Raw genomic sequence first — 72,089 nt, forward strand, 5'->3', positions numbered from 1 at the left:
CTCCTAAGATACGACTCGGCAAACAAATTGTAATGAGATGGGGAGGCATTAATATCAATGGTGGCTACTCTGGGAAGAAGGTAGAGCTGGCAGAGGCTGCAAGTAAGATGGGGCTGGACGTTTTAGCTGTTAGTGACATTCGGGTAAGGGGTGAGAAAGAAGAGGAAGTGGTAGAATACAAGGTCTACCTGTCAGGAGTCAAAGCAGGAATAGCACAATGGGGTGTAGGGCTTTACATCAGGAAAGAAATGGAACCCAACGTAGTTGCAGTAATGTATGTAAACGTACGACTGATGTGGATAGATTCGACGGTGTCTAGCAAGAAAATTAGGATTGTGTCAGTATATTCGCATTGTGAAGCGACAGATCAAGATAAGATGGATAGTTTTTATGAGGCACTCAGTGACCTAGTTGTTAGAGTATAGGACAAGGACAGTGTTCTGCTCATGGGTGATTTTAATGCCAGGATTGGAAATCGAACAGAAGGGTATGAAAAGGGTTTGGGTAAATTTGGAGAGGATATGGAGGCCAACAGGAACGGGAAACAACTCTTGGATTTCTGTGCCAGTATGGGCTTAGTAATCACAAACTCCTTTTTTAAACATAGGAACATTCACCGGTATACTTGGGAAGGCAGGGGAACCAGATCTGTCATTGACTATATAATAACAGATCAGGAATTCAGGAAGGCTGTGAGGGATACAGGTGTATTCAGGGGATTCTTTGATGACACTGATCATTATTTAATCTGCAGTGAAATTGGGATTGTGAGGCCGAAAGTGCAGGAGGTCAGGTCCATATGTAGGAGGATAAGAGTGGAGAAACTTCAGGATAAGGAAATCAGGCACAAGTACATAACAGCGATCTCAGAAAGGTACCAGTTAGTTGAATGTAGGCAATTACAGTCATTGGAAAAGGAATGGACAGGGTACAGGGACACAGTACTAGAAGTGGCTAAAGAATGTCTTGGAACAGTAGTGTGTAAAAGTAGGATGAAGCAAACAGCTTGGTGGAATGACACAGTCAAGGCAGCCTGTAAAAGGAAAAAGAAGGCGTATCAAAAATGGCTAAATACTAGAATTCAGGTAGACAGAGAAAGTTATGTTGAAGAAAGAAACAAAGCCAAACAGATAATTGCAGCATCCAAGAGGAAATCTTGGGAAGACTTAGGAAACAGGTTGGAGACTATGGGTCAAGCTGCTGGAAAACCATTCTGGAGTGTAATTAGCAGTCTTCGAAAGGGAGGTAAGAAGGAAATGACAAGTATTTTGGACAGGTCGGGAAAACTGCTGGTGAATCCGGTGGATGCCTTGGGCAGATGGAGTGAATATTTCGAAGAGTTGCTCAATGTAAGTGAAAATACGATCAGCAATGTTTCAGCATTCGAGGTACGATGGGATAGGTATGATGATGGAAATAGGATCACATTTGAGGAAGTGGAAAAAATGGCCAATAGATTGCAGTGCAATAAAGCAGCTGGGGTGGATGAAATTAAGTCGGAACACATCAACTACAGTGGAATGTCAGGTCTTAAATGGCTACACAGGATAATTGAAATGGCCTGGGAGTCGGGACAGGTTCCATCAGACTGGACAAAAGCAGTAATCACACCAATCTTTAAACATGGAAACAGAAAAGATTGTAACAACTAGAGAGGTATCTCTTTAATCAGCGTTGTGGGTAAAATCTTCTCAGGTATTGTTGAAAGGAAAGTGCGAGTATTAGTTGAGGACAAATTGGACGAAAATCGGTGTGGGTTTAGACCTCTTAGAGGTTGTCAGGAGCAGATCTTTAGCTTATGGCAAATAATGGAGAAGTGTTATGAGTGGAACAGGGAATTGTATCAATGCTTTATAGATCTAGAAAAGACATACTACCGGGTCCCTAGGAGGAAGTTATTGTCTGTTCTACTAGATTATGGAATACGAGGCAAAGTTTTGCAAGCAATTAAAGGTCTTTACATGGATAGTCAGGCAGCAGTTAGAGTTGACAGTAAATTGAGTTCATGGTTCAGAGTAGTTTCAGGGGTAAGACAAGGCTGCCACCTGTCTCCACTGTTGTTCATACTATTTATGTATCATATGTTGAAAGCAATAGACTGGCTGGGTGAGATTAAGATATGTGAACACAAAATAAGAAGTCTTGCATATGCGAATGACTTAGTTGTGATGGCAGATTCGATTGAAAGTTTGCAAAGTAATATTTCAGAGCTAGATCAGAAATGTAAGGACTATGGTATGAAGATTAGCATCTCCAAAATGAAAGTATTGTCAGTAGGAAAGAAATATAAACGGATTGAGTGCCAAATAGGAGGAACAAAGTTAGAACAGGTGGACGGTTTCAAGTACTTAGGAGGCATATTCTCACAGGATGGAAACATAGTGAAAGAAATGGAAGCCGCGGTGTAGCAAAGCTAATGCAGTGAGCGCTCAGCTACGATATACTCTCTTCTGCAAGAAGGAAGTCAGTACCAAGACTAAGTTATCTGTGAACCGTTCAATCTTTCGACCAACTTTGTTGTATGGGAGCAAAAGCTGTGTGGATTCAGGTTACCTTATCAACAAGGTTGAGGTTACAGATATGAAAGTAGCTAGGATGATTGCGAGTACTAGTTGATGGGAACAATGGCAGGAGGGTGTCCACAATGAGGAAATCAAAGAAAAACTGGGAATGAACTCTATAGATGTAGCAGTCAGGGCGAACAGGCTTAGATGGTGGGGTCATGTTACACGCATGGGAGAAGCAAGGATACCAAAGAGACTCATGGGTTCAACAGTAGAGGGTAGGAGGAGTCGGGGCAGACCAAGGAGAAGGTACTTGGATTCGGTTAAGAATGATTTTGAAGTAATAGGTTTAACATCAGGAGAGGCACCAATGTTAGCACTCAATAGGGGATCATTGAGGAATTTTATAAGGGGGCTATGCTCCAGACTGAAGCTGAAAGGCATATTCAGTCTTAAATGATGATGATGATGATTTAAAAACAACTTTCTGCATAAGATAATCAGAAAGAACATTAAACAGATATGAAAAAGACAATGGATCACTAGAAGGTTTGAATTACAATTTAAAAGAAAAAGGAAATTGTATCTGTTAGCAAGAACTAATAAATATCATTCAGTACCTGCAAAATGTAAACGTTACTCAAAATTACTGAGAAAAATTACTAAAAATCCATTAGTGTGCACAATATTGTAGAAATAAGTAATTCCAACAATATTAGAAGTAATTCTGACAACAAACTTGTGACGATGTAGAAAGCAGTCAAAGAATGGAGGATAACTAGCCAAAGAATAGGATAATATCTTTAGTGACACAAGTGGAAGGCCTATAAATGAAGAGTCACTGGTAGCAAATGCGGTTAGTGATCATTCTTAAATATATTAGAAAATTTAGAGAAAAACAGTTCAAGAGAAAAAGCACAGTAGTATGTTGAAAAAGTACTTTCATAAAATTCAGCCATTTGAATGCACCATTAACGTCTCTTTCTGATATAAAGAAAAATATATTTTCACAAAAATGAAAGATGGTCTGGATTTGATAGTTACCAACAGAATACTAAAAATATGTCCACATATAATGAGCGCTGTCTTATCTGAAATAAGTAATGCAACACCGACTCAATGCATTTTTCGGAGAGACTGATATAAGTCACTGTTTAACCACTCTATAAGAAAGGAGATAGGAGAAATGTCCGTAAGCACCGACCTATTTTACAACTGAGATCTTCTTAAAAAATTTTTGTGAAGGTGGAGTGTTCTAGAACAGCATCCCATCTAACCAATACGTCCTCAGTACATCCTCAACTGCTCTACTGACAATGCTATTCATATGTTAAGTCACCAAATTCTACAGGATATAAATAACAAAATGGAACTAGTTGGTACAATGTGTGGCTCAGGTAAGATATTTGGATATGTGGACCACAATATTCTCCCAGATAAACTGAAGTTTTATAGCATTGATCGTATAGTCAATAAATGGATAACGTCATGTCTGACCAAAACAATGCAGGAAGCTGTTCTCAGAATTTCAACCAATGTAGTCCAGGACATTATTCTAAACAGGGAGGAATTATGTAAGGCTCAATCCTAGGCTGCTACTGTTTCCCATTTAAGTAAGTGATTAGTTATCTAATATACAACAAGCGGAATTATTTATTTTGCGGATTATACTGGTACCATAATCAGTCCACACGTGCACAGAGAAACACAAGAAATGATAAACAGTTTTCTTAACAGTGTCATTGACTGGTTTTCAGCAAATGGTCTCACTCTCAGTCTTAAAAACATTCAAGATGTTCAGCTCTGCACATGTAAAATACTACACCAATGATTAGTATAACACACAGTGAGAAAATACGAATGGAGTGGGTACTATAAATAGTTTGGATTTTCATATTGATGAAATTTTACAGGCAAAAGTACTCTCAGTTTCAAAAAGGTACAACATATGCAGTTTCACACATCTAGTGATAATTCTTCAATGATAAGTGTAACGCACAGTGAGGGAATAGTAATTGGGGTGGAAACATAAAGTATTTTAGATGTCTATATTGATGAGAATTTAAACTGGAAAAAGCACATTTTGAAATTCCTACAGAAATTTTGGCCAGCTGCATTTGCAAATCTTTGGGATAAGTATATCAGTAAGTTGACATATTTTTCATGTTTTAATTCATTAATGTCATGTGAAATAATATTTTGGAGTTACCTCATATTTAAGAAATAAAACCTTCATTGCTCATAAACGTGCTTTAAGAATAATATGTGGTACTCACCCACAATCATCTTGCAGGCACCTATTTAAAGAAACTTTGGAAATTTGGGATAAGTTCCTATAGGATCAAAGTGATGAGTGTCTAGGCCTATACACTTCTTAATCTAACTGAAACTAAAGTGCGCTAAGGACAACACACACCCCCATGCCCGAGGGAGGACTCGAACCTCCGACTTGAGAGCCGAGTGAACTGTTACAAGGCATCTGAGTCCGCGCGGCTACCCCGTGCGACTCTCTAAGGGCTTATGCGTTCTGAATACTGCCTCAACACAGATTTATTCCCCACTTGAACTCTGTTGTCAATAATCCAATGCAGTTCAAAAGGATCAGTGATGTGCCTAATTAAAATACCTGGAAAAATGTATTTCGTAAATCCACATTAAGATAATCTTTAGTACACGAAGGAGTGTACAACGCTGCCAGTTCAATTTTTGATCGCTTACCTGGTAATATAAATGTCTGATAGACAGCACAATAAAATTTGGAAGGAAACTGAGTAAATTTCTCCTTGACAACTGCTTGTATTCTGTAGAGGAATTTCTATTATTGTAATGTGCAAAAGGTGGTTTTTTGCAAATTACTAGCTGAAATCTGTATGTTTAACAGCAATAATAAAAAGGAAAAAGAAAATGTTGAACATGTAGACATATTTACAAATTAATTTGCGATGTGAATTTAAAATGACTCGTTTCACGTCATTACAATTTATTGTGCGAATGACAGGTGGGACATTAAATTAATTTAATAACCAACTAACTATCTAACTGATCTGAACCTGATCCAACGATGTGATGTAACTGGGAATTTTTTATATACTGAAGAGGTTTGAAGACAAGTCCAGAGTAATTCAAGAATACGTAATACTAGGATGGAGTCAACCCACATAGCTAGAGCAGTTGTTAATCCATTCTTATGTCTCATTGCGGAGTATAATTGCTTACCCATCATAGAACTAATACATTATGGGCAATATCCCCACCACAATCTGAAAAACTACATCCAGTGATATCCCATAAACATATCTGTAGACAATTAGATACTGAAGTGTGGATCTAAGGTAACGACAAGAGCCTAAGCAGATGGAAGCGAAGCCATCAAGCTTCCATTTGCAGCAATACGCTGACCTGGCGTTGCGCCAAAGTACTCACCAGGTGTCAAAAATGGTTCAAATGGCTCTGAGCACTATGCGACTTAACTGCTGAGGTCATCAGTCGCGTAGAACTTAGAACTAATTAAACCTAACTAACCTAAAGACATCACACACATCCATGCCAGAGGCAGGATTCGAACCTGCTACCGTAGCGGTCACGCGGTTCCAGACTGAAGCGCCTTTAACCGCACGGACACACCGGCCGGCTCACCAGGTGTCGCCATCCACCTACCATTATGTGCGAGAATGTTTCCTTAAACACGGACACCTTGGTATGCGGCCTTCCTCATTTCTACAGCCAAAATAAAATAATTCAAATAGAAACTGATGAACCAGGTGACATTACTGAATTACGTCTATCTCAGAACTATTTTACCTTCAATGGCCTCATATATGAACAGAAAGAAGGGCCAGGTATGGAGAACTACCTGTCGGAGATATTTCCAAATAGAGTTTTAGATCATACTGATGAAAAGTTTTTGGAAAATTTCAATGACATAACTAAGAAAGTCATATACTACCGCTTTTATGTATGTGATACACCGCTCTTGCGCGTTAAAAGTTTGACGAAGCTAATTGACGTTACTAACGATTTAATCATTTACATAAAACATCACCTTCATCATAGAACATGACAGTTAAAGGAGAAGGAAATGCTCACTTTTTCAACATATGCTGACTACCCACTACAACAATTCACAGAAGTTCTTTCCATGAACGATCTCATAAAGAGTCATATTCCCACTCAACGTTGACCAGTTAATCAAATACCCTTTAAAAGAGGCTAATATTAATCCTGAATTACAAACGCTGGAAAAGGTACTATGTCACAATGGCTATGGCCCAAAATTAACTGTGGAGTGATACACAAAAAAGAGAACATAGTAAGAATAGAAAGCAGACTACATTAGAAAAGTTCGTAAGCTTACCATTGTGGTGTAACATTTACGACAAAATAAAACGTTTCTTTCGAAAAATTAGGCACCAAATTGGCTTCTGGACTGATAAAAATGTAAGATCACTTCTTATACGCAATGCAGATGAGAACCAAGCCCACAAGATGTCTAGTGTGTATAAAGTAACAAGTAGCGAATGTAATAAATTTTATGTGGCCAAACGGGAAGAAACATCAAAACGAGGTTTAGAGGACGTAATAATGTCAGCGAAGCCAATCGCTCAGTACTCATTGTCCATTTAAGAGAATACGAGCATTCTGCTACTGACATTTACAAAAACATCACCATTCTCTGTGAATCCGAAAGTGGCAGATAATTAATTATTTTAGAATAAACTGGAAGATACACCAATATGATAAAACAAATGGCCAGCATACTTCGTGAACAGAGTAGCGGAATAAGTTGTATATGCAAAATTTCGACAGTGTTTCAACCGTGAAATTCTCCTTTGCAACATACGTCTTGCATGTAAAATTCCCTAATTTATGGTGACATGTTGAATTATTTTGCAGTTTTGTTCCATTTGTATATTCTACTTTCATATACCAATTATCAAAAAAATTGTAATTTGCATTTTGCAGATGTATAAATATGATCTTAGAAATAACAAAAGACAAGTAATTTAGACTCCTTGACCTTTCAGTTCCACGTTTACTCTGTATGACAGTTATATCAAACGTTATCAAGAATTATTGTCACTGCCTAAGATCTGACTGCAGCAACATACATGACAATCTGTATACTAGGTTATAGAAGAGATTTCAGATCCTATCGTTTTAACTGACGTGCATTGACATACAAGTATGTAACGTAAGTACACTTATATTACTGCTACTATATGTACTGTTATCATTTTGCAGAAATCGGTGTGGATACAATTGCATGTTCCTCTGAATCAGATGCCACCGCCGATAGGTTATAAACCAGAAAACCAGGTTTGACGAATGAAACATTTCCAGCACAGATCGTGGTATATAGAAGCTATCCTTTAATAAATATCTGTAGTCTGCGGAGCTCGATTTATTCAAGATTTTGTTACAAAAATTTTTCCGAGCAAATTAATACTGGCCCTTCAGCCAGATGGCGGTGCATTGAAACAGTGAGTCATGGAGACTTCATCTGTCGTAATACCTGCCTCTACCATAAAGTCGCCGCCAGTCTGTTGCCATCCTGACAGGACCAGCTGCCAAAGGGTTCCTGCGAGCACCAGATGGGCTGATATTCAAGTGAGGCCCAAACTTCCACCTAGCCAGGGGAGAACACGCCAGCATGGGTCATCACTATTCAGCCGCCAGAGCTAGGTTCTCTCTCTGGACGTCTGCATTTGTTACGTGCCGTACCAGGGACGCAGTGACGCACTGTCAGCATGCCATGTCAGACAGGTGTGGGTGGGACAGTCGACTGTGCAAGATGGGCGACGCCTGGACGGCATAGCAACAGTTGGCGTCCTACTACAGTGCTTCACTGCAGGGATCTGTGGGTCGAGGCCTGCCTTCCAAGAGCACCTGATGTGTGGACGAGTTATACAACGAAGTACTGCGTGTAATAATGGGATTATGCAGCTTAGAAGTGGCAAGCTACTCATGCTGACCAACTAATGTCCACCAAGGCATATAAACACCGCCGACAAAATTTCTACTGGAAGAGGGAGAAGACACATGAACATGAACCATTATACAGTAGTGATATAATATTTTACTTGATTCTGGCTCATTAGCTCAATTCTGACTCATCTCGGAGCTCTCCTCGATTTCGTCAAAAAATTTGGCTACTTAGCCAAAACCTACTAAAATATTCTACTATATTTCCAAGTAGTTCAGGTCTAGCTCACCCCATTTCATTCAAAAGAGTATATTTCCTTGCAAAGATGCACGTAAGAACAATGAATTTTACTGTTTTTTTATAAAAGGTGCACGTAAAAAATGATTGGTGCAAAAAAGAAAATAAAGTTAGTACTATTTTTTATAAAAGGTGAACGTAAGAAAATAAATAAAATGAATTGGTTAATGAAAATTATTGACTAGCAGCCATAAGATTTTTACGAAGAGCAGTTTTTAAAACACAGTATTTGTCAAAAAGTGCAAAACCTGTGACTCCATTTGATGGTACACTCTTTATTTCATTTTTTCACCCTCTGGGATTTTTTGTGAATGTAACGGTTGTTCTGAGACTTTGATTGCTTCTCATCGTCCACCCATCATCTTCTTCAGCCGGAGTGTCTTGTCATCTATCTCTGAAATATATGGAAGAGCTGCTGACGACGGATGTTGGCGTCTTCTTCTTCATAGGCTGGAGCGGTGGACGACGAGATCAATTAAACTTTTGTCTCTGCAGGGTAAAGCAATAGAGCTGGCAATCTGTATTTATAGTCCATATTCAAGTTTCAAAGTACTTTCCAAAAGCTCTACTTTCATGAACGGATTTTGATGAAAATAAGTAATATTTTTCACTTTACTACATTCTGTAAATAGACAAATCATCTGAAAAACACATAAAGGTGAGTGTAGGCGTAAAAATTTAGTTCAAAAAAAGAACTATTTTTGTCTGAAACCAAACATTTTCCCTTGTTAATTATCATGGAACTTGCATCAACGCCATCTATCATACACTTCCGAAACTTTAGAAACGCCAGTTCATTTTAGTTGCTTAGAAGTGAATTGCTGTACTAGGCTAACAGAATATCTAAGGAGGTTGCGTGTTTCTGCCGAAGCGAGAGTTAGCTTAGAACCACAATGAGAGAGCGTGTTCTTCTCATTGACAGGGTGAGAGGTAGTCACCGAGCCAGAAGGCGCAATCTTCAGATAAGAAGCCGTGGGTTGCTCACTACCAGTCATCACAGTTTCCTGTCGCGGTCAGTATGAGTTAGTCTTCGTTTGGAGCAGGACTTAAGTAACATTGAGCTTGTTACAACGACAGTATTGATAGATTTTTTGCTACTTTCTCAGCCATATATAAACCCATTTTCAAAAATTCAAAGTGCTAACATGACTTGGTAGTCAAATACTGCTTTAGCTGTCGCTAATCAACATAAAAAGAGCTATTCAACAATAAGCTTATGTATAATAATAAGCAGGTGCTTATTTATGAAAATAATAATGCATTGTTTTATGGAAATCAAGTCGCTGAACGTCTAGGAAATATGCTGTAAAAGAAAAGAATTGTAAAAAATATAAAAATGTCATTAGTGGCGAAATCACACTACCTAAATGTATACAAAATTCAACAAAATCTATCAGTGAACTCTGGTTTATATTCTTTAGTTATGAAACTCAAAATGCCTTTTGCAGAAAATTTCGAAGATTGGGTTACAAAGATGTTTCAATTCGAAAACATGGAGAAAATACTGATCAAACCATCAGAGTAAATGCAGAAGTGGACGATAAAACAAAATGTTAAGATATTTCTGTATCTACCGACCAGACAGACCTAACTTATAATGAAAAAGGAAGTATATTTATCAACAAAATAAGGTGTCAGTCATTCGCCACCTCCAGAAAAGAAATCAATAAATAAACATGATGCTGTTTTTAATTGCTGATGATATTTTATTATTTTTATAATATATTACAGCGGTCAATTATTTCACCCCTGAAAATTTTAGACAAAAGAGATTGTAATCAATTTCTGAAAGATATTTTTGTGCTTTATTCAGTCAGCTTGTCAGTCAGTCTGTTAGTGAGTTAGTTAGTCAGTGAGTTAGTCAATTAGTTAGTTAGTCATTTAGTTGGTTAGTTACTCAGTAGTTAATCAATCAGGTACTAATTTAGTGGGTCAGTCAGCTTGTTTAACGTTTGGTTGTTTTATTGTCATTTCAAATTTAGTTGATCTTCATTGCAAGTTTAATGAATTTATCTTCCTTGCAGATGTTAAAAAAACGGAAAATAGAATTTACAACTTTAATCTCGTTCTCCAGCCAATAATTAGAACAAAAATATACAAAAATTTAAATTCCTATTCTGTAAATTCGTCCACCATTGTGCTCTTTTACAAGTTCTTCATGTAGAAAATCTTCTTTGTAATATTTATCGGTATCTGTTTTGCCTTGTTATCTAGATTCCGAATCGTTTTCTTCCAAATAACATTTACTAATTTCCTTAAGAATCGTTTGTATATATTTGTTTCTACTTAGTTTATTTAAATCCTTCAAGTCCACAAAAGCATCCTTTTCCTTGTCGTAAACTGTAATTTTTACACAGCCGTTTTAAGTAAAATTAAATCCAAACATTCGACTTGGTATTCTTCATCTAATAAACTATTTAATTTTTCTCTCATATACTGGTAATGCATATTTATTCTTGTAGAATAAATCTAAAGTTTTAGCGCTTCTGTCTTCCTCCATTTATTACTACAAATTTTTTATAGTATAGCAAATTATGCTTTACTTTTTCACTTCTGGGGAAGCCTGAGTCTGTAATACCAAAATATTTCTTATTCCATTTAACCATTTATGAATACAAATTTTTTATAGTTTAGCAAATTAAGCTTTATATTTTTCACGTCTTCTCAAGCTGGAGTCTGCAATACCAAAGTATTTCTTATTCCATTTGAAGGTGTCCTATTTTATAGCGACCCAAATACCTGATTTCTCATTAGCTCTTTAGGTGAACGATTCGTTCACGTTAAAATTTTCTAATGTTTTACTAAAATTTCTTAGATGTTGCTCGCAGCTACGTCCATATATTTTTCCAGGTAACTAAATTTTTATTTGTATTCTAGGCGCTAAATATTTAGTACATGGGAAACCACTCTTTGGAAAGTTAAACCCATATTAATTTTAACTTAATAACCTCTTCTCTTCGTTGCAAGTTAGACCCTCTGGGAGGTGACCCCACCCCCCTGAATATCTGCATATTTTGTCTTTACGTTACTAAAGAGACTAGAGAAAAGTAATGATTTCTGTTATTGTTTAGCTACTTAGGATGTAACGTTTACCACATCTATTCTGCAGGAGATGGAAATTTAATTCATCCTTGTTATATATTTGGAGATTATTACATTCACAAATACATAGGAAGTTTAGTTGCACTTAATTACAATTATACACCTCTATTGTTAGATTTTTAAACAGAATAATATAGTTATTCTAGAGAAATTCGAAACAGTTAAAACAGATACAGGAAAATAAATAACAAATTATTTTTCGGTCATTCAGTGCACTCACATAAATTCAACTCTCTCTGTATTCTTATTTGGCATTTTTTAACTTTATTGATTTTAATTTTAAAACTGTACAAGGACTCTGCTGCATTTTCGAAGGATGTAACTGATGGTTACTGCCCTAGTTTTCCATAAATATTAAATTTTAAAGTTAAGGAATATAATCCAGATTCACTAATAAATAATGTTCTTTTTTCATTGTAAGTTACACCCATCTGTGGGGTAGGTCTAAAATTTTCTAATATATTAATATCATCTTTATCTATATTATTTCTAATTGAAGACAGTGATTTCAAATCGCTGTTTAAATTTATTAAGTCTACTATGCATATTTTATCGCCTTTATCAACATTTGTGCTAATGGCATCTGTTGATGACGTATTTGATAATTCACACGATAGTTGGGTAAATAAAGACAATGTTCTGTGTTAGGTATATATTTTATTTAAGAAATTTAACGTATTTTCTTTCATTTTGTGTGAATTTTTCAGGTGGTAATTATTTACTGCTTTGAAATCCATGTAAAAAATTGGTAACCAATTCATTTTTCTCTTCAAACAATGGAACTCAAATGTCTCTAAACCAACAACCTAAACTTAATTCATAATTATTTTCATGAACGAATTCAAATATATTCAGCATAGATGTTTCTGAACTATCGACAACTGAAGATGTGCTTGTGATAGCTGCCCTTGTTCACTGATAAAAACAGCTGATGTTTCGTTACATCTTAAGGCGACCAAATTGAGTGATTTCCTCACCCCTAGTTTTCCATAAATGTTATGATGTTTTTGAGGGGTGAATATTTTTCATGAACGAATTCAAATATATTTAGCATAGATGTTTCTGAACTATCGACAACTGAAGATGTGCTTGTGACAGCTGCCCTTGTTCACTGATAAAAACATCTGATGTTTCGTTACGTCTTAAGGCGACCAAATTAAGTGATTTCCTCACCCCTAGTTTTCCATAAATGTTATGATGTTTTTCAGGGGGTGAATATTTTTCATGAACGAATTCAAATATATTCAGCATAGATGTTTCTGAACTATCGACAACTGAAGATGTGTTTGTGATAGCTGCCCTTGTTCAGTGATAAAAACGGCTGATGTTTCGTTATGTCTTAAGGCGACCAAATTGAGTGATTTCCTCACCCCTAGTTTTTCATAAATGTTATGATGTTTTTCAGAGGTGAATTTTTTTCACTCCTAAAAAGTAGGCAAAACTGAGAAGCTAAAAGTAAAGTGAAGTTAATGTCTTCTCTTCTTTTCCTCAGAACACACATAGCCATTTCTTTATCAATTTGTAAATCTTCAATTTGTCTTGTAAATTTTCCATTTTTGACTGCAGTTTGTGTACACAATGTTTTCTAATTGATGGAAAAATTTCTTCATAAACCCAATGTTTAGCTAATCTCATTTTGACTTTGTAATTAGTGAATATAATCATGGCTCATTAATAAATACAGTATGTGGTTGCATGCTTGAAGGGGGTAGCAAATCGTTACTCCCTATATCTTATAACTTTTCTATATTTTTCTCTTACATGTTCTAAAATGCTGCTGTTGTATTTTTAAATTCCAGTATCTCCGCAATATCCTTAGCTTTAAACGATAGATTATTCCCTTTATCAGTTATCACAAAACTACTTTACTGTTATCAACAATACTGTTGTTATTCAGAATAAGTTCGAATAAGTTCATTGTAGGTGGAAAACGGCGGTAAACTGTCTACGAGTGCGCTTAATCCGCCCAGTTACTACTCATATACTTTTCTAATTAAAAAAAAAATTGTTCGAGAGTTACACAATATTTTCTCACTTGTTGAGATTGTCTTGTATTGAACGCCATCCAGATTCTTTCAATTTATCAACTGTTAATAATAACCAATTCTTTTGAACAAGTTTGTTTGGTGTTGAAGTTATAAACTCAATTTGAATGTATTCGTATTCTAAAATTAATGGATTGTCGTACTGAATTTCTGTGAATGGGATCTCATTAGTTTTAAGAAACTAAACATAATTTCTTTAATTTTTTGATGTAATTCCCGGTGCTCAATTTTTACACCCTACAATTTCATACAAAAAAGCTAAAATATCATCAGTAATTAACACGTTTTTCTCTTCGAATAAATGGACCCAAATATCTCTAAGCCAACTGCCTCAATTTAATTGCTAGGTCTATTCCTGATAAAAATAGTTGATCTTTCATTACCTCTTAAGGGGAGCATGTTCTTCCCCTTTAAATTCAGAGAAAGTAAAATGTGAAAATTTTAGTATCTTTTCTGAATAGTTCTTTTTATGTAGCGCACTGCAGCTAAGGCTGTCTTGCCCGTTTCATGTTAGTAGTTTAAATTTTTAAAATCGGTTAATATTTAGTTGCTAAATTAGCAATTAGTCGATCTATACTGTCGCTGTAGCAAAGTCAATGATACATAGATCCTTCTCCAAGCGAAGACTAACTCAGACTGTCCTCAACAGGGAACTGCAATGGCTGACGGCATGCGACGCCTGGCTTGTTATCTGTAGGTTGTGCCTTCTCGCTCGGTGACTAGCTGTTACTCTGACAATATGAAGGTCACACTCGCTTATCGTGATTCTGAACCAACTCTCACTGTGACGACAGGCTATCAGCGTGCATAAGGAAACGTTTGCAGAAACGTGCAATCTCCTTAGACATTCTATTAGCCTAGTACAACAACTCACTTCTAAGCTACTAAAATGAATTAACGTTTCAAAAGTTCCTAGAGTGTGCGATAGGTGGCATTGATGCAAGTTCCATTACCATTAACAGGGCAACGCGTTTGGTTTCAAACATAAATAATTCTTTTTTTTACATTAATTTTTACGATTAAAGTCACATTTATGTTTTTTTCACATGGGTTTTCTGTTAACAAAATGCAGTGAAGTGAAAAATATTACCTAGTTTCATCAAATTCCATTCATAAAAGTAGAGCTTTTGAAAGTACTTTGAAACATGAATACGAACTATATATAGAGATTGCCAGTGCTATTGCTTTGCCCTGAGAGACAAAAGCTGATTTGCTATAGAATTGGTTTAGCCAGCCAATAATATTGTAATTTGATGTCGTCGTCTACTGCTGCAGCCCATCAAGAAGAAGACGGCAACATCCGTCGTCAGCAGTTCTCCCATCTATTCCAGAGATAGACGACAAGACACTACCAGAAGAAGATGATGGGTGGACGACGAGAAGCAATCAAAGTCGCAGAACAACAGCGACATTCAGCAAAAAACCGATAGGGTGAAAAAAATGAAATTCAGAGAGTACCATCAAGAAGGAAAAATCCCTCTGGGTTTCCTTCAAATGGCGCCAAAGGTTTTGTTCTTTTTGACAAATATTACATTTTAAAAAACTGCTCTTCATAATAATCCTATGGCTGTTAGTCAATAATTTTCATTAACCAATTCATTTTATTTATTTTCTTACGTTTAACTTTTATAAAAAAATATATTAAGTTTATTTTCTTTTGTGCACCAATAATTTTTTACGTGCTCCTTTTATAAGGAACATTAAAATTCATTTTCCTTACGTGCACCTTTGGAAAAAAATATATTCTTTTCAATGAAATGGGGTGAATTAGACCTGAACTATTTGGAAATATAGTAGTTTATTTTGCTAGGTTTTGGCTAATTAGCAAGTTTTTGGGTGAAATCGTGGAGAGCTCCGATATGAGCCAAAACTGAGCTAATGAGCCAAAACCTACCAAAATATCCTACTAGTCATGTATGTCGATTGTAAAAGTGTGTACAAATAGACTGACCCGAAAATAAAGTGTTAGAGTACATGTGGTACTCAGTACTCCGTTCACAGTGGAAGAAATTCAGAATGATTCACGATCATTTATCTGTAATGAAATTATTTTTATGATTTTTAGTTATTTGGTGAATGGTTTATCTATACGTGTTAATGAACTTTTGCAGTAAGAGCCCAGTTTTCATTCTGGATGAAAGCCTAAGCTCAGATAATACTAGTGTGTAAATAAGTACACTGAGCGGACGAAAGTCAAGGCAGACCTCGTAATATCGTGTTGGATCACCTTTTGCCCGGTGTAGTGGAGCAACTTGACTTGGCATGGACTCAGGAAGTTGTTGGAAGTCTCTTGCAGAAATATTGAGCTATGCTGCCTCTATAGGCGTCCATAACTGAGAAAGTGTTGTTGGTGGAAGTTTTCGTCCCACAAACGGAGCTCTCGAGTATGTTTCACAAAGGTTCGAATGGGACTGATGTAGCGGGACTTGCGTGGCCAAACCATTCGCTTGAACTATCCAGGATGTTCTTTAAACATCAGTATGGTATTGGAAAGCATCGCTCTTGGGAAACTTGGCTTGCCCTTTTCTCACATAATGTACTACAAAATATGGATGAAGGGCAACAGGCAGGTTCCACATTTCTATATTTCATGAAATCACTTGGCAAGGTGCCCTCTGCAGGCTGTTGAAGAAGGTACGAACATATGGAATTGGTTCACAGATATGTGAGCGGCTCCTAAACATCTTAAATAATAGAACCCAATATGTTGTCCTCGACGGCAAAGAGAAGGGTATCGTCAGGAGTGGCCCATGGACGTGTGATAGGACCATTGTTGTTCTCTGTACTGGTAAACGATTTCGCCGCCGAGGTGGTTGTTTGCTGATAATGCTGTGGTGTGCGGTAAGGAGTCGAAGATGAATGTAGTAAGATACAAGACAAAAACTTCCAGTTGATGTGATGAATGGCAGTTAGCCCTAAAGGCAGTTAGCCCTAAACGTGGGAAAATGTAAGTTAATGCGGATGAGGAGGAAAATCAAACCTGTAATGTTCGGATAGAGTATAACTGCTTCACTTAGTCAAGTCTTTTAAATATCTAGGCTTAATGTTGTAAAGCGATACGAAATGGAATGAGCATGTGAGAACTGTTATAGGAGAGGCGAATGGTCGACTTCTTTTTACTGGGAGAATTTTAGGAACGAGTTCACCTTTAAACGACACCGCATTTAGGACGCTGGAGCGACCTATTATTGAGTACTGCTTGAGTGTTTGGGATCCGTACCACGTCGAATTGAATGAAGACATCGAAGCAATTCAGAGGCTGGCTGCTAGATTTGTTACCGGTTGGGTCGAACAAATTTAAGTGTGACGGAGATGCTTCGGTACCCCAAATGGGAAACCCTGGAAGGAAGGTGACCTTCTTTTCGAGAAACACTATTAATAAAATTTATAGAGCCAGCAACATACATTGCGTCGAAGGATCACGAAGATAAGATAGCGTCGAATGATCACGAAGATAAGATACGAGAAATTACGGCTTATACGGAGGCATATTGACAGTCCTTTTCCCCTCTCTCTGTTTACGAGTGAACAGGAAAGGAAATCCCTAGTAGTTGTACTGGTACCCTCCGCAACGCACCGTACGGTGGCCTGTGGATATCTATGTAGATGTAGATTTAGATGTAGATGTAAACCAGTCGCGAACAATTGTGGTCCGGTGTCATATACAAAAATTCCATCGTTTTTTGGGGACCTGAAGTCCATGGATGGCTGAAAATGGTCTTCAAGTAGCCGAACCTAACCAGGACTCAGGCCACTCAATGCAAACACAGCCCACGTGACTATGGAGACACCACCAGCTTGGACTGTGCCTTGTTGACAATTTGTGCTGATGGCTTCGTGGGGTCTGGGCCACACTCGAATCCTACTATCAGCTCTTACTAGCTGAAATTGAAACTCATTCTGGCAGGCCACCGTCTTCCAGTCGTCACGAATCCGGGAGAGGTGCTGCAGGCTATGTTGTCCTGTTAGGAAAGGCCCTCGCATCGGTCGTCAGCTGCCATAGCCCATTAAATCCAAATTTTGCGGCACTGTCCTATCACATTCGTTCGTCGTATGTCTCACGTTTATTTCTGCGGTTCCTTCACTCAGTATTGCTTGTCTGATAGCACTGACAACTCTGCACAAACGCCGCTGCTCTCGATCGTTAAGCGAAGGAGGTCGGCCACTGCTTTGTCCGAGGCTAGAGTCAATCCTGAAAATCGGTATTCTCGCCAAGGTCTTGACACTGCGGATCTCGGAACATGGAATTCCCTAATGATTTCCAAAATGGAATTCCCCTTGCGTATAGCTCCAACTACCACTCCGTCGTGCGGCTATAATCACGTCAAAAACCTTTCCACATGACTTACCCGAGTACAGGTGGCAGCTCCGACAATGAACTGCCCTTTTATACCTTGTGTACGCGATATTACCACGACTGTTTAAGTGTATATCACTATTCCATGACTTTTTCAACACAGTGTATGCACTAAGAGTTTCAACTGTAGGCTGAAAATGGGCCATTAGTATTCAATTATTTCGGAAAGAACACTTTTGCATTCTATATGTGTTGTGTTATTACAACCATTATATTGAGGTCTGAGCTATATTCAGTAATGCTGGCAAAAAGAGCTGATCGAGCTGATTCTTGTTGCTTATATGATTCTGAATAGAGAAGTTATTACTATAATTATTTACTTTCTTGAACTGGGAATACATGTAAAAGGTGTTTCTCAGAAAATAATATAAATATAAGCTACAGTTAGGCAGCATTTTGAATTACTCTAAATTTAATATGTTAACGTTATGTAAATGGAATTCCGAGTTGACGTCTCATGTTGATAACTTTGTTGTTTTAGCTAGTTATGAAGTTTTTAACATGTTTGGTAGCACTTATTGTAAGTATTGATAGGACTGACCGGGAATAAGTAATGATGTATTGTGCACTGTATAACTGCCTGTGCTCTGTACACAAAAAGAAGATGTGCAGAATCGCCAGACCAATGAGCGTCTGAGAAGCAAAAGTCGATTTATTAATTAAGATTTAAAGATTTAGTCGCTTGTCTGGCTTACATCCTTGCTAGTCACGTGTGCAGGTTAAACATTAAAATGTCATTCCTGATGAATCTCTTGATGTGGTGTTTTGATTACCTGGCTTGCTTGATTGGCCTCAGGCGATGTGGAGATGCTTATGTCCTCAAGATGCAGGGGATAAAAAAGGTTTTCACTGTAGGATTGGCATAAGGTGATGTGAAAAAAAAACTGTGGTAAAGAATATATCATATTACTGACTCTTACATTTGGACTGATTTCGTCTGCGGTCTGGGGAGACTATAATTTTAGCTTGTGAATATCCGATGTCCCACAGATTTGTGTTCGGAAATGGCCAGCCTAATGATTCAAGCGTCGACGAAATAGCTAGTGGCATGGAAGCGACGAACAATAAATCTTAATCTTGTATTCATACTTCTCAATGGTCAATTACATTCTATCAGCGACTGTAATTTGTGGGTAAGTATATCTGTGTGATAAGTGCCAAATTACCTGTGAGCGGAATTTCAATGAGCCATGAAGAGCACGCTTAGATATTGCACTGGTAAACATTGATAAGTACATAGATCTACTGTTTGCAATCACCTTGGAGCCGATATTCAAACTTGCCAGACTACATCGATGATGAAACTTATTGGCAGATTAAAACTGTGTGCCGGACGGAGACTCGAACTCAGGATGTTTGCCATGTCTCCGCAATATCCTTTCTTTCAAGAGTTCTAGTTCTGCAAGGTTCGCAGGAGAGGTTCTGTAAAGTCTGGAAGGTAGGGGACGAGGTACTGCCAGAAATAAAGCTGTGAGGACGGGGCGTGAGTCGCACTTGGGTACTTCAGGTGGTTGCGCACTCGCCCGCGAAAGGCAAGATTTCCGAGTTCGAGTCTCGGTCCGGAACACAATTTTAATCTTCCAGGAAGTTTCATATCAGCGCACACTCCGCTGCAGAGTGAAAATCTCATTCTACATCGTTGATGTTAAAATGGATGAGATGAACACCGTCGCTTTGTAAATATTGAAGCGTAAATATTGCTATTAACAAGCAGCAAGGAAGCCCGTGCTGTTAGTCGTAATCTGATGAACATCCAACTGCTCCTGGCAGCAAAGAAACTATTCATACCACTGTAGAAGACGATTTTTAGTGAAGACTGCTTCTTCCCTGAATCCTGACTATTCCAGTTGATGTTAGAATAAGATGGATTTGTGGAGACTGAGTGCGTCTGCCTCCCGTTTAAAGAATTTTGAAATATAAATACTGTCTCCTTGTCAATATGATGTTTCCTTTACATATATTTTTTTAAATTTCTTATAAGAGGATTTCAAGTACTGTTGTGGTCTCGTGTGCTGGATGGCGATTTCGAGAGCTGCAGTGTAACCTTTTCGAGGGTAATATCAGCGAACCAAGATATCACAGCCTTGACTGGAAGCTACTACCTACCTACATTGTGATCTGTCCTCTCATCAAAACGACTAGGTACAAGAATAATTTTCCTTTCTCATCAGGTTGACGTTTCAACCTGTGTAAGTAAGTTCATCTCCTTCACTCACAAAATTATAAAATTATATTTTATAGTCATTGAAATCACGAAATAAATGTCGAAAAAAAAGTCGCGGGAATTTGAAGGCTCAGCTTACAGTTTTCCTTGGTTTTCCACACGATAAGACATGTGGTGGAGTGGTATCAAGTAATTAACCACTGGTGACAGAATCCAGTGTTACATTAATATAAAAAAGTTATTCTAATTTGTGATTAATGTAGGCTGAGTCTTATTTCGTGGAAAGAAAAAAATATCTCTAAAATGTCGCGGCAGAATCACGGTTTGGTGGGGGGAGGGAGGGGAGGAGGGAATCTTGACGCTGGTTTCAGTTTTAGAAAAGAACATGTCATAAAATTTATTTTTGTCTAGCCTGGACCAGAGGCCATTTGTAGAGTCAGTGGAACGTCTGTCTTACTGTAGCTATGCTACAGTATACTTAGCAACCATTCAACGACGAACGTCAAATAGCACCCAGACAAACTGTGCGGATCGATTAACTCCTTTTCCAAACTTTTTAATTGGGCTGAAACTAATGCTCAGCTGACGGCACCATTTGTATATGTACCGTTCGGATTTTACCTACGAAAACCATGTTTTTCTGGGAGGTTTCTAAAGAGCGTCACTTCTATTCTTTAGACTTGTACGAATCGGTACCATTTTCGCACAAGGATAGATAAATAGATATATACAAAACGAAATTTTTAATATCCAGTAACCTTAATCTGTTGCCGAGATTTGATGCTCTAAAGAAGAGCTAAATATGGCATTTAAAATTCGTTCGTACGTAAACTGAATGAATGGAAACGGTTTACAGTGAATAAAATAAATAAAACAATACATTCTCAAGATAAAATGGGAAACTCGCTTTTAAGAATAGACCTTCATTCAGTCTTAACTTGAAAAAAAAAACTATAGATACTCCTGTCATAGCAGAAAAAAGGAGAACATATCCTGAGCAGAGGCAGGAATGTGAAAGAACGGAACCAGTGTTTCGACTTATCTGTCATCATGAAAGACATGTAAATCAAATATCATGACATATTTATGAGTTAGTTCTACTCCCCCCTGCAGTGAGCTCTCTTAGCTGCAAGGCATTAGCACAGCTCGTCTTGCAATTTATAGGCTAAATTCCCTGATCCTGTGTCCAAAATCCAGCAAATTCGCCAGCCATAATAAACAATACGAGTATATAACATAATATGGCTGAAGAGCTTACATGTGATAGCTCACAAAAGTTTTACTGGCAGGCTAAAATTTCTGGAAGTGAATTTGTTTCTAGGAGGCCGGTAAAACAGTTTTTGATTTCTGGGAAAGAAGGGAGGGGGGCTGATATCTGCCCGAGGGGACCGTTTCTCCCCAAACCCATCGTCTGTTAAATGTATGGTAAAGGATGTAGGCGCAAATAGAGGCAAGAGTATGGAATGGATCTACAATCGGATGTATTCGAGAGTGGAGACTCATCTACAATAGGAACTATCCGAGAATGGAAACGCATGCATCCTAAACTGTGATAACACATTGGATTATATTGCATGACATGCCAAATGCCCTGTTGGATGACATGTTGGCAATGCCATGGTGCACAACATGGCGTCAGGTGTCATATTACTATATTGCGGGGCATGGGTACTAGTAGCAACAAATAAGGAAGCTTGTTAATGTCAAGATGTTTTAATTTAAATGTCGTTGTATATGCCACATAAGTTGAAAAGCTAGTTTCCTTCTTTTACTTCTCTAACTCTGACTAGGATATATTCGCCTTTCTTTGAGCTGTGGTAGGAGCATTTTTCGTTCTGGTTCACAATATGAGCAAACCTACATTATTATGTGAGTAAAGTGTTGGTATCCGAATATTGCATACTGTAAGAATATTACATAATATTGCAAACTTATTTTTCTTTATTTCATGTGTTCTTCGCGTCACGATGTGTATATTTTCTTTGTTTTTGTACGCTTACGACATGGCACGCTATTCTGAATGCCAATATATCCTTATCCTTATTCTGAAAATAGAAAATCAAGGACAATGGGAAAAACATACACATTTGAAAAAGATAGCAATTAACATCAACATCACCACCAGCCAAAGATATAAATTGTTAATGATGCCGGAAAATCCAGAACGGTGGCAGATATGATTACTTACTAAAACGTCTTACCCCACCCCACAGGGGCTATGTACTACCACCTGAGTTAAATTAAATCTGGGAAACTTGTCAAAGTAATTATCTCTTTCATAGTCGTCATAATAACACAAAGACGTCGTAACGAGAGGGTTTTGAATCTTTGTTAGCTTTCCTTCTTCTATCGCTGCATTAAGAAAAATGTAAAATTAAATTTACCAAAGAAAAACCTTCGGATTGCCCTCCAGGGTAAAAGAGTATGGATATATATACGATTGGCGCCTATATAAGACTTAGTGTAATTTGCGTTTCACCTATAAATTGCTTATCTTCGTATGTGACCTAGGTAAATTAAGTCTCATTATTGTTGTTTGATTGAACCAGTTCAACATGTTAATGTGGATTTTTTTTTCTCACTTCCATATAGGTTTTCCAAGTATTCGTGTGGTGTAATAGTTGTGTGCCTATGTGATGACGAAATCGATAGAGCTGTCGAGCACCCATTTCTTGCTTATTCATCAATGTGTATTTATGAACCCGGAACTTCGTGCAAACTTTTCCAAAGATTATTTTAACTGGAACCTATGACATTATCTTTTGTACTTCATATGTGTCAGGTAGTACAGTCATATTTTTACGTTACATGGGAAATTTATTGTTAATGGCGTTCATTATACTCGTGTGCCCAAAAGGAGCGAAGCAATAATCATAACAGATCACAAAACGCCCACAATATGAGATATCTACAAGAGATTTTAAACACGGAATTATCTTCAATCCAGTCCTTCTATCACGAAAATTAGAGTTTAGCTTATGTTCAAGTGTATAATACTACATTTGAAATGATGTGATATTAAGCAGGCTTTCAGAATGAAGTAATTTGTAACACCTGCCTGATTTCCTAAGTGTTTGGTAGTCTGTATACTAAAGGGCAAGATCTTAGAACATTGGTGATCCAGTATGTTGTAATTCTATGTGTTGGTGAACGGAGATATAGAGGACAGAGTTGGAAATAGGTGTCACATCGGAGTGCTATATTCTTCTGCACGAATTTGAATGAATGGAATTCTACTGGCAGCATCTGGAGAAATAGTTGTGTTCGTTGGACGTCGATAGTTTCAGTTGATACATAATCTAATGAACAATTATTTTACTGCGTCAGCTGTACGAAACACACAAAACAGTTCTTGAAATATGAGTAACTTCGACCGTAAATCTGTACATATGAGCATCCCAGAACGTAGCATTTCATACGTTTCTCAGTGGTCTGCTATGAATGATTATTACCTAAGAATACGTTAAGAACGCAAACACAAACACAACAAATTTGTGGTATTGTGTTCTCATCCTCACTCCCCTGAATGTATAACCCATTAACATAAGTCAAATAAAATCAATGAATGAGGTTTACGACTCACGAAAGGAGAGCATCAGTGAAGAATATCGAGAAAAAAAATTCGTGACATGATCGTGTTCATAGGTCACTGTTACGTGGAAAAGAAATAAACTTTTTATGCATTAGTTAGCTATTTATTTCAATGGTTAAAACTCTACATGTATTTAAACTACAGTTTTCAAAAACCCATATTATAATAACATTCACGTACAGAATCATCAGACTCGTAAATAATCGGCTATTTAGATGCTACAATTAATAATATTTTATAGTTCCTCTGTGACTGCTAACAGTACGCTTGAGAAAGAAAATCAAAATGGTTAGTTTTACTCAGGTCTGCGTAGGGTTTCCATTGTATGTGCACACTGATCATTGTCACTGAGAACCTATATTATAAGATAGATAGGAGTGCAGACGAGCCGAGCTGAAGAAAGAGAACTACACTAGTTTGTAGATTTACGTGGCCTGTTTCACTGTCCAAAGCTTCCGATCTGAAAGCGAGATGGTTCAGATATATTACGACGGATTAAAGTGATCTGAAGATTTTCCTGGGCTACCACTGGAACTCTACGTAGAGGTGGAAGATTCTTCCGAACCAGATGTAGATCCGCCTTGGCTGTCACTGGAAGTTTGTGAACTGGTTCCAGACTCACCAGTGGAACCTGCTGAGCTGCCCGTGGATGAGCTCTGAGACGAGCTTCCGAAGGCGGGAATGTACTGTAACATCACAAAGGCCGCTTAGCTGAGCACACGTATATTTAAGCAGTCATTTTCTTTTGTGCACAAGAATGGGATTGAGTTAAAATGATAATATTTAGGTCTCGTGTAATTTGTTGCCATCTCTCACACATGTTGAATGTTTAGATTACCTCCTGGCACTGACAATCCACCTGAGACCGGAATCATCTTCGCGCAAAGGACGGAAGACTTGCTAAGTAACAGAACCCAGTACGTTGTCCTCGACAGCGAGTGTTAATCAGAAACAAGAGTACCGTCAGGAGCACCCCAGCGAAGTGTAATGCGACCGCTGTTATATTCTGTGTACATAACTGTTTTGACGGACAGGGAAGCAGCAGACTGCGGTTGCTTGCTGACTATGCTATGGTGTATAGGAAGGTGTCGTGCTTGAGTGATTACAGGAGGGTACAAGGTAACGTAGATAAAATTTGTAGTTGCACGTGATGAATGGCAGCTAAATGTAGAAAAATGTAAGGTAATGTGATTGAGTAGTAAAAACAAACCCATAACGTTAGGGTGTAGCATTAGTAGAGTGCTGCATGACACAGTCTCTTCGATTAAATGTGTAGGCGTAACCTTTGCAAAGCGACATGAAATGGAATAAGCCTTTAAAGACTGTAGTAGGGAAGGCGAACCGTCGAATGCCGTTTATTGGGAGAATTTTAGAAAATTGTGGTTCTTCTGTGAAGGAGACTACGTATAGGACACGTTGCTGAGTACTGTTTGAGTATCAGAAACCCGCATCAGGTCGGATTACAGAAAGACATCAAAGCAATTGAGAGATGGGCTGCTAAATTTGTTACCAGTAGTTTCGAACAACATGCAAGTATTACAGTGATGCTTCGGGAACCCTAATGGCATTCACTGGAGGTGAAGGCGACGTTCTTTGCGAGGAGCATGTTTAGAAAATATAGAGAAAAGGCACTGAAGGTGACTGCAGAACGATTCCACTGTCGCCACCCTACATTTCACATAAGGACGATGGCTGTAAGATTAGAGAGATCAGGACTCGTACGGATGCATACAAACAGTCGTTTTTCCCTCACTCAGGAAAGGAAATGACTGGTAGTGGTACAGGGAAACCTCCACCGAGCATCATACGACGTCTTGTGAAATATGCAAGTACACTGACGAGCCAAACATTATGGTCACCTGCTTAATAACTTGTTAGTCTATCTGTGGAACGAAATACATCACTGATTCCACATATCAGCGATCCGACAGTTTTTGGTAGGTTTGTGGAGTTATGTGGTATTAGATGTCTACGCAAAAGGTCACATGATTCGTGTAGACAACGGACCGCTGATTTGCGTAAGCGGTGATAGCTCTCGATGGCGACTCAGATGGATTCGTAGGATTGACATCAGGCGAATTTGGTCACCGAGACGTCAACGTGAGTTCACTATAACGCTTCTCAAACCGTTGTAGCACCGTTCTGCCCCCGAGACACCGACAATTATGCTGCTGAAAAACTACATCGCCGTCGGGGAAGATATCGAGCATAAATAGATGCAAGTTGTTCGCTGCTGACAGCGTTTCTTCAGTTACTACCACAGGTCTCATGGAAGCGAAGGACAATCTTTCCCATAGCATATTACTGCTCCCACCAGCCTGCGTCCGTGGCGCGCAGCACATTTCAACTCTATGACGTCGTTTGGGAGATGACCATTGACCCAGGACACCCGAAATGTGATTCACACGAAGAGCCGATACGTTTACATTGATCGACGGTCGAATCCAGATGGTCTCATGAACACTGCAATCGCTACTGGCGATGTCATGGGTCAACATGTGAAGGGATGGAGATCATAGAAGGGATGGAGTAACAGGGTGTTTGCGTAATACGTGAAGTGAAAAAGAAGAAGAAGAAGATGCATGAAAAAAATATATTATTGTAATGTCTGAAGCAATAAAATCTTATTTGGCGTAATCATTTATTACCAAATGATAACAAAATTGGTCCAGCAGCAACGTTTCTTTTGAGTAATAGTACAAGTCACGATGACTGGCGTTTAAAAATGTGTTTTCAAACACAACTTATTGGATGCATCACAATTATGGCACTATCTGTTAATGTTATTGTACTGTTCATTCTGTGTTAACGGCACAAGAACTCGAAATTTAAGCGTGATGTGAATAACGACCGGAAAGACCGAATGTGTTTGATGTGTTTGTCAGTGTTATCAGTAGCCTATCACTTTTAGTGTTAACTATTTCACCTAATATCTATGTCCCCTACGATTAATACAACCAGTCTAGGATGTTCTGGCTTCATACACGATTATATTGCGCAAGGAATTTCCTTCCTGTATAAAAACTTGCCAATAACAACCACAAAATTAAGTTAGTAGTAATTTGATTCTAGTTTACGTATCACAATTAATTTTACCTTTTGCCTTTCAACTCAGTGCAGTGAATACCATGAGCTTTTAAAAAACTGAGCGAGATCTTTATGAATGGTTGCATATGTGATTTATAATGACAGTTTCCGCTGTAAGTTATGCTCATCATTTTCTTTGTCTCCTAGTTCTCTTTCCTCCTTCGGGCTGAATCTATTTTGTGATAATTTTGCTCAGTCTTTCATCTGAAGACTCTTCAAATGTCCTCGCTATTGCTGTTCCAGTAGCTGACTAATTTCTTTCTTCATTTCATATTCATTTATTTGTAATTCTGCCTCTTCAGTTCTACTGCATCATGCTTTCCTCCGATGCACTCTACATTCATTGTTAAATTTTGTTCACCTTCTCTTAGTTTGACGAGCCATATAAGATACAGCTATAATGTAAGTTTCTTAAGAGATTTTCTCCAGTACTTCTCCAAATCCATCTTAAGACAAACGCCGGTTTCCAAAAACTTATGTAACGCAGTAGTTCCAACCTTAGGCGACAGATTATTAGTCAACGCCTTTAAAAGATCACATTGTAGCTTTGAAGCACAGTAAATTGGGTACAGCTGGTAGCAATCGCTATTGCGACCTTTCACCGCTGACGTAATCATGACAGTGAAGTGGTGTGTAGGTGGTAACTGGAATGGGAGTCAGCAGCTGACAGAATGACAGGAAGGAGCTATAGAGTTTGTACGTGACCACATCGTGTTTAAGTCGCCCGATTTGATGCTGTATGAACGCAAACTGTGCACTGTTTATATGGAATGGTGTGCCATTCGCAAACATGCAGCACAGCTAAGATCAGTGGCCGTAAAAAAAAGGTCGTAAACGACAGGTTAGTACACTAACTGGCCTCAGGGCGCAAAGCAGAGTCTAAAAAATGAGTGAATGTTCATTTCCTATAGTATCTCGGGTGATGTGCATGAAGATAGAATGAATAAAGAGCTGGCTCTAAGGTTACATTGAGGTGACAAAAGTCATGAGATAGCGATAAGAGCATATAAAGATGGCGGTAGTATCATATACACAAGGTATAAAAGGGCAGTTTACTGGCGGAGCTGTCATTTGTGCTCAGCTGAACATTTGAAAAGGTGTCCGACGAGATTATGACCGCACGGCAGGAGTTGACGGACTTTGAACGCAGAATAGTAGTTGGAGCTAGACGCATGGGAAATTCCATTTACAAAATCGTTAGGGAGTGAATATTCCGAGATCCACGGCGTTAAGAGTGTGTCCAGGTCACAGAGGGGGTGGAACTGGCCATCAGTAATACATTCTTGTAGAAGAAAAAAATGGAAAACTGAATTAGCAAGGAACAAATAAAACTGAAACGAGAAATATTGTACTTAATCAAATAATAAACAAATTGTACATGAAGTGATGTCCGAAACAATTTCAGAATTTTTAATGTTCGTAAACTCACAAGCTGTAGAGTAAAAATAGATATAATGGGACACAACAGATGTGTTAAGCAATGTGTCAGCAATGTAGGTTGTGAGAATTTGTATATGAATAAGAAAGAATACCATATTAAATTCAGTACGGACGAAAGGGATAAATATTGAACAAAAGTATTTATAGAGAAAGCAAAAGATAATGCTGATATGGAGGAAGGCAACAGTGACAAACAAGAAGAATTATGATTTCAAGCAAACGAAATTATGTAGACGATAGAATATAAAACTGTTTTGAAACGTCTTCTAGAAGACGTGACAAGATATAATAAAAATTTAGTACACGACACAACTTGGCACAGTATAACAAACAAGGAAGGTAAAGCGGAAAGTTATTTTGGATAAATACTATATTTTATCAGTCATGTTGGCAAATGGTACAGTAACCAAGAACACAGAGAAAGTTGTACAAGCATAAGAATATTTCTTTAAATGTTTGTACAGTTCAAGAGCTGAACAAAAAATACATACAACTAATGTCATTCCAGATAAGTAATACCATGAAGAAAGAGAAGAACCAGCAGATGATGATGTTTTAACACAAATGGATATTGTTGAAAGAAAGGTGGAAAAAAAACTATCCTGCAAAATTATTCGCAGAGTGTTTGCTAAAGAAGAGATTTATACAAATCTAGAGAAGTCTGTAATTAATCTCCTTCACAAGGAATGGGTCAGACGAGACGAATAATTAGCGACTTCCCAGTTTTCCATTTGTAATGCAGAAGACATTAACCTCAGTCATTAACAGCAACATAGAAAGCAAATTATATTTTAGTCAGGTCCAATAACAATACGACTTTAGTGATGAACATAGTGCAATGGATGTGTGCTAGCATTGCCCGAAGCTATAGTACGCAAAAATAGGTATTATTTACGATTGTAAGTGTGATTTATAGCATTTCAGTGAGTTTTCGCGTGAGTTTCAATAAAATAAGTACTGTAATCCTGTTAAAGAACCAGGTTTCGATTCAATATATGTTTTTGTTTGAGATTATTTCATCAGGGCAGTGCTAAATTCCAAATTTTGAGAGACGTCTGAGAGTGCGATCACAAATCAACAAAATTGTTTTCAGCAGTTCTGTAGGAAGTTTTCAGATCCATGAACTGGAGAGACGGAGAAGTACATATTAATGGAACACATTTGATCAGTTTTAGTGTTGTCCTTCTGTACCGATATACTAAGAGAACGAATATAAGGGCTTAGTAACGTAACTGTGGAAGTTAACAGAATTGTAGAACAAAAGCAAAGTGGTGCTTTTCATTTATTGTAATTTCGAAAGTACGAGGAAAATCAATTACATTGAAATTAACAATGAAACTAGAGAAACTGATGAGTTTGTGCTGTCTGTTTAGGGACTCAAAAGAAAACCACTGAATGGACAGGAAGAGAAATAAATAGAGGTGTGATATTATCCTAAAGTTCTTTTAGTAATTTAAACTTCCGATTTTTAAAGCATTAAAAGCTAGTCGTTCGAAAAAAGGTGAATTCATATCACCATATGATCGATTTAAAATATCGCCAGTGGTATGAAACAGAAAATAAAATTCTAGTTTGATTCTCTTCATTTAAGATAATTTGTTGCAATGCATACTGATATGTATTTTTTTTCATTTGTCAGGAACCAACAAAAATTGTAAGTACGCTTCATTCTAGGCCACTAACTATGTTTTAAATCAATGAAAGGAAAGGCATTTATTAGTAATTGCAAAGGCCGATTTTACATGCTTTTAATGTATGTAAAGTTACAAAGGATTCTATGGGCATATATATAACGAATATAAAAACACAAGTATATGAAAAAATCATGGTTAACACCAGATTTGAGAAGTGACAGTGAAACATGGACTATCCAATGGAAAACTATTAAAAACATAAATGTTCTTCACCAAGCAGTGGAGATTAATGTTAGTAATAACTAGAGTGAAAACACAAAAAATTAGCAAGTGTATGTGGACTATAGTGCAAGAAACCTTTATGACAGTAACGGAAAAGAAATAAAGATGTGTCAGACTGTTACAGCCAGGCGAATTAATGCTGGTTAAACCAAAGAAGTTCCTTGCTGGATATTAGGATGCAAGAAGGAACCCGGAGGAAGATACAAGGAAGGCCCGTCAGAAATTTTCCAGGAGCAACAGGGATACTTATACCTGAAGACTGTAACGTATGGGAAGGGGTAAGTAAGCCTTTCTCCAGAAGTTTTGTAAACTGGGTGATGACGATGATGATAATGATTACAACTGCTGTAGTGGTGGTGTTGATGTGATACAAATACTGAAGATGATAGATCATGAATGAAGACAGATTAAACAAATAAAATGAATAGTAAAATATGATTAATAGATCGCATTGTATTTAAAGGTAACATGATGTATCTGCTGAATGCACTAGAATGTAAGTAGTAAATTGCATTGTATTCAGATAATATTTATCGTGGGCTGAAAAAAAATTCAGAAAAACTGGATTATTATTCAGTGAATATTTATTCAAGAGAAAGACCCTCACAATTTCAGCAAGTCAATAATGCGTTGGTTCACCTCTGCTGGCCCTTCTGCAACAGGTCAGACAGGCATCACACCGCTGTCTGGGGAGTTCCCAGCCACGTCTTCGCCTGTAATCGAGACTCAAATAGAGGCACAACTCATCACAGAAGACAATGAAGACAATGACACTCCAGGCCGAAGACGTGTCTGGAGACGACCCGGACAGCGATGGGATACCAGGCTGACTGTCGGCCACAATACGGTCCGACAACCAGAAGTGATAATCAACAACGACACTTTCATTACAGACCTCTTTGGTGTTCATCCACGCCACCCTTACAGAACACCGGGAAAATTGATGATATTCTACGCCCTCTTTTGTTGCCATTCACTTCAAGCTACCTTAAACTTCAACAAGATAATGCCTGCCCGCTCCCGGTGACAGTTTCAGCTACTTGCCATCGTGTTGCTAAACTCTACCTTAGCCAACAAGGTCGCTGGATCTCCCCGCAAATGACAACGCTTCGATAGATATAGTCAGGGATTTGCAACTAGCTAACGCGCCCACTGTACAGAATATGGCACGATATTCCGCCGGAGAACATCCCACAACTCTGCCACTCAATGCCAAGACAAATAATTACTTGTATATTGGCCAGAGGTGGATGAACTCGTCATTCACTTGCTGAATTTATGAAAATCTTTCTCTAATAAATCATTCAATTGTTCTTAGATTGTTATCATTTGCTTGTCTGTACATGTACATCACTTCTTCCGGTTTCCGGCCCATCCGGATAACTCCTTCGTATTCCCTCGTTTTCATTTAATTTAATTATGTTGGAGTGTATGCTGTATGAAATACACTACTGGCCATTAAAATTGCTACGCCACGAAGGTGAAGTGCTACAGACGCGAAATTTAACCGACAGGAAGAAGATTCTGCGATATGCAAATGATTAGCTTTTCAGAGCATTCACACAAGGTTGGCGCCGGTGGCGCACCTACAACGTGCTCACATGAGGAAAGTTTCCAACCGATTTCTCATACACAAACAGCAGTTGACCGGCGTTGCCTGGTGAAATGTTGTTGTGCTGCCTCGTACAAGGAGGAGAAATGCGTACCATCACGTTTCCGACTTTGATAAAGGTCGGATTGTAGCCTATCGCGATTGTGGTTTACCTTATCGCGACATTGCCGCTCGCGTTGATCGAGATCCAATGACTGTTAGCAGAATATGGAATCGGTGGGTTCAGGAGGGTAATACGGAACGCCGTACTGGATCCCAACGGCCTCGTATCATTAGCAGTCAAGATGACAGGCATCTTATCCGCATGGCTGTAACGGATCGTGCAGCCACGTCTCGATCCCTCAGTCAACAGATGGGGAAGTTTGCAAGACAACAACCATCTGCACGAACAGTTGGACGACGTTTGCAGCAGCATGGACTATCAGCTCAGAGACCATGGCTGCGATTACCCTTGACGCTGCATCACAGACAGGCGCGCCTGTGATGGTGCACTCAACGACGAGCCTGGGTGCACGAATGGCAAAACGTCATGTTTTATTTTTTCGGATGAATCCAGGATCTGTTTACAGCATCATGATGGTCGCATCCGTGTTTGGTGACATCGCGGTGAGCGCACATTGGAAGCGTGTATTCGTCATCGCCATACTGGCGTATCACCCGGCGTGATGGTATGGGGTGCCATTGGTTTCACGTCTCGGTCACCTCTTGTTCGCACTGACGGCACTTTGAACAGTTGACATTACATTTCAGTTGTGGCACGACCCGTGGTTCTGTCCTTCATTCGATCGCTGCGAAACCCTACATTTCAGCAGGATAATGCACGACCGCATGTTGCAGGTCCTGTACGGGCCTTTCTGGATACAGAAAATGTTAGACTGCTGCCCAGGCCAGCACATTCTCCAGATCTCTCACCAATTGAAAACGTCTGGTCTATGGTGGCCGAGCAACTGGCTCGTCACAATACGGCAGTCTCTACTCTTGATGAACTATGTTGAAGCTGCATGGGCAGCTGTACCTGTACACGCCATCCAAGCGTGTTTGACTCAATTCCCAGGCTATCAAGGCCGTTATTACGGCCTGAGGTGGTTATTCTGGGTACTGATTTCTTAGGATGTATGCACCCAAATTGCGTGAAAATGTAATCACATGTCAGTTCTAGTATAATATATTTGTCCAATGAATACCCGTTTATCATCTGCATTTCTTCTTGGTGTAGCAATTTTAATGGCCAGTAGTGTACGTACCAAAAACACTCACACACCTTACCGTTCACGAACCGTAACAAATAATATTCATATAAATATCAGAACATCTGTACATTTCCGACTGTTGCAGAATCTGCTGTGACATCTAGGTGCTGATGATGATGCCAGTGAAGATCGACGATACTCCAAATATAATTGCTATATAGGAGGCAGTGAAAGGGTGCTTACCGAGTCTAAGTTCTGGCAGAAGGTGGGGCAGATGCCGCTGGAGGATGATCCGGACTGCCGAGTGTGCTTAACAGCGTTGTGCTGCGGAAGTGCCGACCGGCTGGCGTGGCGCTCCTTGTGGCCGTGGGATGCTCCTGGAACATGCCACGGCAAGTGGGAGCCTCGTAGTACACTTAATGTTAGATGCTCACTGCCTGCGAAGCAAATCTATTCTCAAGGAGGACACCTGAGACTGCACGTGCCTGTCTGTCTATTTCTCCCTCCTTATCTCAATAACTTTGTGTGTAGGTTAGTGTATGCGGGTGAGTGAGAGCGCTCACGCGCGACGCACCTGTGGTTTTGTGTGTGTGTGTGTGTGTGTTTGTGTGTGTGTGTGTGTGTGTGTGTGTGTGTGTGTGTGTGTGTGTGTGTGGCGTGGAAAATAAATGACAGACATATTTTCCTTGTCAGAAAATTGTAAAGATAACGCAAAAACAAAACTTTTTCAAGACACTGATTCAACTCAACTATGTGTAAGGGGACTAGATCATTAATCCGTAAATGGGATCGTGCTAAACCGGATCGTCAGCTCAGCTGGATTCCAGATATCGTACCATCAGTGCTTACTCAGTAGCATAACATGAAATTCACTGCGTGCAGTTCAGGGACATTACGAATGATACATGATGCATTTTCGAATAAAATGTAAGTTATTGCTTGCCCCAGATCCAACGCAGCAGTCCTCATTCGCCACAATGAGCGAACAAATTTTTCATATAAAATGCATATCATGTAAATATTTAAGCCGAATTAAACAGTGCAATCACACTGAGCGCAATCTGATAGAAACTAGAACTATAGATTCTCCTAATCGGCTGGGAGAAATGGCCATGGTGCATCTTCAAACAAGGTGGACGACAACGCTAAGAAATGAAATGATCGTATTGCATTTATTGGCCAACATATCCCCTTCTAGGTTCGGCCACCGTATTGTGTCAATGATGATGAAGGAGACACATCACTCAGTGCCCTGCCGGGAATCGAACCCGGGCCCCCTTGCGTGGTAGGCGGTAACGCAACCGCTGCGCTGCGGAGGCGGACAGAACGCCAAGAGAAACCAACATGGCGGTATGAAGACAGGCCTATACATCCCTGAAATGTAAGTTTTCGTAACTACTCACAGTCGAAATAGTGGAAAAATGGAACATTATTGACATAGTATATAATACATAGGTGTATTAGAATTAAATCATAAAAAATGCTCACTTTTTTTGAAGTAAAGTCTGAAGGGAAGCATCAGCGTGTCACTCGCAACGAAGACTCATCATGTGCCGACCGGCAGCGGTGTAAAGAGGGTATTAGAGAACCACAGCCGTTGGCCATCTCCCCCGAACGGCTGTCTACCCCTGTTTTACCCTATTTAAAAACGTTGCGCGGCGCGAACGCGCTGTGGCTTGAGCGCCAATTGTAGTTCACTATGCGGCTGTTCCAACTTAAGGCTGTCACACGACTTGAAACTGCTACGGTTAGAGATGCCATGTCACCGATGACCTCAGCAGGAATTCACACACATTTCCACATGACTTGAGAGACCACAAGTGTCTCGTACTAAACATTTCGCCTCATATTCTCCTGCAACACTGCTGGGCGCTGTAGGCAGTTAACGTTTGCACCCGGTATAACACCCCAAGTAGTTTTCTTTATACTAGTATCTTGACGTAGTACACTGCAAAGTCTAGCTCCAGTCAACAGTTGTGTTGACGTTGTGGCTCCGTGGTTCAGTGTTAAGAAACAGACTATGGATAGAAGTGATATTCTGTCCTCACTTTCTACTATGAATTTGTGTTTCCCCTCTGCCAACACGTACTAACAAGAATAATTCTGACCAGCCCCGTGCTCAGAGCACATGTTAAACTGTAGGCCCTTCTGTAATTGGCTGAGCAAGGTACTTCAAAAGTCGTAGGAATGCAAGGACGTACCATCTGAGGGGCCGAATGGTAGTGGTCCTGCACTTGTGATTTAAGGACGATCACCTCTGTACTGTGTAACACTTTTGACATGTTGGTGCTGCCCTGAACTGAATTTGTCACTCAGTTGCTGCACTTTAGCCCGTTTATACGCTTTCAATCGCGCTTTAGTTGGCAGTGACCTCAAACAGTCAGTTCTAGTGAAGGGGAATGGTCAGTGAGGGAGTACTAGAAACGCACAGGATATCTCCAAACGACACCGCACGAAAGACGCTACTGATACCAGCTGTAGAGTATGGCTCAAGCATGTAGACTCCCCATATCACAGGACTGACAGCAGTCACGGAACAAACTCAAAGACGCACAGTTAAATCATAACACACCATTGTAGCATATACTCTCTCTCTCTCCGTCCGAACAGGCTTCGGAAGGCCCAACGGTACCGAGCAACCATCGTTGCCGATAGGCGTTTCTGAGTGCGGATATGGAGAGGCTTGTGGTCAGCGCAACGCTCTCCTGGCCGTTGTCGGTTTTCGTGACCGGAGCCGTTACTTCTCAATCAAGTAGCACCTCAACTGGTCGCACAAGGGCTGAGTCCACCCCGCTTGCCAACAGCGCTACCCAGCCCTTGACGGTCACCCAACCAAGTGCTAGCCAAGCCCGATAGCGCTTAACTTCGGTGCTCTGAATGGAACCATTGTTACCGCTGCGGCAAGGTCACTGGTCATAGCATGTACAGAGTGAAAATATTCTACAGCTACTCAGAAAATGTAAATATTAAACCGTTCGTTTAGTATAGAGAACTGATACTGTTCTTACGATAAACCTCTGTCAGTGATAGATCGCGTCCTAAGTAATAAATTTTGTTAGCCAAAAAATATTCACTGATGCTTCCCGAAACGCTAGGCGTCGTTTAAGGCCGGCTGCACTCCTGAGACGCACTAGAGCTTAGGCACTTGGCGGCGTCCGTATGCAAAGTGTGTTGCCTATCGTCCAGTCATCTGCCCGCAAGTAAGGCGCAGTCCGAACAAATTAAAGTTCCCTTTTCACTTCTCTGATTAGAGACATTAATTCTTACGGTTCTCTTGTTGGAAGTAACTTTTTAAATTTAGTGGGGTAGGTTGTATGCTGCACACCTGGTTAGCAGACCCTGCTAGTTCGATGAAATCTTGTTGCCCCGGGGCCTGCAAATACTAAACGATGGTTGGCATCGCCGGCAAGCATCAGCGGACATTTGGCTTCCACGGAATGTTGTTCCCCCATGACATATGACCCTTAGACGATTGTCGTAATGAAACTGAGAAATCCTGTATATCCTTTAGACATGTAGATGAGGTGTGGGAAAATGCGCTATTACGGTTGCGGGCGCCCGCGAGTCAGCCAGCAGTTCCCCTTCCGCCCCTCCGCTAACACGACCCATTCGTTACTGATGTGCAAGCGGCTTGACAGGTCTGTTTACTTCCTTCCATTAGTGTTATCGGTGTGGAAGTCCCTTTGCCGTTTACAGCGGAACAAAATTAGTGTCAGGAAAATGGCTGAGGAATTACGGTCCTCAAAAGATATCTGTATAATCCCTACGCTTCAGTCCACAGTGGGAAGAAGATTACTTTCTTACTGGATAACATAACGGTCTTCTGTCTTTTTTGTAATGCTATTTTATCAGCGTGGAAGACTTACAATGTGAAGCAACATTCTCTACACCTGCATGAGAACTTTATGATCACTTTGCATACTGAGGAATGGTATATATATACACTCCTGGAAATTGAAATAAGAACACTGTGAATTCATTGTCCCAGGAAGGGGAAACTTTATTGACACATTCCTGGGGTCAGATACATCACATGATCACACTGACAGAACCACAGGCACATAGACACAGGCAACAGAGCATGCACAATGTCGGCACTAGTACAGTGTATATCCACCTTTCGCAGCAATGCAGGCTGCTATTCTCCCATGGAGACGATCGTAGAGATGCTGGATGTAGTCCTGTGGAACGGCCTGCCATGCGATTTCCACCTGGCGCCTCAGTTGGACCAGCGTTCGTGCTGGATGTGCAGACCGCGTGAGACGACGCTTCATCTAGTCCCAAACATGCTCAATGGGGGACAGATCCGGAGATCTTGCTGGCCAGGGTAGTTGACTTACACCTTCTAGAGCACGTTGGGTGGCACGGGATACATGCAGACGTGCATTGTCCTGTTGGAACAGCAAGTTCCCTTGCCGGTCTAGGAATGGTAGAACGATGGGTTCGATGACGGTTTGGATGTACCGTGCACTATTCAGTGTCCCCTCGACGATCACCAGTGGTGTACGGCCAGTGTAGGAGATCGCTCCCCACACCATGATGCCGGGTGTTGGCCCTGTGTGCCTCAGTCGTATGCAGTCCTGATTGTGGCGCTCACCTGCACGGCGCCAAACACGCATACGACCATCATTGGCACCAAGGCAGAAGCGACTCTCATCGCTGAAGACGACACGTCTCCATTCGTCCCTCCATTCACGCCTGTCGCGACACCACTGGAGGCGAGCTGCACGATGTTGGGGCGTGAGCGGAAGACGGCCTAACGGTGTGCGGGACCGTAGCCCAGCTTCATGGAGACGGTTGCGAATGGTCCTCGCCGATACCCCAGGAGCAACAGTGTCCCTAATTTGCTGGGAAGTGGCGGTGCGGTCCCCTACGGCACTGCGTAGGATCCTACGGTCTTGGCGTGCATCCGTGCGTCGCTGCGGTCCGGTCCCAGGTCGACGGGCACGTGCACCTTCCGCCGACCACTGGCGACAACATCGATGTACTGTGGAGACCTCACGCCCCACGTGTTGAGCAATTCGGCGGTACGTCCACCCGGCCTCCCGCATGCCCACTATACGCCCTCGCTCAAAGTCCGTCAACTGCACATACGGTTCACGTCCACGCTGTCGCGGCATGCTACCAGTGTTAAAGACTGCGATGGAGCTCCGTATGCCACGGCAAACTGGCTGACACTGACGGCGGCGGTGCACAAATGCTGCGCAGCTAGCGCCATTCGACGGCCAACACCGCGGTTCCTGGTGTGTCCGCTGTGCCGTGCGTGTGATCATTGCTTGTACAGCCCTCTCGCAGTGTCCGGAGCAAGTATGGTGGGTCTGACACACCGGTGTCAATGTGTTCTTTTTTCCATTTCCAGGAGTATATATATATATATATATATATATATATATATATATATATATATATATATATATCAGTTCTTTAAAATGTTGCTATTGATATTTATAAAGAATTATATGATTTTGCTCTAGATTTTATCTATTCCTCGTAAGATATACACAGGAAGAGAACCATGTCATGCATAACGATGGTCCAATCAGAGTAAGCTATCACAGTGCCTCACTTTAGGATGGAGAATGTTTGGAAGAATGTTTTGTTTCTGCCGCAACAATCTTGTGTCTATGGACTGTTCCGGTTTTGGAAATAGCTCCTTTTTCACAGAGAACAGTTTGCAGACGCATCGAAGTAATAGCAAACGACGGGAAAACGCAACTGAAGGATAAAACTAGACATTTGGTTTCTTTTTCTCTTTGGCTTTGGATGAAAGGAAGAATGCAACGAATGTTGCTCGGATTGGTGAATTTGTGAGAAGAGTGGACGCTGAGTTCAGCTTTATGGAGGAAATTCTACATTGAGTGCCTATGCATGGTTCAGCTACGGCCGACGACTTATTTTCTTACTTAGGAAACGACATTGACAAAATGACATTTCTTGGGAAAAGTATTCGTTGATTGCAATAGATGGATCTCCTGGAATTGTTGGTCAAATACTATGCACACGTTACATTGTGTCTTGTGTATTCATTGTACTTTCGTACTGTTATAATGACGAGAAAGCAAAGAATACGAACGTGACTACAAACTCTAGTATCAGCTGCTGATCGTGTATTGTCGCCAGTGTTCGGTCCTGTTCGCGACTAAGAGAATGCGAACTGCGCGCGCATCGTGCCCGCATGGCGATATGAATTCCCACGATGGCTGCGGGCAGCTCGCGCTCCCAGCCGAGAGATTAGGACGACTGCCGTAACACATACCGGGTCATTACCCGATAGAACAGCACATGCAGTCGTTAATAATTACGTTAAGTCTCTTTCACGATGACTGTACAGAACCCTGTGGAGTACATGTATAATTTAGATCTTCGCAGTCTAGTCCCAATGAGGTGGAAGAGGGGAGCGGAGTTAGTAACGGGGAATATTTGGGAAGGTTTTGATATTACAAAACTCACCTTACAAAGAGCGGAAGTCTTTCGAAAACCTTGGCAGACAGTGTTGTCTATAGTTCCAGAAAAGAATTAAGAACGCGTTTGCCTGTTGGTATCGTTATGTGTAAATGTATGAATATGTAGAGTTCTTCATGTGTTGGCCATGCACTATCTGGCCTCGATCAGATCTACTGATGGCATGCGTCTAGGCTTTCCTACACTATCTGTACTTTTTTGCACCTGAATCTACGCGCTGTACGTTGTAGGAAGCTATAAATCTATTTCTTTGACTTCTTATTTTAATAAAAATACTTTTCGACGATCTAAGATAAAACAGTTTTTTCTTAATTGAAGAACGGTCTATGTAAATTATTACTATGAGCAGGACACACTTGATTACAGGCTTACTAGTGGTACATGCAGTGAATTTTTATGAAATTCATGTTGTTTGATAAGCGACGTTCTTGACTCTGCAAGATCAGCAACAATATTTTGTTTTGGAACACACAGGCTATTTCTGCAGGATTTTCCACTCACATTTATTTGATGTTCACTTTATTTCTAGGCCTTTCATCTACATCTAAATCCACAAGTTTACTCTGTAATTCAAAATTAACTACCTAGAGTATGGTTCATCGAACCACCTTCAAGCTATTTCTTTACGGTTCGACTCTTGAACAGCGCCTGGAAAAAAGGAACTTTTAAATCTTTCTGTGCGAGCTCTGATTTCTTTTATTTTATTATGATTATCACTGCTCACTAAGTAGGTGGGCACCAACCTCATATTTTCACACTATGAGGACAAAGTTAGTAACTGAAATTTCATGAGAAGATTCTGCAGAAACGTAAATCGTCTTTGCATTAAAGATAGCCCCCCCCCCCCCCGCCCAATTCGCGTATCATAGCCGTGGCATTCTTTCCCACACTTCCAGATAATACAAAACGAGTTACCCTTCTTTGAATACTTTCGATGTCCTCCGTCAGTTTAGTCTGATGATGGTCACACACCCACAACAATGCCCCAGAAGAGGTCTGAGAAGCGTTGTGTAAACAGCCGTTTTAGAAGACCTGCTGCGTTTTATAAATATTCTGCCAATAAACCGCAGTCTTTGGTTTCTTCTCCCCACAACACTATCTATGTGACCCTTCTAGTTTAAGATATTCGTAAATGTGATCACTAAGTATTTACTTGAATTTACAGCCTATAGATTTGTGTGTTTTATCGTGTAACCGAAATGTAGCGGACTCGTTATAGTACTCGTGTGGATAACTTCACACTTTCATTACTTAGGGTTAATTCCTACTTTTCGCACCATACATATATCTTGTCTAAATCGTTTTGCAATTCGGTTTGATCGTCTGATCGCTTTACAAGACCGTAAATGACATTATCATCTGCAAACAGTCTAGGAGGGCTGCTCACTATTTCGTGAGAACAAACAGTTAGTTAAGTTTCACAAAAACGATATTTTCTGGATCTGTGTTGGCTGTTTGTCAATAAGCCGGCCGAATTGGCCGTGCGGTTCTAGGCGCTACGGTCGCAGGTTCGAATCCTGCCTCGGGCATGGATGTGTGTGATGTCCTGAGGTTGATTAGGTTTCAGTAGTTCTAAGTTCTCGGAGACTGATGACCCCAGCAGTTAAGTCCAATAGTGCTCAGAGCCATTTGTTTGTCAATAAATCGTTCTCATCGAGGTAATTCGTAATGCTCTAGCACAGAACACGAGGTGTAACAAGAATGTACGGTATAAATTGCAGGACATGTACATGAAAAAATTATGCTACATGAAACTGAATCTGGAACTCTATGTTCCCGTGTTACAACTAATTTTCTCCAACTCATTAATCACGGGATATACACTAGAGCAGAACGTTAGGACCAAGGAGAACCTGCACTCTTGGTGACGTCTTGTTACGTTGTGCACCGCCAGTGTTTTGTTTGACATGTCCCTGTTTCCATGCGACATACATCGTTGTTTGTTTACAGGTAACAAGTGTTTGAGCGATCAGTACGGCCGTTGCAAGCACACTGGTTACTACGAAGAGTTAATCACAGACTAGGCTCCTGCAATGGTAGCGTACAGTGTACAAAAATGCAGAGATGGCAGATGCCCATTTGATGAATGTATTAGGCGACGAAAATGGCGCTAACGCTCAACTTTTGTACCAGGAAAGATTTACAGGACGGAGGTGATCCGACTGGAATCCGTTTGAAGCCTGTGATCGTCGTCTTAAGGAACATGAGGCATTTAAGCCTGACATTCGCGACCGGGGGAGGCCTAGAAGGACGAGGACACCGCAAAGGGAGGCGGCAAATTCTACATGCAGTTGACGACGACCCTAGTATCAGTACAAGACACGTACCCGCAATACTGATGTTGACCACATGGCTGCCGAGTGTTACACGAGAACCAGCTGTATCTTTACCATTTACAGCGTGTGCAGGCACTGTTAGCAGCTGATGTTTCCCACAAAAGTACTCTTCTGTGAATTGTTTATTCAGCGAAGTGTCGTTCCTAATTATAATGCGACTGTGATGTTCACAGATGAGGCGTCGTTTCAACGAGATTAGATTCTAAATTTTCACAATCAGCATGTATAGGCAGACGTCAATCCTCACGAAACTGTTGACGCAAGTCATCAACAAATATTTTCTGTCAATGCTTGGGCTACCATTCTTGGTGACTGTTTGGTCCACCCACGCTCAACGGGAAAAATTATCATAATTTCGTAGAGAATGTTCTACCTGGTCTGTTAACAGATGTGCCTTTAGCTGTGCGACAGAAGCTTTACTTCATGCACGGTGGAGCATCTCATTTTGGTATTGAATCCGTCGGCTTCTAAATAACAGATGGATAGGTAGAGATGGGCCATTGCCTAGCCTCTACGCTCTCCGGACCAGAACCTACTGGACATTTATTTGTGGGGGCAGTTGAAAGCTCCTGTGCATGGAACCCAAGTACAAAATGTCTCCGTGCCCGTATTATGGAAGGCTGCGAAACCATAGGAAATACTCCAGGGATACATCTGCGCATCGGAGATTCAATACGACGGCGGGTTGATGCATGTATCAGTGACCACGGATGGCATACTTAACTTCTCCTGTGAGAAATAGTTGCATATGGAATGCTGGTGCGTTGTGTTCTTGTGTGTCTTCCATGATTCATAAGCTGGAGAAAGTGAGTCGAACATGGAAACAAAACGTTTCCAGACCCATGTTCGTGTGATATAATTTTTTCGTCTACGTGCGACGAATGTGTCCTGCCATTTGTACTGTACATTTTTGTTATACCCTGTATATTCCAAAATCCTACTGCAAATCGACACTAACGATATGAGTCTGTAATTTGGCGGGTTGCTCCTATTTTCTTTCTTGGATACTGGTGTGACTTGTCCAACTTTCCAGTCTTTAGGTACGGATCTTTCGACGATCGAGCGAGAGGTTGTATATGAATGCTAAGTGTGGGGGTATTGTACCAGCATACTCTGGAAGGAACCTGACTGGTATAGAATCTGAACCGGAGGTCTCGCGTTTCTTAAGTGACTTAAGCTGCTTCGCTACCCTGAAACTCATGTTGGCAGTTGTTCTTGATTCGAATTCAGGAATATTCATTTCATCTTCTTTAGTGAAGGAATTTCGTAAAATTGTGTTTAGTAACTCTGTTTTAGTGGCACTGTCATTCGTAGCATCACCATTGTTATCGCAGAGTGAAGGTATTGATTGTGTCTTTTCGTTGGTGTACTTTACGTACATGGTTTCATCTGCAGTCACCTAGGCACAACTATCGAAATGAAATACACCAACAAGTATATCTTGCTATAGTACCGCAACGTCTTATAACTAAAGATAATAAGTTACTGCCAAGAATCGGATCATTGTAGCAAAACTATCACGACTGCACTAAATTTTTAAATTTGCACCTAAAATTATCTTGCACGGTGTTGATAAATACACAATCTGCTAGACATCTGCTATCGATTACACAAGTACACAGGAAATAAAACGCAACGTGAAGAATCAATACCTTTGCGACCTGACGCCTCTGGTCGCCTTGCTTTGGAGGAAGGCACTGCAAAGTTACACGCTTGCTGACAATAGGAGACCTGTGAAATGCCAAAATAAAAGAAAAAATCATGGTTTAGAGTTTTACATTGCTTCCAAATATGGTGGAATGAAATTACTTGTACGTAAAAGCACCTACTGTTAATATTACATCCCACAATAATGTGAATAATATAATTTGATCTGCAGAAGGTTGTTCAGTGAAACTAGCCCTTTGTGGAAGGTGAAAAATAAAAATTTTATATCAATGACACCATTCTTTTTTGCTAAACGTGCATACCCGAAATCAAAATGACATGAAAGTGAGACTGAAGAAATAATGAATCGATTAAATATAAAAGAAAGATAATGGAATCATTATAATAAACGTAGTTACTCTAGTAAGGATTGTGATCTGTACGCATCTACAGGAATGGGCAGATCAGAACACATACTTTGGAAAAGAAATGGACCTTACCTACAACATAGGAAGTATAAAGGATGGCTATTTGATGGATAGGAGATAAGGAGATCACACACACACACACACACTCACACACACACACACACACACACACACACACAAACACACATAGACATCAACCGTACAGTATCTACCTGGCCAAGTTCTTTGCTAGATAGACGGACACGCATGTTAACCATAGAGGTTTCTCTTTCGAGCGCACGTGCGTTTTTGTCATTCTTCATTAAGATGCAGTCGGAGCGGAGTAGCGTGTATGAATAATCAACATGAAATTTGAGAATAACGATGGAGCTGAGAAAACCATGGAAAATTATGATGAACTGTTATGATGGAAAGCTATTGGTCGAGGAAATAGAACTTTAATTGAGACCGAGTTAAGTAATTAATGTTTACAATACTGCGTAAGATTTATTGGCAAGTGTTTAAATTAAAACCAACAGTGACCTCGCTTCTGTAAAAAGAATCGTTTGCAAATAGTCCATAATGATACTAAGAGGAGTGAAAGTACTATTGTAATGATAGAGAAGGGTGAAAGTGTGCCTGAAAAATTGTAGTTTAGATTTCATGCTGGTCAAAAAAACACTAACATTATTACGTGTTTGGTACCCTCCGCGATATAGACTAATGCTATTGATAGCATTAATATGAGGAGTGATGATCAAACTAGCATTAAATCGGACAGGGGCACTGGTGGCCAACTTGGTTTACTATCACATCTTTTAAGGCTCCCTTGTTTACCTGTACGTGAGTGTCACAAAAAAAAACTCCTATTGTCTTCATAAAATGTAGCCGAAAATATAAAACAAAAATTAAAATATTATTAATAAGAGGCCAAGTGAGACGGGATTCAAGATAAATGAAATTGAATACGACTCGCAGTTTTGTTGAATAATGAACAAAAGGTTGCAAGACCACTCTTTCATGTGAAACCTACTGCAGAAAAAACAGATCACTAGTTAAATTTCGCAAAGAGAAAAATCATGATAAATATAAAAACATCATCAATACCGGAACCACAAATGTTTGTAAATTCACTGGAAATGAAAATCATTATGGTAAAGTAATTCAAAAAATGGGCTAACCCACGGAGGCAAGGAAACATGGGATATGTGTCAGTTTACTAGAGTCATATACATTCAAGTGACAAAAGTCGTGGGATAGCGATATAACATATACAGACGGCGACAGTACCGGTAACGCGAAGTGTGAAAGGGCAGAACATTGATGGAGCTATCATTCATACTCAAGTGATTCATGTGGAATGGTTTCCGACGTGACTATAGCCGCACAAGCGGAATTAACAGATTTTGAACGAGGAATGGTAGTGGCAGTGACACGCATGGAACATTCCATTTCGAAAATCGTTAGTAAGTTCAATATTCCCAAGACCACAATGCAAGACTATGCCGAGAATACCAAATTTTAGGCAGTAATTCTCACCACGGGCAAAACAGTTAGGGACGGCCATTATTTAACGACGGAGAGCAGCGGCGTTTGCGTAGTGTTGTAAGTGCTACCAGACAAGCAACACTGCGAGAAATACCCGCAGAAATCAGCATGGGACGTACGACGAATGTATTCGTCGTCACAGTGTTGCGAAATTTGGCGTTAATGGGTTAGGGTGGCAGACGACGGACTCGAGTGCCTTTATTAATAGCACAACATCGCCTGCAGTGCCGCTCCTGGCGTCGGAACCAAACCGGTGGGATTATAGACGACTGATATGGTCAGATGAGTCCCGGTCTCAGTTGGTAAGACTTGATGGTAGGGTTCGAGTGTGGCACAGGCCCCACGAAGCCATGGTTGAATGTCGTCACCAAGGCATTGTGCTAACTGGTAGTTGCTCCATAATGGTGTAATCAGTGTTTTCATGGAATGGACTGGACGCTCTGGTCCAGCTGAAATGATAAGTTATTGGAAATCGTTATGTTCTGCTACTTGGAGATCATTTGCAGCTATTCAACGATTTCATATTCCCAAACAATACAGTTTTTATGGATGGCAGTGACCCATGTCACAGGGTTACAAACGTTTGAGATTTGTCTGAAGAACATACTAGACAATTCGAACGAATGATTAGGTCACCAGATCGCCAGGCATGAATCCCACCGAAAATTTGTGGAACATAATGGGAGGTCAGTTTGTGCACAACTCCTGCACCGGCAACGTTTTCGCAATGACGGCCTGCTATAGAGGCAGTATGGCTCAAAATTTCTGCAGGGGACTTCCTACGACTTATTGCGTGCATGTCACATCGAGATGCTACACTAGCCCCCGACTTTTTTCACTTAAGTGAAAAGCAAAAGATCTATAATTTGGCAGGCCAAGTACCACATTTGAACACAATTATAACATCAGAACGCACACATGTAGACGCCAACGTAATAAGAAACAGAATATGAGGAACGAAAAGCTTCAGTACAGGATGATGAATGAAAAGAATTGATAAATATAGGAATCGCTAAATAAAGCTATAATGAGGCCAAGGAAGACCTTGTGTGGATGCCTCACTCGAATTACAGTTACAAAACAGGAAATGAGACTTCTGAACGAGTCCATGAGAACACGTCTAAATTAGGAAGCTTGACACGTTTGAAGTGATCTCATAAGAGCAAAGGAAAATTTTCAGACAAATCATAAATAGTTATTCGCGTGTCCGAAAGAACGTCAAAAAGGGAGGAAAAATAATAGCGTCGAGCAACTGAATTACAAGAGAGACATTCACTCCTTACTTATTTGCATCGACTATCAGAGTCCTGTTCCCACGTCCTCTTCCGGATTCACGTAGCATTCATACTTACGTGCTGCGATTGTTGAGGTAGTGTTCCCTGTCTACTCACCAAATTTTCTGCAGTCACTGAAACAAAGAAGAAACACTTCTGTTACTTGTTAACTGATTGTCACTGAAAACTAATCGTGGAGAAATTTCATTATAGAATCTCTACGTAATTAGGAGCATTTGAGGAAGACTAAACGTTATATTGAGGGTAGGATGAACACAGTGGGTGCACTCTCATCCCGATCTCAAGGTCTACATTCTGAAGAGTCGTGAGACTTTCTGCTACTAGGAATTTTTTCTTCTTATTACCAGACTTTAGGATCAAACAGCACTGTATTACTGTAAGTGTCGTTCTTACTGCCCTGCACTACACGGGGTGTACCGCAACTCATAGCGAAAACTGACAAGGGTATAACAGAGGCAATAAAGTTCCAGTAAACAATGGCTCACAAATTCTCCACAAATAAATTTACGAGATGACTGAGAATTTGTAGTTACGAACCATCACTGGAGTCTGCATGAGATACTCTCGTAGTAATACAAAAGCATTTTTAATGTAAACTTGTCGATTAGGTGATAATCTGACTGGGATAAAATTTCATCCATGACCACCTTACCATGAAATAGGTATTCCCGTTACTTGTTACTATTTACTGAATAGTCCGCTTGTTTAGCTGAGTGGCACTAGGCCCCGGTTCGATTCCCGGCCGGATCGGAGGTTTCCTCCGCTCGGGGACTGCGTGTTGTGTTGACCTCATCATCGTTTCATCCTCATCATCGGCCGCAAGTCGCCCAATGTGGCGATGAATGAAGTAAGACTTACACTTGGCGGCCGAACCAGACTGGGACATCTCGTCCAACAACGCCATACGATCATTTAATTTCATTTAGTGAATACACGTACTAATTTAGAGAGGTGTTCGATACGTCGTCCTCGCATTTGCATTGATACTCCTCTGGTTTCTTTCAGCTATCCACGGATCATCTCATCAATCTTTGCAAGACTGGCTGCTTCAGAGCTTCAATAATGCCGTGAACTGAGGTCAGCAAATTTTGGTGGTCATGGTAGACCACTACTCCGCGACGTTAGATTTCATCGTTGCTCCATGATACATCTGCCACCTTCACTAAGAATGAGCTGTTGGTGAAATTTTGGTCTAAATGAATGAGGTCTCAATCTAAAACTCCTGATTTCAAATGAATTTGTACTGACTAGAACAATATTTCATACCGAAATCGGTAGAGGCTCGAAGCCACATGTTCGCACTTAGATCGCAGATGGCTTTTGAGGATCCATGTTTATTTCACAGTTTTTGATTCCATTAATGTATACGTACATCGTTATTAGTTTTCGCTACGTATTGTGATCCACTCCGTACAACATTATGGGATATATCAATTTTCTAGTTGATTTCAGCCTGGATTAATGAAACACTCAAGTTTTCGCCATCCCCATGTGCCAGTTTTAATTAGCCTAAGCCTTGGGAGAGCCAGTCCTGACAAAACTCCACCATCTGCTGAGCAAGATGTATGAGACAGGCTAAATATCCTCAGACTTCACGAAGAATATAATAATTCCAATCCCAAAGAAAGCAGTTGTTGACAGATGCGAAAATTACCGAACTATCAGTTTAATAAGTCACAGCTGCAAAATACTAACACGAATTCTTTACAGACGAATGGAAAAACTGGTAGAAGCCGACCTCGGGGAAGATCAGTTTGGATTCCGTAGAAATATTGGAACATGTGAGACAATACTGACCTTACGACTCAGCTTAGAAGAAATATTAAGGAAAGGGAAACCTACGTTTCTAGCATTTGTAGACTTAGAGAAAGCTTTTGACAATGTTGACTCGAATACTCTCTTTCAAATTCTAAGGGTGGCAGGGGTAAAATACAATGAGCGAAAGGCTATTTACAATTTGTACAGAAAGCAGATGGCAGTTATAAGAGTCGAGGGGCACGAAAGGGAGGCAGTGGTTGGGAAGGGAGTGAGACAGGGTTGTAGCCTCTCCTCGATGTTATTCAATCGGTATATTGAGCAAGCAGTAAAGGAAACAATAGATAAATTCCGAGTAGGTATTAAAATCCATGGAGAAGAAATAAAAGCTTTGAGGTTCGCCGATGACATTGTAATTCTGTCAGAGACAGCAAAGGACTTGGAAGAGCAGTTGAACGGAATGGACAGTGTCTTGAAAGGAGGATATAAGGTGAACATCAACAAAAGCAAAACGAGGATAATGGAATCTAGTCGAATTAAGTCGGGTGATGCTGAGGAAATTAGATTAGGAAATGAGACACTTAAAGTAGTAAAGGAGGTTTGCTATTTGGGGAGCAAAATAACTGATGATGGTCGAAGCAGAGAGGATATAAAATGTAGACTGGCAATGGCAAGGAAAGCGTTTCTGAAGAAGAGAAGTTTGTTAATGTCGAGTATAGATTTAAGTGTCAGGAAGTCGTTTCTGAAAGTATTTGTATGGAGTGTAGCCATGTATGAAAGTGAAACATGGACGATAAATAGTTTGGACAAGAAGAGAACAGAAGCTTTCGAAATGTGGTGCTTCAGAAGAATACTGAAGATTAGATGGGTAGATCACATAGCTAATGAGGAGGTATTGAATAGAATTGGGGAGAAGAGGAGTTTGTGGCGCAGCTTGGCAAGAAGAATGGGCCGGTTTGTAGGACATGTTCTGAGGCATCAAGGGATCACAAATTTAGCATTGAAGGGCAGCGTGAAGGGTAAAAATCGTAGAGGGAGACCAAGAGATGAATACACTAAACAGATTCAGAAGGCTGTAGGTTGCAGTAAGTACTGGGAGATGAGGAAGCTTGCATAGGATAGAGTAGCATGGAGAGCTGCATCAAACCAGTCTCAGGACGTAAGACCACAACAACAACCATCAGATCCTACAACTGAAGCCGAGACTCGTCTGACAGGTTACGGTTTCCCAGGCGTCTAGTGTTCAACCGATAAGATCATGAGTCGAGGGAACCGCTACAGGCGATGTCATACTATTAGGAAAGGCACTCGCGTCTGTCATTGCTGGATTTTCGAAGCACTGTCATAAAAGATGCATTTGCCGTACGTCCCACATTGATTTATGCGGTTATTTCACGCAGTGTTGCTTGTTTGTTAGCGCTGACAACTATACGCAAACGTCGTTGATTTAGGTCATTGCGTGAAGGCCTTCGGTCACTGCGTTGTCCGTGGTAAGAGCTAATGCCTGAAATTTGGTGTTCTCGGCACACTCTTGACACTGTGGATCTCAGAATATGGAATTCCCTAACGATTTTCGAAATGTAATGTCCCATGCGTCTAGGTCCAACTATGATTCCGCGGTGAAAGTCTGTAAATTCCCGTTGTGCGGCCATAATCACGTTGGAAACTTTTTCACATGAATCACCTAAGTATAAACGACAGCTCCACCAATCTAATACCCTTTTACATCTTCTGTACGTGATACTACCGCCATTTGGTTATTACATGTCGCTATCCCGTAACTCCCATAACTTTTGTCATCTCAATACATTAATCTGATTATTCGGTAATATTTACGCCAGTGATACTCCGTTTCCTTTTGAAATTGAATTGTTGTATTGTTCTTGAAACATCAGGGTACTTCGCCTTTTTGATATATCATACATACAATGTGGAATCATTTTGTCGTGGCCATCTCTCCTAAGGATTAGTATAATTGAGAAGGACTGTATATATTCCAATGGTCCCGTTTCGACTAAACTTCTTTCAGGGCATCTTTTCGCAGCGTTATATCTCCCTTATGTTAGTTTAAATTTTCTTCTCGTTCCATAAATTGGTTTCTCTTGTATGGTCACCTTTATATTTCTTCCAGTCTTCCTTTCTTTGGTTAGAACCGATTTTCCATCTGAAATCTTGATATTCATACAGTTACTTCTCTTTCCTCGGAGAATCTCCTTAATTTTCCTTTACGTGTCATCTATCATTCTTCTAGTCATGTAAGTTTCTACAATGTTGCATTTCTCATCTAGCGATATCTGCTGAGTCAGTCTGCGCGTCTACCAATCTCATTTTCAGAATGCTGATATCCCTGTTGTTTGCTTCAAATATTTCATTTTTATATTTCCTCGTTGGGTCTAATAGGTTCAAACTTCAGTGCATCCAAGGATTTCTACTGTGATTTGAGTTTTTCCCTATTTGGTCTTGTTCTGCCTTCACTTTTTCATTCGCCTGCTGTAGTATTCCTTATTAGTATTCCTTATCCTTGATTCAATCGTTGCGTAATGCTTCCTCGGAAACTCCCAATAACTTCTGATTCTTTAACACAATTACATCTCATTTCCTTAATTTTCTATCTTTCTGCTCTTTCTTTAGTTTTATTCTGCAGAACTAATATATTCTGATGAGAGTACACATGTGGCCCTGGATATGTTTCGCAGGTTAACACCTGGCTCCCAAATCTCTGTTTTACCACAAATACCAATCTGAAACTGTAGCGTGTCTCTAGAGCTCTTTGACGTTTACAACATTCCTTAAGGATTCTTTAAACAATTTTATAAAATTAAAACGTGTCGTTCAAACTCTATCGTGATTGAGATTTAAATTCTATTTAACAAACTTGCTGATACCATTTCCTTGTTTAAACTGTGTACCAAGATATTTAAAATTATTTTTCTCAGAATATTGATTTATGAAGTTTTAATTCTTTCATTATCACAAATTAGTTTCAAAGTCGTCACATTTTGTGTAATTTATTAGTAGTCATTCCAAGCACTGTTGCGTTCTCTCTTAGTTCCCATCTTACTTAAGTTTTTATATAAATTATTATTCACCTACTATCGTGCTGTCTGCCTATCTAATTGAGCTGAAGAAATCACAGGAACTGTTGGCACGGCCTCAACGTTTCTTCTGCACTCAATGATGTCTGTGCAGACCAGACCTTAAAGTCTAAATTTGGTTCCATATAATTAATTACAGGAACCGCGAAGGTATAACATTTAAAATCTCAAATAATACCTCGTTAATTCTTAATGACTCATCAGTCCATACATGAAACAGAATGCATTTAATACATATACATACATGAAAACAATAAATGAACTTACGACCTCCTTGTGACCCCGATTGCCCAGTTCCGAAGACAGCATCGGCGAACTGCAAAATTTAAAAGAGTGTTATTACCATTAATATTAAAATATAATACTGAAATAAAATAATTTTTCAGTACTAATTCGAAATTCTGATAGTATGTCAACTCGATACTGGAAACCTTAGAGTTCAGACATTTCATTCAAACTCATTTCTTGTCAGAAAATGTTGGTACAAGTGCCAGATTAATTCCATTAAAAAAGAAAATAGGAAAAGTGGAGAACACGTATTTTAAAACTACACGTGTACATAAGTTTATGCATACAACTGACTCCAACAAAATAGATGCCAGACGTAAGTTGTAGTCCAACAGCAAGTGTCAGCAAGTATTCACTCTGTCACAAATCATAAAACAGTGCATCACCTACCGCCATGATATTTTCACTCAGTAAGTGAGAGCTACAGTTCAATAGGAATATCGTATACCAAGCACTTAGTGGCATCATTCGGGAAATTGTGCCCAGTCACGTTGCTGGGTGGCTTACCTCTTCTGGTATTTCTGAAACATAGAAGTTTAAGAGATTCATTATGAGCTGCTCATAGTTTCTAAAACTAACAAGTGTAACATGTAATACAAGTTTACATTGCATAGATTACATGCAAAGGTTACTCCAGAGTGTGAGTCCAGTACGCTACCACTGTTTCACACCGCACGATCAAATAAACGTACTAAATATGTAGCTTATATAATTACTTTAAGTATCCATATGATGTCATTGATACACAGATGATTGTGCGTTATGGTGAAAACACCGTAATGCAGATTGCGAAACTGTTACAAACTTGGAGCATATTAAACGCTCTACGTCAGTTACGGGCTATAAATCGAGATATTGGTCAATATATTAGTGCATCAACTAAATAGTGTGAGGTCTGATGCTAATGCTGATTCATACCATGATCAGTGATCGTATTAGGATGTTCAGTAAATAAAACGTCCTGTCCTAATTCTCATGTAATGATTGTTCTTGTCCTGGGTCATAATAAGACATCCGTAATTCTCCAATAACGCTTCATTGTTACATTAAGGCCACTCAGTGATTTCCGGCAAACGATCGATCTATTAGCACATTACCATTCCAACCTCTCGTATTGTTAGCGACAAGTTAAATATTAACAATTTTCAAGGGCAAATTGAAGGAAGGTTTGGACTGAAAGTCTCTGCTTAAACAAAAGGCATTTGGCACTCAGTAATGTTTGAAACATATAATTGAAAGTGATTTGCAACCCACGATACCAATTATCTTGAAATTCTCTATTGTACGTGAAAAAACTATTTGGTTAACCATTGTTGCGATACTACTTCATCAAAAGTATCTGGACAGCTGCAAGTAAACATTAATATGAGGATATCCACTCTTCGCCTGCTGTTGAGTGAATGTCTGTGGAGAAATGACAGTCCATTCTTCCCCAATAGCCAAAACTGGAGAAGGTAATGAAGTTGGACACTGGAGTCTGGGCTAACTCAGGGGTAGCCAAGAACTCAGAATTCGGGCAGTGTTCTGTATAGCATGCCGTCGCACTCAGTCTGGCCGCTCACTCCCCCCACTGCCAAGACGCTCTGCCTGAGCGAGAGGAGGGGGAACAGGGAGATACAGGGAATTATCATTAATAGATTTTCTGATAGTTCTGGTGTAACAGGGGGTGACCAACCTTGCCAGGTATAGACTGACTAAGTCATGCTACCAGAAATGGTGCCAGAGATAGAAATTCTTGTCTGAAAGTTACTTCGTGCAATCAACTCCTGAAGGTAATGTTTAGGACCTCCTCAGTGACAAACAGACCTGAACTTTTGGAATCAGGTAACACGGAGGAGCGTATCATAGATCATACGGCTGTCATAAGAGCTACGATTAAGGGTATTTTAAGGAATATCGACAAATGTAGGCAAATATTTTTGCTCAGGAAAAGTAACGGGATACAAATTGTAGAGTTTCTGAGTAGTCAACATCAGATATTCTGTGTTGGGAACGAAGATGAGGAGCACAAGTAGAATAAATACAAAATCATCCTTCAGTATGTCTTAGACAAGTATGTTCCGACCAAGGTCTTAATGGACAGGCGAGACCCATCGTGCTTTAATACTTGTATTAGAAAACTGCTACATAAACAGAGAGATCTTCATCACAAATTCATGAGAAGTGAAAACATAGCTGACAAAAAGCTAAATGAACTGAAAATGTGCATAAAGAGAGCAACGAGAGAAGCGTTCAGTGACTCTTAAAGTAAAAATTGTTCTGACTAAAAACCCTAAAAGGTTTTGGTCTTACGTAGGATAAGTAAGCGGTTCGAAACATCCATTCGGGACTCCTTGACAATAATGGCACGGAAACGGATAAAATGACAGAGGGCAGGCCGAAATACTGAACTCGATCATGCGAAACGGTTTCACTGCAGAAGGGGGTAACACGGTCCCTCTTTTCAATCATCCTGCGAAATGGCAGATACTGAGATACATTATCACGTGATAGAAAAACACTTACAATCGCTTTATCGGGGAAAAGAACATGACCAGATGAGATACCTTTAAGATTCTATAGCAATTATGCCGAAGAACTTGCTCCCCTTCTAGCAGAAGCTTAGCGTAGGTCCCTGGAGCAACAAAGGGACTTTGTGATTGGAAAAAGGTGCAGGTCATTTCCGTTTTCAAATAGCGTTGCAGGACAGATGCACATAATTATAGGCCCATATCGTTGACGTCAATCTGTTGCAGAATTAAGGAACATGTTTTATTTTGATGTATTGTGCGTTTTTGGAAAATAAAAAATTTTCCCTGTAAGAAACAATAAGAGACTATTGAAGTTTCGAGAGAGTACTGTCCGGGAAGAGTTTGGCAGCATGTTACTTACACCCACATACGTCTCGTGGAATGATCACAAGGAGAAAATTCATCAAGTTAGAGGTAATACAGGGGCTTACACATAGTCATTTTTCCCACTCGCCATTCGCAAGTGGAACAGGGAAGAATGATAAGTGGTACCAGAAATGACCTCGGCCACGCAACGTCAGGTGACTTGCGGAGTATTGAGGTAGATGTAGACGAGATACAGACACCCTATTGTTTTTTAACTGCTTGTGTACTGTCATTGTGCTAGTTGGACTGTTGGTAGTACCTTGGAAATCAGGAGTGATTCCTTTTGCTGATACCATGCCACTTTTTACAACAACCATCCGTCAAGTTCAACGGTACCTGTACGTCCGACAGTAGGTCTAGAAATCGGATAAAAACAGTCTCGATCCCGTTTTCAGATTTTTATTTGTTAGCGTACTGTTTCGGCCTTTTCTTCAAACCATCTTCAACCTCTTGACTGCCATTATGGCTGCTGGTGGCGGCAGACGGTACAAGATCCTTAGAAGTAAGGTTGTCACTGCAAATGGCGGTCAAAAGCCTGAAGATGGTCTGAGAAAAGGGACGAAACCGGTTGCTGGCAAATAAAAAATCTGAAAACGCAATCGAGACTGTTTTTATCTGATTTTTACCATTTACGCCGATAGCTGTGCTCTAGAATGGTTTCTAAATTTTTAGACAGTAGGTCTGCCTAAACACGCCTTCGCGTTCCCGCTTCACATTCATATCAACAGTTGAACGTAGAAGGATTGAGATTTACTTAACGGGTTGGTTATTTAGGTACATCCGATGGTCAATATTCGAAGGCAGTGACCTCTTCTGAACGATCTATTCCTCTGTTTCAGCCGCTCTGCTGGCAACGCACAGTACGTTGCACCTCCTTTTGTACTGGCGGTTTCGCCTCTTGTGACATTCTGTGGTTAATCCACATAGGGCTGGCAACTTACTTTTGATCAGACAGTGCGTTTCGCAACAGTACGGTTGTTACTATGTTTCAAAAGTACTCTTAAAAGTCAAAAACACTCAGAAAAACAGCATTTCTGACTTTTGGAAAAATAATTAATAGCTATTGAGAATGTCTGTTAGTAAACGGGTTTGATATTAACTGTCATAATGCGATCTGTACGCCACTAGCAAGGTGCACAGTCTCTCAAAGCACTGTTCTCGTATGCTAGGGAAATAACATCTTTGTGTACATAATAGGACCACCTGGCAGCTGTACTTTGAGACGAAGTCCTAATGACCAGTCAGTTGACTTGGGTCAGATAAAGCTTCTCTCCCTCTGGCCGCTGGGTCTAGTGGTGCAGATCTCTCCCTGTGGATACAGAGTGCTGCCTGCCTTGGTCATATCGTTAAATTCAGAGACGCTTTTCTTGTTGACTGCCACGGGGGTCATTTGTAAGCCGCAGGATTCAGGAATTCACGGTGAGACCGTTGCTCTCAAACGTGTTTTGGCTAATACTCTAATACATGGTTTTAGCTCTACAGACATGTTTTATTTTCTGAATAAGATTAAGGCTGTGGCTCAGATCGAGGCTTAGACCCATGTGCAAGGATTAATATCAGTCTATTTTTGAGTCATCCGCGGTAATTAGTGTTACTTTCCACTGGCTTTTGTGGTTAATGTTTTTTATGCATAGGTGTTCGGTCACGAACAACACAGTCAACACCTTAGGCGCACGTGTTCTCTCATAAGGAAGCACGCATCCACACTTTTAGTATGTGTTAGAAAGCTTGCCTTATTCCTAATTTTCGTTCCTTAATTACTGGTGCAAAACCACCTTACATTTCATCGATGCACTTGAGAGTCCTGCCTACTACCGAATATTTCCATCAATAGAGGTCAAATTGCACTGTAGCTCATTCATGGGTCAAAATTTTTTTCAAGAAGACATACCAGTTACGTATACAGTTTGAATACAAATAGTATGCGGCTTTCAAATGCTGAACAGTAGCTCTCGTTCCAGTTGTTCACCTCTGTCCGTTGAGCGTTCCTTCGAAGTGTTCATGATATTATAAGGACTATCTCTATGTGGGCGTTTATGAATGTGGTAAGCATCGTTCATCCATCAGACCCACCCCTCTCCCATAGCAGGACCTAGCCATCACCAAAGTCGACTCTTCCCACTGTATTCCTGAGACATTCTCCTGTACCACTGTCTCTCGAGACAAACGTACGATGAGAGTCATTCTGCAAACAGAAGCAGCGACCATCTGCGAAAGTATCACTTCTTCACTCAGTTCGTGGTCCAGTCTCAATTTTGCCACCTACTCAGGAATCTGTCCCAACTCTGAGAGGGTGTTTCGAATGTGCATCAAATTTTTTACCTCATAGTACGCATTTCGTCACGAAATTGCTGTAACTGACGCAGCTTTATACCCTCTGAACAAACTGTATAGCAGATACCGATGGATAATGTAGCTGATACAATGTATTGGCCCTGTTGTGCAGTGTTAACTGTCTGCAATCCTTGTACACACCCGAGGGAGGTATATCCTGTACATTTATTTAAATATACAACCTCTTTTATACTGAGTTGACTATATTATAAGCCTGTCCTTTTTCAACGCATCTGAAGAATTTACAGTTCAAAAAACAAACGCCAAATACCATCTTTGTGGATGAAAATTTTTTAACGTTACTAAGTAACAGGACTTGCATTGACAAAGAAAGAGGGGCTCAGTGCTAAGGATTTGGTAAAATATGTTTCGTTGTTTTGAATTATGTGCCCACTCGAATCAGAAGTAACTGCAGTAGTATACAGATAGCACAATGAAGGTGTTTGGGAAATTTCAGTCGTCATTTACAGCTATTGTTTCCCATTTTTAATCATGTAATATATTTTCCAGACTGTACTTATCTTTGTACACTAGTCAGGCTTCGACTACTGACGTACATCTGCAGGACCTTTGTTTTACACCATTTGAGACGTATTGTAACATCTACTTTCACCTATTTTGTATCTCTATCGACATTCCTATGTCCATTTGTAGTATTGCTTATGTATAATGTCGTATCTGTCATGGAAAATTCTTTGACTTTGTGTACATATTTCAGATATGTGAACTTTTGATCGATCTTGTTTAAATTATCTACATCTACATCCATACTCCGCAAGCCACCTGACGGTGTGTGGCGGAGGGTACCTTGAGTACCTCTATCGGTTCTCCCTTCTATTCCAGTCTCGTATTGTTCGTGGAAAGAAGGATTGTCGGTATGCCTCTGTGTGGGCTCTAATCTCTCTGATTTTATCCTCATGGTCTCTTCGCGAGATATACGTAGGCGGGAGCAATATATTGCTTGACTCCTCCGTGAAGGTATGTTCTCGAAACTTCACCAAAAGCCCGTACCGAGCTACTGAGCGTCTCTCCTGCAGAGTCTTCCACTGGAGTTTATCATCTCCGCCCGCAGCTCGTGGTCGTGCGGTAGCGTTCTCGCTTCCCACGCCCGGGTTCCCGGGTTCGATTCCCGGCGGAGTCAGGGATTTTCTCTGCCTCGTGATGGCTGGGTGTTGTGTGCTGTCCTTAGGTTAGTTAGGTTTAAGTAGTTCTAAGTTCTAGGGGACTGATGACCATAGATGTTAAGTCCCATAGTGCTCAGAGCCATCTGAACCATCTATCATCTCCGGAACGCTTTCGCGATTACTAAATGATCCTGTAACGAAGCGCGCTGCTCTCCGTTGGATCCTCTCTATCTCTTCTACCAACCCTATCTGGTACGGATCCCACACTGCTGAACAGTATTGAAGCAGTGGGCGAACAAGCGTACTGTAACCTACTTCCTTTGTTTTCGGATTGCATCTCCTTAGGATTCTTCCAATGAATCTCAGTCTGGCATCTGCTTTACCGACGATCAACTTTATATGATCATTCCATTTTAAATCACTCCTAATGCGTACTCCCAGATAATTTATGGAATTAACTGCTTCCAGTTGCTGACCTGCTATTTTGTAGCTAAATGATAAGGGATCTATCTTTCTATGTATTCGCAGCACATTACACTTGTCTACATTGAGATTCAATTGCCATTCCCTGCACAATGCGTCAATTCGCTGCAGATCCTCCTGCATTTCAGTACAATTTTCCATTGTTACAACCTCTCGATACACCACAGCATCATTTCCAAAAAGCCTCAGTGAACTTCCGATGTCATCCACAAGGTCATTTATGTATATTGTGAATAGCAACGGTCCTATGACATTCCCCTTGCGGCACACCTGAAATCACTCTTACTTCGGAAGACTTCTCTCCATTGAGAATGACATGCTGCGTTCTGTTATCTGGGAACTCTCCAATCCAATCACACAATTGGTCTGATAGTCTATATGCTCTTACTTTGTTCATTAAACGACTGTGGGGAACGGTATCGAACGCCTTGCGGAAGTCAAGAAGAACGGCATCTACCTGTGAATCCACGCCTATGGCCCTCTGAGTCTCGTGGACGAATAGCGCGAGCTGGGTTTCACACGACCGTCTTTTTCGAAACCCATGCTGATTCCTACAGAGTAGATTTCTAGTCTCCATAAAAGTCATTATACTCGAACAAAATACGTGTTACAAAATTCTACAACTGATCGACGTTAGACATATAGGTCTATAGTTCTGCACATCTGTTCGACGTCCCTTCTTGAAAACGGGGATGACCTGTGCCCTTTTCCAATCCTTTGGAACGCTACGCTCTTCTAGATACCTACGGTGCATCGCTGCAAGAAGGGGGGCAAGTTCCTTCGCGTACTCTGTGTAAAATCTAACTGGTATCCCATCAGGTCCAGCGGCCTTTCCTCTTTTGAGCGATTTTGTTTCTCTATCCCTTTGTGTCTATTTCGATATCTACCATTTGGTCATCTGTGCGACAATCTAGAGAAGGAACTACAGTGCAGTCTTCCTCTGAGAAACATCTTATGAGAAAGACATTTAGTATTTCGGCCTTTAGTTTGTCATCCTCTGTTTCAGTACCATGTTGGTCACAGAGTGTCTGGACATTTTGTTTTGATCCACCTACCGCTTTGACATAAGACCAAAATTTCTTAGGATTTTCTGCCAAGTCAGTACATAGTACTTTACTTTCGAATTCATTGAACGCCTCTCGCATAGCCCTCCTCACACTATATTTCGCTTCGCGTAATTTTTGTTTGTCTGCAAGGCTTTGGCTATGTTTATGTTTGCTGTGAAGTTCCCTTTGCTTCCGCAGCAGTTTTCTAACTCGGTTGTTGTACCACGGTGGCTCTTTTCCATCTCTTACGATCTTACTTGGCACATACTCATCTAACGCATATTGTACGATGGTTTTGAACTTTGTCCAATGATACTCAACACTATCTGTACTTGAGACAAAACTTTTGTGTTGAGCCGTCAGGTACTCTGTAATCTGCTTTTTGTCACTTTTGCTAAACAGAAAAATCTTCCTACCTTTCTTAATATTTCTATTTACGGCTGAAATCATCGATGCAGTAACCGCTTTAGGATCGCTGATTCCCTGTTCTGCGTTAACTGTTTCAAATAGTTCGGGTCTGTTTATCACCAGAAGGTCCAGTATGTTATCGCCAAGAGTCGGTTCTCTGTTTAACTGCTCAAGATAGTTTTCAGATAAAGCACTTTAAAAAAATTTACTGGATTCTTTGGCCCTGCCACCCGTTATGAACGTTTGAGTCTCCCAGTCTATATCCGGCAAATTAAAATCTCCACCCAAAACTATAACACGGTGGGAAAATCTACGCGAAATATTTTCCAAATTATCCTTCCAGTGCTCAGCCACAACAGCTTCTGAGCCAGGGGGCCTATAGAGACAACCAATTACCATGTCTGAGCCTGCTTTAACCGTGACCTTCACCCAAATTATTTCACATTTTGGATCTCCGTCAGTTTCCTTCGATAGTATTGCACTTCTTATCGATATAAACACGCCTCCCCCTTCACTGTCCAGCCTGTCTCTGCGGTAAATATTCAAATCTGAGTTTAGGATTTCATTACTGTTTACATCTGGTTTTAGCCAACTTTCTGTCCGTAGTACCATGTGGGCATTGTGACCGTTTATTAATGAGAGCAGTTCTGGGACCTTTCTATAGACGCTCCTACAGTTTACTATTAGCACATTAATATTGTTACTCCCTGTTGCATTTTGCCTACTCCTACCTTGCCGCGTCTCCGGAGTCGTCTTGTCGGGCCTATGGAGGGAATTCTCTAACCTAAAAAACCAACATGTGCACTCCACACGTAGTCCGCTACCCTTGTAGCCGCTTCCTGCGTGTAGTGCACGCCTGACCTATTCAGGGGGACCCTACATTTCTCCACCCGATAGCGGAGGTCGAGAAATTTGCACCCCAGATCTCCGGAGAATCGTCTGAGCCTCTGGTTTAAGCCTTCTACTCGGCTCCAAACCAGAGGACCGCGATCGGTTCTGGGAACGATACTACAAATAGTTAACTCAGATTGCACCCCGCGAGCGAGGCTTCCCGTCTTCACCAACTCCGCCAACGGGCTGTACAGACTGAGGATTACCTCTGAACCCAGACGGCAGGAGTCATTGGTGCTGACATGAGCAACAATTTGCAGTCGGGTGCACGCAGTGTTCTCTATCGCCGCCGGCAGGGCCTCCTCCACATCTCGGATGAGACCCCCCGGCAAGCAGTCAGAGTGAACACTGGCCTTCTTCCCCGAACTTTCCGCATTTTTCCCTAAGGGGCTCCATCACCCGCCTAACGTTGGAGCTCCCAATCACTAATAAACCCCTCCCCCCGTGTGCCTCTTCGGACCATGCTGAAGGAGCGACCACATGTCCACCCACAGGCAGAGCGGGCGATGCCACACGTCCAGCCTCCACATTGACCCTCCGCCTCGTGCGCCGCGAACGCCGCTGAACCCGCTACTCCCCTTGGGGAGAGGGTGGCCCAACCGCGTCCGGTAGCCGCGAAAATGTCTCGACAGCAGGGACAGTGGGTGAAGCATGTAACACCTAGGGTGTACCATGCAACGCACCAGACTCCCCACTGCCACTACACTCCGAGGTAGCAGCCTGAAGACGGCTGAGCACGGTCATCAACACGTTCAGCTGTTGGCGAACAGTGGCCATCTCCTCCTGCGTCCCTACACAGCAGTCGCACATCCTATCCATCCTAAGAAATCAATTCACTGTAGACAGTTAATCAACTTTTAACTAGACTGCTAATTCACTAAAGGCGGCTGGTAGTTGACTAAACTGTGGTTACTAGACACTTCTTGTAGAAAACAATGAAAATAGCACTACCTGTCTCTAGACTGTACTCAAAACACGAAAACTATGGAAAACTATTTATTACTAGCACTCGACAATTAAAGCTTCCTAAAAGCAAAACCACATGGAAGAAGAAGTGACAAGTAAGAAAAATACAGTTAATACTTAAATTAACGTAGCTCGCTGCACAGCAGACGTGACGCAGACGGCAGTTACGACGACACTGACACTAGTGGCACTATGGCTGACTAAAGGGACTCTCTCTGACTGTATTCAAAACAAACACGAAATCTATGGAAGACTATTACTAGCACTCGACAATTAAAGCTTCCTAAAAGCAAAACCACACGGAAGAAGAAGTGACAAGTAAGAAAAATACAGTTAATACTTAAATTAACGTAGCTCGCTGCACAGCAGACGTGACGCAGACGGCAGTTACGATGATTGTGATTTTAAATAACTGCTGAAATTATTGTCGTTTAGTGTAGTGTAAATAACTTGGTCCATAGTTAGGGAACGTAGTGTTGAATCTAAGTCCCGCAGCTATGGAAGTATCCTGGCGGAGTGGGAAAGGTGTGGTTGGAACCCAGGTGGCAACTCGTCCATTGGGACGGGTAAGGAGTCTGGGCCGAGCAGTGCTGTGGTTAACTCCCCTCTAGCGGATCATTGTGGCTCATATTTCTGGAGTTTTGAGACCAGATGAGCTTAAAGGCGGTATTTATGGGCCTCGGATGCTGCATTTGGTGGTACCACTACCATGGCATGGTTTTTGGCCCTATAAATATAATTCCGACACCAAAAGCATATGTAAGAGGGCGTGGCCAACAGTGTTGCTATGATTGCATCACCGCCAGTTTAAGAGCCACTGAAAGTTGCGCCACCAGTACCACCAGCCTTCCACTAAATAGTGTATATTTCGCACTCTCTAAATGGTCCAGGCATTTGTGCAATTTGGTTGATTTTATAATAATGATTGTGGTGTTGTTAATAACTCTATCTTACACCCGTGATTTTCCCAAATCATAAAGCTGGGCAGGAATAATATCCTAGTTAATTTAATTCTGCGTATCCTGATTTATTATGAGAAAGTGGGTAAGTTTAAATTTAATGTTGTGTTGTCGTTTGGGCATGCAATTATATTTTTGAGCAGGTCGAAAGACTGAGCATCAAAGCACATCTGTTATTTAAAGAGTTATAGTTTGTGGTGCTTTACTTAATTAATAATTAATGATAAGAATACTTTCAATTTATTACGCATACTGTTGTAGCATTTATTAATGAGTATGGTTCTTCAAACCATGAAAGTTTAAGGGTCCTCATGTACTAGGCTAGTTAGTTAATGAAGCAATGCAAAGGCTCCTTCAGAGCCACTGTAGTTAGATTTGCATTCTGTTTAGTTGCTTCAAACCGAGTTTAAGAAAGAACTAAGTACTGTGTATCTATTCTGATTCTTCTTGGTTAATGCACCGGAATAAAGGCGCTGTATTAAACAATGAAGTAACAGAATATGATCATTAGCACACCCCCTGATTTAAATTCAGAATCACGTCAAGCTTTTTCCTCTTCAGTACTGCTACTAGTTTGATGTGTGTCGATAATTGGTTTTATAAACTGTTACACCTAGCTCGTTTAAGATACGTGTTGCTGAGAGGCGTATGTTACGGTTTACTGCTTCACTGGCCATTTCTATGTTAGTAGCACATTTATCTGCAAGGTTAGGTTACCGTATTGTAGCATGAACAGATATAAGGAAAGAGGTTAGTGTGTGTCAAGGAAGGTTAGGTTAGCCTTAGCACTGCCTTCTGCGTTATCATTTTGCTTGACACAAGACTGCCTGTTTTAATATGTAATATTACAACTTGCTTTTGTGCTGGGAAAACATCTGTTTCTGACAAACCGTTTACTGTTGGTTATACTTTGCTGGAGTGTTTCGGAAACGAATCCCAGTTTGATTACTCTGTTTCCATTAAGTTATCCCACGGTCACGACTACTTACAAATTCCTCTCAGAGGTAAACGTTAGCAACGATTGCCGTTTTAAGGTGATCGGTGGTACCGTAACAGTATGACTCATTTTATTTTAATCCTCATTCTTAAACGCCTCTCAGTAGTAAGGAGGAGGAGAGGAGGGGAGCGCGGGGGATTTTTTATGCCCAACTTTTGCAAGTGCTATAATAGAGTCCCGTACTTTATGTTTTAAAATCGTTAAAGAAATATTAATCGGTTTCGATAAAGTCTTCTATCAGTTCCATGAAAGCTTTTTAAGCTTTCAACTTAGCTTCACCGAAAGTTAAATCTCAGTAGGAGGTGTGAATGTCATACTCAAAATTCGCTACGGTTAATGCTTAATGCTAATCTGTGCGATTCTTTGTCTAACGAACGTATATAAACCTATTTTAAGACATACAGGTAATCAGAAAACTTACCGAAGGGTCCAGATGCTCCCGACCCACTACCAGATGATCCCGATTCACTACCAGACGTTCCAGATCCGCTATCAGAAGATCCAGTTCCACTACCAGATGACTGTCCTTGAGAGAAGATGCTCATTGGATTCTGGAGAATCATCAGACAATGGTGTCATATACTACACGGAGTAAGAACATCAAAATCTATTAAAGAAAATAATGTGAAAAAATCAGGGCATGTCACTGATGTTTCATAGTTATAAATGACATTTCGCTTGTATTATTTTTGGTCGTATTGCACAATATCCTTACGGAGCACCTGTGGTCAGAATCATTCGAAGAGAAAAACTAGTATACAGCTACATAAATAATGAATTTGAAAAGATATCAGCTGAAGACTGATTCCCAGTTTGTTGAAATCCATCGCAAATCATATGGAGAAACCAATTTCTTGACGATGTTTGACAGTGTTGAATGGTTCCTTCCCCTGAGAATATTATGCATTGATTTATTACTAAGGATTATACATGGACCAAATATTTCATTCTGGAAAAGAAAAAACAATATATAAAAATCAGTTGTGGGAGCACCAAATAAAAACTGAAGATTACGTCCAATTTTATGATCATTATTATTTAGTATGACAAATGTATTTTGTATTTGCTACCTTACAAAGAATAAAACAGCAAGCAAGTTTCCGAGAGGTTATATGAAAAACCGTACAGCAGTACGAAAAAGACAATCATCTTTCATCAAGGTATTGTACCTGACCACCGAGGAGCCAAGATGATTAGAAAAGAGAATTTGAAGTGTGAATAGGGTTATTCATCCCACTCAACAGATTGTTTCTTCCCTCAGATCGATACATGCTGCAATATTTAAATTTATCATTAGCGTTTCTAGACCAAAGAACACTTAACCCAGTGTAGATGGATAATTTTTATATCTGCCACACCACATACATGTAAAAACAGCATTTTTTCTGTCAAGCCACACAGCCTGTGAATATCTGTGCCAACCCGTGTATGCATAGCGTATGACACATAAGTGATTTATACATCTACGTTACAACTGGTAAACTGACTGCTTGCGTACTGGAGAATAAATTAGAACAATATTTGACAGTAACGGAATCCACCGCAAGTCTACTGAAGAACAATGAAGCATGTTATACATGTACTGATAACAGAATTAAAACATTTCGTTTTCCACTTTGACGATTTGTTCAGTTTGTTCATTATCAGCTGTAGCTACCTCAATAGCATAGTACTCGGATGGACTACGACCATCTCTATTTCGGAAATGTAGCCAGTGCTGGGACACTCACGTGATTTAAAAATTAGTTGGGATGAAATACTTGGAACGTAGTTCTGATATAGATATTCACATTACTTAGTAATGAATCTAGCACGTGCGTTTATAAGAAATAAAGCAAAAGAAAATCAGAAGTCAAGATCTACCCAAATTTCAATTGACCACCAAGATGTGCATGATCAACAGACGCTATTCTGCATAAAACTGTTCACCGTTTAAATACGGACAAATGGTGCAAATAGTTTTGGGGCTACGTTTAACTTCTGTGTAAAATATAAATGTCCCTTATTTGTATATATGTTCCTAATTCTTAAGGGATGAAGGTTCATGTAATATGATAAATTTCGCAACTGTTTGCTGTGAACGCAGATATATCCTTTTTAATTATTAATTAATGAGAGCGAAATATACCTAAGAGTCCAATGAGTGTAATGATATTCACAATGACCAACTGAGTACGGCTACAAGAATTGCACCTACAACCTGAACAACTCACCGTTAATTTATGGTCACTACAGAGACGGTGGTAGGCAAGCTGACTGACAACGGAAGTATACGAAGGACGCTTAAGTGATTCCCCGATTTTTCCATCCGTAACGTGAATTAATGAGGTTTCCAGAGTACAGCTTAATGATGTAGATATCTACCCATTATGCATTCGGCTGCCAACTAGGCTGCTCTTCACCTGAGTCTTAAACTGGATATCACTGGTGCACGTACCTGTTTCTGTACCAGAAATTGTTGCGCTGGCACATACGCATATGCTATTGTAAAATGAACGCCCTGTATCGAGTTAGCTCCCTCTATGGATTAGTGCACCACTTGCGAGGTTAACAGTACTACCGCACGCACAAACACTGTCCAGTTGTGTGCATGTGGAGCTAAATTTCGGTGGTTGAAACCAATAGGTGCCGATATTGCACAATGAGAAGGGTTTCCATGCTTACTTTGAGCCACGGTAGAGAGACTATTCTGGACGATATTTGACCTTTGGCTTTTGGGTGTTACCTTCAAATTCCCCCCTCCCTCCCATGCCTTCTATTATCCCTTCTCCATCCATCTCGCTTATCATTCTCTCATTCTCTCCCTCACTACTACCTCCCTCGCAGAGGCAGATCCCATACTCTAAAAGGGGACAATTAGAGAGAATGGGACTTTATTCTCTTCCAGTGGCGATGGGCATTGTACAATATCTGATAGTCAACTGTACGGCATACAGGTTGGAAGAGGCATATACTTCTATGGTCTGCACACAGCCAAGTCCTTACACATGTACTGTCTTATAAAGTAGTCCATTTCACGAGAGGTATTATGTGATACAATCTATGCGGTTTTCTAATGCATAAAGGAGACAGAATATGCCTTCTGCCATTCAGGTTCAAACACCAATGTTAGGTACATACCACAAGGAAAAGACAGATAGGTGAAGGTTAGTAAATTACATTACGGACGTTTTTCGTTGCATTTTCATCACAAATCAATGGCGCCCATTCTTCACCTGTAACGAGGTAACGAGTGAGTTACAATGATATTAACATAATGCATTTACATCCAATGTGTTACATTTTATATTCAGAATAAGTCTGTAAGGTGCAGGTTACAATTTTCGTTAATGCTACCATTGAAATTCTCCTATGGTTTGCTAGCAGATCCTAAAATCAACTCGATTCAATATCTCGGCGATCCAACTGTTCGCCATCTTCAGGAGAACGTTGCTTATGGTGGTGGGAGGCCTATATAGGACGTCGATTTGCATCCTGGCATTAGTTCTCAGTGGGACTCATCAGCACAAGCAGAGTTCTCCTGAAGATGGCGAACAGTTGGATCGCTGGAACATTGAATCGAGTTAATTTTGGTATCCGGCAGCAAAACCGAAGAGACTTTCAAGACTCCTTACACCGGAAAAGCCTGCCAAGTCACTTAATGCTATCATTACATCTGTTGTGTGTCTACAACCTGTAAGTAACAGTTAGTACACAGCAAGTCCTATCGGCTTTTCAGCTCTATTTGTCGGACGCCAGCTTTGAATCGCTCATGTGGCTAGTGCTGGACGGCTTCGCACCTCTCGCCAGTCGCAGGTGGTGCTTGGACCACGTTTCCCACCGTTCAGCTCGTCCCTTCCGCTGAGCGGAATGCGGACTTCGTGTGGGTTTTTTCGCGAGCCCGTGATGTCAGTGCCCGCTGGCCGCTGGTAAGTCTCAGTTGATTTGCGATCATCTGCGCATGTGCATGCTATGTACAGAGACGTGCGAGGTGTCATGTGAAACCGGATTAAATTGCGCATCTAACAGTATAAACAAGTTAGAGACAAATAGATTTAGTTAGAACGTGAACAATTTATAACTAGCAATTTATAATGTAATCAAGCTACCAAAGAGATTGAACGATCAAATTGTTGCTTTTGATGAGACATATCGGCAGAGATAGTCATATGATCCATAATTCTAATCACTGAGAAAATCAATTTAATTTTAAATAATTAAATTCAGCATAACTTATATATGAAGACAGATACATCGACATCATCGTGGACAATTGTACTCCAGTCAAAGAGATTCCAGGCCGCAGACGGGTCTGGATACACCGTAGACAGTGGTTGGATTTCACCCTGACTGTCGCCCGCGATTTGGCCTCACAACGAGGAGTTATGGTCTGGAGTCCCATTTCCTTTTATAGCAGACCCCCTTTAGTTCTCATTCGCGGCATGTTTACAGCGCAGCGGTAAGTCCATAAGTTTGTACGCATTGTTTTGTTGACCGTCATGGCAAGCGATCCTGGGCTTACAGTTCACCAAGATAGTGGGCGTACGCACATGGCAAGAGTTTCTTCTGCTTGTCTTTGTGTTTGCCAAACCTTGCCTTGGCCAGCTAGATTTCTCCCCAGTTGAAAACGTTTGGAGCATTACAGGTAGGGCCTTCAAACCATCTCGGGAATTTCACGATCTAACACGCCGATTGCATAGAATCTCGCACTACATCCCTCAATGTGACATCCAACAACCCTATCAATCAATGCCAAGGCGAATAACAGTTTACATAAGCGCCAGAGGTTGACCAACGAGTTATTGAGTTGCTCAATTTGTGAAGCTCTTCCTCTTCAATAAATCATCCATTTTTTTCTGAAATTGTAATGTTTGTCAGTACTTGTACATCACATCTCCCGATTTCCATTCCATTCGGATAATTCCTTCATGATGCGTCGTATTTTCTGTCTTTGAGTGTGTTACGGTGTGACACATGCATGAAACAAATCATTTTAATAGACTTATATGCTGTGTGTAAGCGTAGATAGTAAAGTAACAAATCGGTAAGATGCGAGTCAAACCATAATTATCGTTTTCCTATAAAAAAATATCTCCCGATAGCCTATCCATGTCAGTATTGCTGTTCAGAATTAGTCCAACAGACAATTTACAGCTCCTCACCAGGTCCATACATTTTTCATTCTTTTCCTGCCATCAGCAGTCACCCCACGGTACGCTGCTCAGTGATCAGGTCGAAACGAGGAGTTCACGTTTTTGGTAGCTTCTTAAAAACCGCTTTGGGCTCGGCTGGTGTGAGCAGAGGCCACCAGACGCATCGGCCCACAAGTACTGACCAGTTATAACAGTATTCCTCCACTCATCTATATGAGAACATGTTCGGTATTAAATAGCATAACTATTTTTCTTCATCATTAGCCAGCGTACTCTAGAACTTAATTTAGCCCCAAGCTGTACCAATGGGTCATCTGGGTGTGCATGCGTTGTAAAATGTAATGTTTTTTTTTCTTATAACGTACTTCTAAAGGTACTTAGTTCCTAAAGGTTCTGTTTTTTTTAATCGATGCTGGAGTTAAAATGAGGCTAATTTTGTTTTAGTAATTAGTTTTATCTTCGTGAGCAACAGTTAAGTTTTATTTTTTATTATTTATTTAACTTTTTCAGCAGTAATATGATCAAACTACTGCTAGTTCATACAGCAACCATATCGCAGGTCTACTGGCACAAGGGTAGGGACTGCATGAATGATACATACCTTAGGTGTCTTTAGCAATGTCCGAGGTCAAGTCGTGTAATACATATAAACTGCGGCCTCAGAGTGAACTACTGACATGGACAGTCCACTAGGTGCCATTTGTACAGACAAGCCATGATTAAGGTTTGACTTGCATCTTACCAGTATGTTACTTTATCATCTACTCTTGTTAAATGCTCATACAACCATAATGTGTCCGGACTGGCGCGTGGGTCTTATTGTAATGCCTTTTTATACGTTTTCAGCACTGTTGGTAGCCACCCACAGGTTGAAATCTAGCTAGGCCTGCAAGAAACAGATTATTAACTGCTGCACCTTTCTTAAGCGTAATAATATTCTACTTAAAAGGTATATAAGTGAGAGATCCAGCACATATTCTCGTCAATGTTACATGAGAATAGGCCGTTATAGATTAGGAGTTGACGACGTGTTTTTGAAATTGTGTCATTATCGTCACCTTCCCTGAGTATAAATACCAACTTTGCACTATGTTACAACCTAATTCAGCTGGTTTAATGAGCCAACAATCACTCTCAGTAACAAAGTATGGTTCATGTGACAGATGTGTGAACATATTAAAACACATTAGTATGGTGTGTGGTTTCTGTAAAATAAGCAACAAATTTACTGTACGCTGACAAGTTTGCTCTTTAATATAAACTTTGCGTTTGGTTGTAGTGAAGGCTGTATCGCTATATTTGCGTCTAAAGTAGCGATTGTTCAGTTTCGACACTGCTTTCTTCAATAATACAGATTACATGAGAAAAGTGGTGACAATATTATCTAAAATGATTGACAGTATGGTTACGAGACCAATTTTACACTAGTATCAATGATTTTTACTTGACTTTAACGAAAAATTTAATAAATATGAGGTTAAAATAACCTTAGCGGTATACTTATTACAAAAGTAGATACTTCCCTGGGTGGATGCTTTACATTGACGCATAGGTGAAATAATTGTCCAAAAAATAATTCGAGTTGCGAAGATATTTAGTGAAATCATCGTATTTCGATAGAAGGGACTGGAATTCTTACCGGGACGCCAAAAGCTGAAAAATAAAGGAACAGTGTTAATTATCAGTGCCTTATACATGTGGCAGTACTTTCTATATATGCTCAAGAATTAGTATAAGCATTAATGGTAGTGTACTAACAATCTCATTGTCTTCTACCGAATAATTATCTTGCTCTAATGTTATCAAAATGATTAGAAAACTAAACACGCAACCTTTTTGTGAAAGTTGCTGCGTTTTATCAAAACCCGAAGAAATTGGCTAACTGTGACAGAAGTGTCTTTTTCTTTTATATCGAATCGTAACACAGAATTTAGCACGTGTGCCTAATGCAGTGAGGAGAGGGTGTAGTAATATTATTTAAATTCCTAACGTAGTAGATGATTTATAAACGCCTTTTCCGTGCAATTGCGATACCCATCTTCAATTTACATGTTGAACTAAATGTTTTAAAGTTTTATTTAGTCTCCAGTCTTCTGCACAGGTACCAGACAATAGTGCTGTAAACACACCTTTACAATATGAAATATCCTTGCACTCGTTGCTCTATAATCTCGTAATACCGTACTCATTCACGTCAAAGAAACCAACTGTTCTCTCACGAAACTTTTTCTACAGATAACCAAACGCAGCGAAAAAAATTCTAATCTGAAACCCATCATTTTACTCCAAAGTAGATCAATACTGGTACATCACATCGATTTTAAACCGCCCTCTTTCATCTCAGTGAAACAAGCTTCACAAACAGTACAGTATTACATTCTACAATTTTAGCAGATTTTAATGTTGTATGTAGTTTCCAACGATGGCCTTCTACCACATTTATCCATTTAGTGTATTAGAAGACAGGAAGCCTTAAACTCATTCACGCTTCGTGCAATAGCCGTCAACCTAAATCAGTCTCATAGAAAAATTCTCCGACAGCTACACAATATGTGATTCACTTTATATAAGGGAAATCAATAACGTTTCATGTATAGGCTTGACATCGTGTAGTACGGATTCATGGTTTACACATTGGACTCCCATTCGGAAGAGCGGCTACCTATGTGACCCTTTTAGCCGTGTACAGTTTGTCTTTGTTACTATACAACCTGTTGTCGCAGCGCGCTGGGCTCCTGCTCGGACATGACACGGTGCAGGTTGCTGACGGTTCGTGAGCGCTGTGCCTGCCTGGGAACTTTGTGACCCACC

General features: G+C 40.4%; 1 long non-coding RNA gene across 1 annotated transcript; it reads right to left on the reverse strand.

Moving 5' to 3' along the window:
• Positions 1 to 24,065: 24,065 nt before the first annotated feature.
• LOC126203143 (uncharacterized) lies at positions 24,066 to 52,092 on the reverse strand. Its single transcript, XR_007540227.1, has 5 exons — positions 52,042 to 52,092; positions 47,021 to 47,037; positions 43,680 to 43,758; positions 33,473 to 33,606; positions 24,066 to 24,670 (listed from the first exon to the last, which is right to left on the reverse strand). It is a non-coding gene; the product is annotated as an uncharacterized LOC126203143 (long non-coding RNA).
• Between the last annotated feature and the right edge of the window lie 19,997 nt (positions 52,093 to 72,089).

The sequence above is a fragment of the Schistocerca nitens genome, chromosome 9 (genome assembly GCF_023898315.1).
Source record: "Schistocerca nitens isolate TAMUIC-IGC-003100 chromosome 9, iqSchNite1.1, whole genome shotgun sequence".
In the NCBI taxonomy this organism is placed as follows: Eukaryota; Metazoa; Arthropoda; class Insecta; order Orthoptera; family Acrididae; genus Schistocerca; species Schistocerca nitens.